Source organism: Bos javanicus, chromosome 7 (assembly GCF_032452875.1).
Source record: "Bos javanicus breed banteng chromosome 7, ARS-OSU_banteng_1.0, whole genome shotgun sequence".
Lineage (NCBI taxonomy): Eukaryota > Metazoa > Chordata > Mammalia > Artiodactyla > Bovidae > Bos > Bos javanicus.
The window spans coordinates 42,979,516-43,044,541 of NC_083874.1; the positions used below are offsets into that span (position 1 = coordinate 42,979,516).

The 65,026-nt window shown below is 59.0% G+C and overlaps 4 protein-coding genes across 14 annotated transcripts in view; 3 read left to right on the forward strand and 1 right to left on the reverse strand.

Moving 5' to 3' along the window:
- Nucleotides 1–3,217: 3,217 nt before the first annotated feature.
- On the forward strand, nt 3,218–38,647 carry ARID3A (AT-rich interaction domain 3A). 9 transcript variants are annotated; one of them, XM_061423403.1, is made up of 10 exons: nt 4,934–5,251; nt 5,678–5,808; nt 6,938–7,579; nt 8,550–8,877; nt 27,297–27,369; nt 30,311–30,494; nt 30,789–31,036; nt 32,900–33,181; nt 34,717–34,815; nt 35,236–38,647. In XM_061423403.1, the coding sequence occupies exons 3-10, from the start codon at nt 7,203–7,205 to the stop codon at nt 35,418–35,420; spliced, it is 1,776 nt and encodes a 591-aa protein (XP_061279387.1). In that variant the 5' UTR covers nt 4,934–5,251; nt 5,678–5,808; nt 6,938–7,202; the 3' UTR covers nt 35,421–38,647. The 9 variants fall into 9 exon arrangements, with proteins under 9 accessions (XP_061279384.1, XP_061279381.1, XP_061279382.1 ...); XM_061423400.1 differs by lacking the exons at nt 4,934–5,251; nt 5,678–5,808 and adding an exon at nt 3,218–3,467; XM_061423397.1 differs by lacking the exons at nt 4,934–5,251; nt 5,678–5,808 and adding an exon at nt 3,218–3,417.
- Nucleotides 38,648–42,260: 3,613 nt separating this feature from the next.
- On the forward strand, nt 42,261–49,874 carry WDR18 (WD repeat domain 18). Its single transcript, XM_061423405.1, has 10 exons — nt 42,261–42,522; nt 43,793–43,903; nt 44,951–45,084; nt 45,279–45,420; nt 45,869–46,012; nt 46,102–46,166; nt 46,298–46,422; nt 46,549–46,715; nt 47,037–47,105; nt 47,396–49,874. The coding sequence occupies exons 1-10, from the start codon at nt 42,277–42,279 to the stop codon at nt 47,525–47,527; spliced, it is 1,335 nt and encodes a 444-aa protein (XP_061279389.1). The 5' UTR covers nt 42,261–42,276; the 3' UTR covers nt 47,528–49,874.
- Nucleotides 49,875–51,896: 2,022 nt separating this feature from the next.
- Nucleotides 51,897–61,189, forward strand: GRIN3B (glutamate ionotropic receptor NMDA type subunit 3B). The gene is made up of 9 exons (XM_061423409.1): nt 51,897–52,455; nt 54,212–54,804; nt 55,259–56,291; nt 59,168–59,313; nt 59,398–59,513; nt 59,616–59,767; nt 60,072–60,236; nt 60,357–60,415; nt 60,582–61,189. The coding sequence occupies exons 1-9, from the start codon at nt 52,030–52,032 to the stop codon at nt 60,982–60,984; spliced, it is 3,093 nt and encodes a 1,030-aa protein (XP_061279393.1). The 5' UTR covers nt 51,897–52,029; the 3' UTR covers nt 60,985–61,189.
- TMEM259 (transmembrane protein 259) overlaps nt 61,117–65,026 on the reverse strand; it is a 6,930-nt gene continuing 3,020 nt past the window's right edge. The window contains exons 2-11 of one of the 3 annotated variants that reach the window (XM_061423394.1): nt 64,420–64,695; nt 63,876–63,975; nt 63,654–63,764; nt 63,285–63,407; nt 63,099–63,199; nt 62,938–62,995; nt 62,767–62,847; nt 62,546–62,678; nt 62,374–62,473; nt 61,117–62,287 (exon numbers count right to left, since the gene is read on the reverse strand). In XM_061423394.1, the coding sequence (XP_061279378.1) occupies nt 61,742–62,287; nt 62,374–62,473; nt 62,546–62,678; nt 62,767–62,847; nt 62,938–62,995; nt 63,099–63,199; nt 63,285–63,407; nt 63,654–63,764; nt 63,876–63,975; nt 64,420–64,695 (1,629 nt within the window). In that variant the 3' untranslated portion in view covers nt 61,117–61,741. Of the gene's footprint in view, nt 62,288–62,373; nt 62,474–62,545; nt 62,679–62,766; nt 62,851–62,937; nt 62,996–63,098; nt 63,200–63,284; nt 63,408–63,653; nt 63,765–63,875; nt 63,976–64,419; nt 64,696–65,026 lie in introns of all 3 variants that reach the window. The other 2 variants (XM_061423392.1, XM_061423395.1) reach the window with 2 other exon arrangements.

Here is a 65,026-nt window from a genome sequence, read left to right on the forward strand (position 1 = left end):
CACCCCACAAAGGAACTCCAGCATTTGCAGGGAGTCTCTCCCCAGTACCCCAACGTGGACCCCGGGCTCAATGTGTGCCCGCTGCAAAATAAGTCACGTAGAGCCTCATTATGAATGTCCTGGGTCTCCTGGGCCCCTTCTATGAAAAAATACTACTAATCATATTTTGCTGCTGCCTTGGTATAAAGACAAATTATTTTAGGGTGGATTCGTGACTATACATTCCTTATAATTATACTCGATTTTTTCATCTTATTCTAAGTTAAAATTACATTTTCACAGACCCTGGCTCGCAGAGACAAGGGAACCTGGAGGCTAAGTGTGGGTGACAAGAGAATGTTTGGGTTCTGGGGGTTTGGGGAGCTGAGACATTTTGAGATTGAAATGGTGAATAGTTCAATATGCCCTTCACCTCTGTGCAGACAGACATCAGAAATACCACGGGATTAGGGAAGACAGAGGGAACCTGTGAATTCATTCATTCAGACAACTTCATATGTCAGGCCCAGCCTCAGCACTGGACATGCAGCCAGCCATGCTCAAGGCTGACTAGGTTAAATAAATACAGCTGTTTTGAATAGAACAGCCTGGAAGAAGATAAAAGTATGACCCAAGGTTCCAGTTTGAATGAGAAGGCAAAGCTGGGGAAGGGCGGGCCAGGCAAGGGAATGGCCAGGGTAACAGCCAGGGCAAAGGGCCTGAGGCAGAATATGTTTGAGGAGGAATATATGTGGAAAGGTGGGCAGTTTGGAATCTGGGTAAACTTTTATTTATTTATTTAAATAATTTATTTTTAATTTATTTGGATGCACCAGGTCATAGTTGAAACATGCGGTATCTTTAATTGTGGCATAGGAACTCCGTTGCAGCATGTAGAATCTAGTTTCCTGCACGCGTGCATGCTAAGTCACTTCAGTAGTGTCCGACTCTTTGAGACTCCATGGACTGTAGCCCTCCAGGCTCCTCTGTCCATGGGATTCTCCAGGCAAGAACACTGGAGTGGGTTGCCATGCCCTCCTTTGGGGGATCTTCCTGACCCATGGATCTTGAACACGCGTCTCTGGAGTCTTGCATTTTCAGGTGGGTTCTTTACCACTAGCACCACCTGGGAAGACCCCCAGTTCCCTGACCAGGGATCAAACCTGGGCCCCCTGCATTGGGAGTACAGTCTTAACTGCTGGACCATCAGGGAAGTCCCTTGGTGAACTTTTAAAAAGGTGCCCCTCAACCCTGAATGGAGGGCAGGATGAGTGTCTTGAGGGGCTCAGTGAGAATCAGGCTGGTTTTCACAGGTGGCCCACAAGCTGGTTTGGCCAGGAAACCTTACAGGGCTGGGGTCGCTGTACTCATTTTCCAGCTTGGAAAACAGAGACCAGAGAGGGGTCCAGGCTAACCTAAAATCACACAGCCAGGACCCAGGTGCAGCCCATACCTGCTGCCTATCCCTGGAGGAACCAGCAAAACTGGGGTCAATTCCCAGCTAGTTCCCTGGGCTAAAAATAGGACACCCTTCACTAGAGGCAGCTGGGAATCTTGCAGCCCCTCATCCTGCTGGGCCAGGCTCCTCTGGGAAGTTGCCCCCGGCTATTTAAAGACAACTGCTTTCCTCTGGAAAATGTGGGGGGCTAGGCGGTACCCCTCCTGCCCCCCAGGAGACTCCCCTCCCTGCCTCCTTCCCTTTGACCAGAGGAGAATGAGATCCTCAAAACCACTGAAGGAGGAGTGAATGTAAATTGACCCATTTTAGAGAGGGGGAACAGGCACAGTGAGGCTCATCCTCCTGTGTGGGGTAAGGCAGGGCTTGAATCCTGTTTGGCTCTTTGGTGGAGGGGGTGCTTTCCTGCACTTTGGAACTGACCTGGGGCCTGGTCCTTAAAGGATAGCTTCCCTCCCCCAGCTCACCTGGGTCTCCAAACTTTCCTCTCTCCTGGGGGAGGGCAGTTTTGCCCCTCTGGTGGCAGGGGTGGTGAGGTGGGCAGCTGGGGGGTGGCTGTTTAATAGCTTCAAGGTGGAGGCCTCCCTGTCACCTGTTAGGCTATAATGGCCCGGGGGGCTGGAAGGCTGGGTTCCAGAAAGGAGCAGGCAGAACTCTACCTCTGACCACCCATCACGGATAGGGGTGGCTCCCTTGCACTGTCCTCTGGGTTTGGGAATCCCCCAGAGAGACAGAGCCTCAATGGGGGTGGGTGATGTTGAGTAGGGGTAGGACGCCCAGAAGATGGCAATGCTGTCTGTTGTACTGGAGGGGCTGCACACACAACCCCCTCCCACCCCAACTCAAGATCAGGGACTCCAGTCCCTCCCCATAGGGGCCCTCTGGGTGGCCCCTGCCTGCCCTCCATGCTCTCACTTTGCTCTTATCTGGGCTGGAGCCTGGGCCCCTGAGATTAGCTCCCAGGGGAGGCCTCAGGGGCTCACACCCCCAAGCCCCACCTTACCCCAACCTACTCTGGCCTCAGTTTCCCCTGCTGTCTGAAATGTGGACAGACGTCTGCATTACACAAAAATGTGAACTTCATGCGTTGGGCACGTGTCCGCGAGACTGAGCGCTGCTCAGAAGATGGAAATTATTATTGAATTATGATTACCCACAAGATAACCTTGTCTCTCCTTCTAGAAGGTGTGGGCAGTCAGGTTTCCAAGAGGAGGGGGCTGTAGGGGGTGGGGTGTGGGGAGGGTAGGGGTCATCAGGACTTAGCGATGAGCCCAACCAGGAATCCTGGACGCCATCCCACGGCTTTGCCAGTGCCGTGCCCACGGCTGGCAGCCTCTCCCTCTCCCAGACCCCCCTCCACCATGCAGCGCCCATATCGCAGAGCCCTGGTCCCCTCCCACCGACCCAGCACTGCTTTCTTTTCCTGTCACCGCAGATCCTTTGTTTATCAAGTCTCTAATCCCCACTTTACAGACTTGGAAACCGAGGCACCATTCCTGGGGGTGAAGTCTTTAGCGCTAGTAGCTTAGGTCCAAGGGACAGAGGCGAAACTCCGAGCCCGGTAGGTATATCCTCGGCGGTCGTTACAATAGATAGAGATCCCGGACCGGGCTCCTATGCCCTAACTCCATCCAGGCGGAGCCCCAACTTTCTCCCTCCCTCTTCCCCTGGGTCGCTTCCAGCCCTGCCTGCCCACTCGGTGTCCTATACACTCTGGCCCGCGGAGAGCACATTACCGACCGTCCCTAGATAGGGGCGGGGCATACCGCGTCCCTGTTCCCCTTCCCTTTTATTATTTATTATCATTTAAAGGGGCCGCGACTTGAAAATTTCCGTCCACTCTGTCCCCTTCCCTAACACCCCTGAGCTCTTGGAGCGTCTTCAGACCTAGCGCGGGGGGCGAGGGGGTGTCTGGGAAGGGGGAGGGGGCCTTACGAGAGCCCTCCCCACGTCCCGGGCCGCGGCGCTGAATCACCGGCGAGGTATTTGCATCTGAGAGCGATTTGTCACCCGGTGATTTGTCTGCGGGGCGGTGAGCGCGCCGGTGGGGGGGAGGGGAGGGGCGGGGGAGGCCGCGCGCGGGGAGACTTTTACCAATCGGGTCGGTGGGGGGTGTAGACGCGGACTCGGCTGGCGACTCGGTGAGTCGGCGCGCGGCACAAACCCGGCGGTGGCCGGGAGCCAGCAGAGCGCAGCTCGCGGCCCGGGCCGGAGGCCAGGCGCGGCCGGGGCAGGGCCGGACGCCAGGCGTGGGGCATGCGCCCCCCGAGCGGGCCCTGCGCCCCCCGAGCGGGCCCCGCGCGGTGAGGCTGGGGTAGTAGGTGGGCCGGCCTTTTAAAACGCGGGTTTCGTCCCGGGTGGGCGTCGCGCGCCCTGGAAGCTAATGAGGGGGGTCCCCAAAGTTGGTCAGGAACGTGGGTGCGGAAAGGCTACCCGAGTGGGTCGGAGTTGGGGCGATTTTCTCTTCGACGCCCTCGGAGCCCTCACCCCCTACCATATTGCGCGGGTGCGGGAGTGACCAGGGGTCGCGAGTGTGTGCGTCTCCCCCCACCCCCAGCGGAAGGAAATGGTCTTTAGGCGCGCGCGCGGGGGGCTATGTTCGGGGTTATTTCATTTATTGTCGCTGGAATCCGTGTTTTATTCTGGAGCTTCGAGGGGAAAGGGAGCGCTGGGTCGGGAGGGCAGTTCTCTGGTGACCCTCCTCAGCCTGGATGGTTTATTTATAAAGTGTCGGCTCTGGGGGCAGAAAGGGGCCCCTAGAGGGGACACCACGGGCCCCGCGGCCGGGGAGCGGGGGAGGCTCGGCCCGAGCCCTAACTCTTTGGCGGGGATCCTCTGGAAAAGCCCCCTCCCTCTTTAAGTACCCCCCACATACAAAAGCGGGCGCAGGAAGCGCGGGGAGAGCGCGTTGGTCAATTCCAACGTTCCGCGGACCCGGGGTGGCCGGTTTGTCAATAATCTTCCGTTTTCAGTCGCCCGGCCCAGAGGGTTTGCCCCCACCACCACCACCACCATGCAAATCGGTCGCTTTCCAAGAAGCCTTTGAAATCGGACTTGGGTTTCTGTCGTCTAATTTCTTCTCCCTCTTCAGTGTTTCTTTTCTCACTTCCTCCGGCCCACCCCCTCCGGACTCTCCTAGCCCCCTCCCCACCTTTCTGCCCCGCCCTCCCCCTCCTCTTCCCCTCGTGAAGTGAGGGCCCCCTTTCGCCACCCGCGGGGCCCAGCCTTGCACAACTCTTTAAATAACCGTGTTTTGCAAGCCCTGGGCCGAGCTGGTGACCTCTCTCCGGGAGGCCTGGGAGGGGGGAGAGGGTGTGGCCTCAGATCCCTCCTTGCCGCCCCCTCCAGCCAGGTCCCAGCGAACCCCCAGCAGCCCCCTCCCATCCCAGCCCGGTCCCTGCCTGGGACTGCCTTTCCCCTGGGGTTGTCATAAAGTGGGGGTAGGGCCAAGGACAAAGGGCTCTTGGGGGGAGGGGTCTGGAGGGGTGGGCGTCCTCAGCCTAGGGTTAATGGCAGCCACGGTGGGGGGGGAGGGGTGGCCAGGCCCAGGGGACTTTGGGGTTCCCACCTGCCCCCTCCACCAGCCCCTACGTGGAGTCCTGCTCTGCTCCCCTCCCCCACCCGTGGACCCGGAAGGGTCATTAAACCCAGTAGGCCTGGGGGTGGTGGCTTGGGGGGGAGTGGCTTCCTTTGGCCTCTTCCTTCTGCTCCCCCCAAAGGGAGGGGGCGATGCCCAGAGCATTTCCGTGGGGAAGGGGGGCTCATCTTGAAGTTGTCAATGGTGGGGGAGGGGCAGCAGACCAGACTAGACACTGGGTGAGAAATGTCCCTTCAGCACTTCTTGGGGCTGTGGGGGGACGGGTGACTGCCCATCCCCGGGGGTGGGGGCTGGGTGCTCTTCTGCTGCCTCTAAGGGCAGGCTGCGCTGGTCACTCTCTAGCAGTATGGCCTCTGAGAGGGTCTTTGTGCCCTGGGACCCCTGCCCCTGCTGAGTACTGAGGCCCTTTGGGGATGGGTCCCTCCCCACTTTACTGCAGGGGCCCCCACTTGCACCCCCACTGCCCTTTCACCCGTCCTGCTGGGAACCCTATCACTGGGGAGGGGCCCCCTCCCATGACTGGGGAGGTTGGGAGGGTCTCTACTATAAGACTCCCCTGGGGGAGGGGTCAGGCTTCTCTTAGCAGGTCACAGGAGGGGCTGGGAGACCAGCCAGCCTGGTGGCCTGTGTCTGCTGTCAACCAGGAGCCCCTGCCCACTGGCCCCTTCTGCCTGAAGAGATGCTCAGAAGCCTGTGGGGGTCACTGGCCGGCTGGAGTGGCTTCTGGACCCTCCTGTCCGCCCCCCCACAGCGTCTCAGTGATGTACCATCTTGGGTATCTCTGCCAGGCCTGTTGAGTTCTGCCTGGTCTATTTTATTGGAGGCCTGGGCGGGTGGGGGTGTGGCCTGGGCTGGGGTGGGGGCTGGGATGCAGATAGGGGGCTACATCCTCCTATCTTTGGTGGTGGCTCTGGGACATCTATGCCTGGAGCCCGCCCAAGGCCCTGGCAGAGCAGGTTGGCAGTGATCCAAAGGGACCCCAGGCTTGGGGAGGGGGACAGGGGGCAGAGTGGGCTGCGTTCTGGGTCCTGGGCCCCACTTGGGGACCCAAAGGGCAGGGAAACCGCCAGAGAGCATGTGGGGGCTGCTAGGAGGCCCAGCGTTCCCCTAGACCTGAGTTCTGGATTCGACCCCCAGTCTTGCCTGGAACCTGCTGTGTGCCCTCCAGCAGGACAACTCAAGCCTATTTTCTCCATTTGTGAAACATGGCCCATCCAGCCTCCTTCCATAAGTCTAGCGAGTGCCTTCTGGGGTTGTGCCTGCATCATCACAAACTTGCATCATTCCTGCTTTGGCATAGGGAGATGGGTACTGTATGGGCCCTGTTTTGCAGATGGGGAGACTGAGGCCTGGAGTAACTGAGGTTTAGAGATGAGGTGGGAGCTTGAGTAGGGAACCCTGAGCCTGTATACAGCAGGTGCTCAATCTGGGTCAGCCATGGTTTCTATGAGAAAGGAGGGTGCCTGGAACCCCCTGGGTCAGGCTGCACCAGCATGTCTGTGAGCAGTGCCTAGAACTCAGAACTGGAACCCGGAGCCCCCTGGACTCTGGCACCTAGTAGCTGGCTTTGACCAATCAGAGACCGGGAATACTTGGTCCCCTTGCTCTGTTTATGAAGCCATAATCCAGCTCTTTCTGGGGGGTGTTGTTTCTCTGTGGCCCAGACGGGTGGGGGCCGCCTCAAGGCCTTCAGGAGTCCAGTACAGAGTGACCCAGCTTCTCAGCCTGCTGGAGGGTGGATGGAGGGGGGAAGATGGGGCGAGCATGCTCCTCCACCTCCAGGGAGGCCCCCAGGTTTGCACCCTGATGGTCGTGGATGGAAGGGATTTTCCCAGAGGCCTTTGAGGTCTGACCTCAGTGGGGAGGAGCCCAGGTGCAATCTGACGGTCTCTTGTCACCCCCAGGTTTCTGTACACGTGAATGAGCCACCCGCCAGCCGCCGCCACCCCCTGGTGCCCAGTGTGAGAAAGGAGGTGTTGCCCGCCTGCCACTGGCATGCCCCGCCAGCCCTCAGCCTGAGCCCAGCAGCGCCTGCCCCTGCCCCTTGCCACCCTGCACTGCCCCGGCTCCCCTGCAGCCCCCACACTGCAGTGCGGCCGGGCCCCCTCCCCACAGGGGCCGCCCCCACCGCCCCCTCCTGGTGCCCGGGGCGGCCCGGCCCGCAGGGCCATGAAGCTGCAGGCTGTGATGGAGACGCTCCTGCAGCGGCAGCAGCGGGCACGCCAAGAACTGGAGGCCCGGCAGCCACCGCCGCCCTCTGAACCCCCAGCCCGTACCAGGGCCACTCTGGAGGAGGACAGGGAGCCTGAGAGCGCCCGGATGCAGCGGGCGCAGATGGCTGCCCTGGCTGCCATGCGGGCCGCTGCCGCCGGCCTTGGCCATGCACCCAGTCCCAGCTCAGAGGATGGGCCCCCCGGCTCGGAGGTTGAGGATGTGGCCCTGGAGGGGGCACCGGGCTCGCCCACCCCACCCAGCCGAGGCAGGGAGGCAGTCAGCCTCCCCATGGGCGATGGCCGCTTTGAGGATGCAGGCTCCGACGATGACCTGTGAGTCGGGGTCTGTGGGCTCCTTGTGCCAACCACATGCCCTGCACCGGCCACTCTCAGCCCTGGGGCACTGCCATAGAGGAAGGGCAAAACTCCTGTCCTGCTGACCTCCTGGGGCGTACCATCCTTTAGAATTCACTGGTGGACAGTTCTCCATCTATACCGCCCAAGATGGGGGCCTCCTGTCCCAGAGGGCTAACACACACGTGGCCAGTACAGCCACACTCTGCATCTGTAGCTTTATTTCACCTTAATTAAAATGGAGCTACTCACATGAGATCGGTGGCCCCCATCACCTAGCGAGGCTGTAGGAGGTTTAGTGATGGGGACAGACTTAGAGTCCACGGCCCAGGAGAAGCCTGCACAGAGCGGGCATCCATTGGCCCTTGTGTGTGTCTCACCAGCGTCTGATGCGGGTCCCAAGCTGGGCACTGGTAGGATCCTCCTGGGAAGAAGTTTGACAAGTCTCACATGAGTATGATTATTGGCTGTGATCATGCCAAGAAAATAAAGCAGGGATGTTGAGGCGAGGGGTGGCTGGGGCTGGAATCAACTTTTGGGGCATTGTGAGTGAAGGTCTACCTGTGTAGGTGACAGCCCTTAGGAGCTGGTGAGGGGAGCAGAGAACAGCATGCCTGGCAGAGGGAACAGCCTCAGCGAAGGCCCCAAGGCAGAAACAGGGTCCATGTATTCAGGGCCTAGTAAAGAAACCTGTGCCGAGGACGGGAGAGGTGGGATTAGCAGGTAGGTAGGGGGGGTTCATTGCCACAGGGACACCTCTAGTTGCTCTGGGCTAACTGGGAACAGGGCAGTAAGGGCCACACCCTGAGCAGTTCTGCTCATGGGTGCTCTTGACAGCTCACCCACGTCCAGACGGGGAAACCAAGGCTGGATACAATGGGACCCTTGCCCCAGGGCTTGAGTTGAGCTGGTGCCTTCTCCCCTGACCTGTGCCCCTTGTCCGCCCCAGGAAGCCAAAATGGGAGGAGGAGGAGGAGGAGGAGGAGGAGGAGCTGGAGGAAGACCTGGGAGACGATGAAGAGGACGAGGAGGATGAGGACTACGAGGACGAGGAGGGGCTTGGGCCTCCAGGCGCCGCCAGCCTGGGCCCCGCAGCGCTGTTCCCCCGCAAGGCTCAGCCGCTCCAGGCCTTCCGTGGTGACAGTGGATCCCGGGCGCTGGGTGGCCAGGAGCGCCCGGGGACTGGCCCGGCTGTCCCTGGAGGGGCTGCCCATGCTGCACCTCAGCTGCAGCCACCAGACCACGGGGACTGGACATATGAGGAGCAGTTCAAGCAGGTGGGCCTTGCGTCATAATTGGGGCTGTGGGTGGTTGCTGTCAGAGTCCTTCTGACCTGCCCTCAAGGGCCACGAGCTCGCCTGTTGGGCCTGGGGCATCCCATGGAAGCCCCAGTGTGGGATTGTGGCCCGTGGATGGGATGGGCCGGCCGGTAAATGCAAGGACGTGGGGACACATGGGGACAGGAGTCAGGAAGGGAAGTTTGGCAGACTCTGTCTGTACCAGAAGACCGAGCAGAGAGACCTAAGCAAAGTGGGTTCTGAGTGGAGGCCCTGGCTTGGGGAAAGGCCACCGTCCTATATTGGGTTCGGGGGGTCACGGGTACAGCCAGCAGGCGCGGCCAGAGGCATTGTCAGTGGCATCGTGTCTGATCTGTTGAGGCTGTGGCTGTGGAAGGGGCTGAGCAGGGTTGGCCACGTTGGTGTGGACGGCCAGTCAAGCAGCTCACTGGGCTCAGGAGGGGCGGGGAGGAAGCAGGCGTCCTGGTGCCGTCCCCACGGGCGGCCAGGGCAGAGGAAGTGGCCAGGCGGGGGAGCCTTTGAAGTCAGGCCTCGCCAGGCCAGGCAGATGGAAACCAGATGGCGGCTGGGGTAGCCGGCTGGGCTTGCATTCCAGTCTGAGGCCAGCTGGGCCCTGCCCTGACCTCCGAGAGTGGACATGGGGACTTGGCCTCCCAGGCCCAGTGCCCAGCCCTCATCTGGGCTCCACGGGGCTGGGGATGCGCCAGGCACATGGGAGCTGGGAGGTGGCTGTGTGTGGCCTTGGGGCACCCCCCAACCCATGCTGGCTTCCGGGCTGGGCAGTGGGACCCTCCTCGAGGGAGCAGGAGGCCCCGCCGCCGCCATGTGGGGAAAGGGTGCTGGGACCCTGGTAACCCTCAGAAAACTCAGACAAAGTATAGAAGCGGACATGCAGCATGAGGGGGATGAGCCAAGGCGGTGGTGGATGATGCAGGGGCAGGTGTAAAGGCAGGAGGGGAAGATGCCCCTGGAGTGGGCGTGGCCAGGGCAGTGGCCTGAGGGAGGAGGCCAGACTGAGGAAGGCAGGAGGGTTAATCCCCTGCCTGGGCATCTTGGGCTGGGTGGGGCTGCCCTGGCTTCCGGCTAGGTCCTGGCACGCAGTGCGGGGGGTGGAATGACACCAAGCAGACGTCACCTTCCCAGGGTGTGGCTGGCCACTCCTCACGCATGACCCTGGTTGCCCCCTTCGGCCTGAAGTCCCCATCCTGGTGTGTAGACCCCAACCTGCAACCTGCCTCAGTCTGCCTCCCCTTCTAGGGGCCCCACTTATGTCTGGGCAGCTGTCCGTCTACCTGTGCAGATGAGAAAACAGGCAAGGCATGAGGGGGACAGAGGGAGTGGTGGGTTTCTCAGAACTGAGCTCCTGACGTCTGTTGGGGTGAGAGTAACGAAACAGGAGTCTCATGTGTGATTTACATCAATGTTTGCCATCTGAGTTCAGCCCTCAGGGAGCCCCAGGCCGGAGGTAGAGCCAGACAGACACCCCTCATCTCACAGGGTCACTGCTGAGCAGGAGGAAGGGACAGCCCCGCCCAACCTGGTTTTGACTGGCCAGGCCCGGCAGAGGCCAGGGGTCAGGTGTTCTGACTGCAAAGCCCTTTCGGCCCATCAGGAGCAAAGTAACTCAAGGGGCTGTTGTCCTGCTGGTCTGGGAAATGGGTGATGTCTTGAGGACCCCCAGGGTCAGGGCACAGATGGGGAAACTGAGGCCCAAGAAGCACAGGGAACGCAGGTCATAAGTCAGCCTCATGCTTGTGGAGTGTCTATGGGATGCCCAGCTCCCCTGCCAGGGGCAAAAAAGGTCTGTAAACAGATGGGTGGGAAGATAAGACCCAGCCTGGCAGCCACTGGGGGATGTAGCTCATGGGCCAAGCCTGGTTGGCAGAGGAGCTGGGCACTTGTACCGTGGGGCACCTGTGCAAAGGCCCTGGAGTAGGATGTAGCATGGCTTGTGTGCGGAGGCCAGATGCTGCCACTGTGCTTGGCCCTGAAGGGCCTGGGATTGAATTCCCAGATGGAGGGGGCTGGGGGTGGTGGGGATATGGCAAGGTCTTAATTCCTGCCTAGCTGTGGCAGTTGCAGCCGCCTGCACTGCCCTCCTGCCCAGCTGGCAAGGCACCTGTGCGGCCAGTGTCAACAGTGGCCCGGGCCTAGCCAGCCCAACAGATGTTGGGGCTGTGTTGACTCTGGCGCCTGCCCCACCCCCTTCCTGGCACGTGGCAGCCGGGCCGGCCGGCCGCCTGCTTGGCACCATCTCTGCCTCTTCCTCCCCGGTCTTGGCAGGGCCCAGGCCTGACTTCCGCCCGAAAACCCTCGACAGCCGTGAAATCCCGCTGTCAGCCGCAGGGTTTGGGGGGCAGCCAGGCTGGGGAGGGGCCGGGAGCAGCAGGCTCACGGCCACGGAATCTTTCCTTGGAAGCCGAGAGCCTCGCTACTGGGCGGCCCCAGGGACACACGCTGATGGAGGCCAGGGTTGGCCAGGATTGCAGTGTGTCACGGGGCGCAATCAGCAGCTTGCCTCCTGCCATCAGATATCGCATCCTAGCGACATCCCAGTGGCTTCCTGTCACCAGCAGGGCTGTGCAGGGCTCTCAAGAAAGTGCTATCGTGGGGTTGTCAAGCAAACAGACTCAATCGCGGGTCTTCAGCCACTTAAGGACTTGAATCGTTAGTTTCAGTGACTCTGTAGATAAATGCTGGGATTTTTGCTCATGGTTTTATTGATATGAAATTTATGTAGCATGTGATTCAGCCATGGAAAGTGCAATTCAGTGGCTTTTCATGCATTCACGGGGTGTGCAGCCATCACCACCTTCAATTTTAGAACACTTTGTCACTTCAAAAATAAAGCTTTTAACATGTGCCCTTTCACTATTAGCCCACTCCTTCCCCTAGCTCCTGACAGCCAGTCTCTAGATCGGCCTTTTCTGGACGTTTGCCATCAGTGGAATCGTGCCCTGTGGGTCCTTCTGTGTTTGCTTCATTCATTGAGCATCCTGTTCTCAGTGTGTGTCGGTGCTTCTCTCCTTTTCTTGGCTGAGTAATGCTCCATTATGCACATGCCGTGCTTTTGTGCGTGTGTCTGTACACACACACACACACACACACACACACACACACACACACACACACACACACACACACACACACACACACACACTGCATTTTACTTACCCAGTCATCCCCTGATGGACACTGGGGTTGTCTCTCCCTTTGGCTGCTGTGAATGTATGTGCACGAGTTTGTGTGTGAATGTGTGCTTTCGGTTCTCACGGGCATGTACCTGGGAGAGGAGGTGCCGCGTCATATGATAACTCTGTGTTTAGTCTTCTGAGGAGCTGCTCTTGTTCACGGTGGCTGCTCCATTTTGCATCCAAGCCGAGGGTTCCAGTTTCTCCACGTCCTCGCCGACACTTGTGGTTATGACTCTGATTCCAGCTGTCCCTCCAGGGGTGGTGTGCTATCTCCCTGTGGTTTCAGTTTGCATTAAATGTTGGGATCTTTTTCCCCCTGCTTCCCAAGGTCATGCCTGCTCACCATCACTAGTAAATAAGCTCAGAGGTGTAGAAATGACGGTTCCAGGCGGTGTTTGTCACCTAACTATGCACAGGCGGCAGGCTGAGCGTCTTGCGAGTGTCTTGTGTATACTCACTTGGTGCTGGTGGGGGGCGCTGCGTTTGCACCATTGTGCAGGTAGGGAAACTGAGGCATAGACCAATGAAGCCATTTGCCCACGGTCACACGGGGGATGTGTCAGACTGGGACTTGACCACAGGGTGTACCAGAGGAGTGGACGGATGGGAAGGGGCAGGGGGCGAGCCCCACTGGTAAGGGTTTGGAGGGAACCTGGGTGGCTCTGAGCCTCCGTCTCCTCGTCTGAAACGGAGGTGGTCAGTCAGGGCCCCCCAGCAGGGTGTCAGAACCCAGGGTCTGGACACAAAGGCCCCCAGACAGGAAAGCCACCATCAGCCTCAGGTCCCCGACCCTGAGAGGCTGCCGCGTCCTTGCTGTGGACCCTGCCTGTCCCCCCTTCCCCTCCCTGCCCCGGGCCTCCTGGGGCCCCTTGAATTCCCATGGGTGTCCTTCTCCACACAAGCTTCTGTGGCCCCGGAAATGGGTTCAGACAACTTAGGGTGCAGCCATGGGCCCCAGATGCTCCTGCAGCAAGGCGCTGTGGTCACATTTTTTTTTTCTGGGTTTTACAGTTCACTTTTTTTTTTTAAATTATAGAAAATATACACACATATATTTTTAAAGTCCTTTTTTTGATTTCAGAAGTGACACTTGATACCATTCTTGTAGGAAAAAAAGGAAGGATTCCAGTGAGGTCTGAGCCTGCCAGCCTCCTCCCCAACCTTCCTGGTGTCAGCCACACCGTCTTTCCAGGCCTTTCTCTGTCCACTTACACAGAAGTGTGACGGGCAGGGTATTAAAGTGTGATGGGCAGAATATTGATGTGTGGTCTTTTGGGGGTTGCTGGGGTCTGCCATTCACTGAGCTGGACATACTGCTTTTCTCGTTTTTTTGCATCATTTTCACTCTTTATTTTATCAGTGTTTTGAGTAGCCTGGTTCTTTTAGCTGCTTCAGTTTCCCTTGTGGGGCCGATACCAACACGTTGGTCTTTTTTCCTATTTCCCAGTTGTAAACAACACTGCAGTAAACATCTCTTGGGGTTTTGTAGGGTGGGGGTGGGGAGCTGAAATTGCTGGGGCTGCAGGAGGATACGGCAGATACTTTCTTCACCTGGAAGGCCAGAGATGGACACGGGGACTCCAGCTGTGCAGTCCGGGCTGGGCTAGAGGGAAGGCTGCCCAGAGGAATGGGCTTTGGAACTGGGGTTTTGTAGGATGTGTAAGAGTCAGCCAGATGGCCAGAGAATGGTTAGGGTCTGTATCTTGGAACCATGTGGCTGGACCATGAAGTGGGAGGGGTAGAGGTGGGCAGAACAATAGGGCAAGCCAAGGTGGGCTCAGAGGGGGCCTTTGCAGGATTTAGCAGTGCTAGGGGAGGGAGAGAGACACTGGGAGAACCCTGCTGGGATCCATGGCCGGGCACCACAGCTAGGCCTGTGGGGCCAGGGAAGAGGGTGAGAAGTTTTGGGTGGAGGAGTGTATTCTGGGCACAGGCTGGAGGTCAGGCACTGGTTTCTGGGCCCAGTGACGTTTGGCCAGCATGCCGGGGGCGGAACAGGCCAGGGGCCAGGCCCGTGGGTCCTGTGGGCCAGCTCCGGCGCCAGGCGTCTTCCTGGGGAGCCAGGGCCCTGGGCCCTCTACTGGGGGTGGGACCAGTGCTGTGAAGCCCCCCAGGAGCCCAGCCTTGCCGTCCTGGAGCAGCACCTGCCTCATCAAAGCCACTGTGGCTGCTGGCACAGAGCCAGCTGGGCCATGGCGGATGCAGGGAGGGTGCCCGCCTGACAGTCCTGGCACCGTGCCCCCGCCCGTGCCAGCCTTGGGAACCACACTGACTCAGCCGGAAGAGCCTTATCTGGCCCCGGCGCCGCCGCCTGGCTGCCCGGTCACCGCTGTGGGGTCACCGCCACTGTGGCCTGGCCCCACGCCCACCACTGCTCCCCACCCTGGTCGCCGCTGCCAAGCGCCTGGCCCCTCCCCACGCTTTCTAATAACACACGCGGCTGTGGAGGGCGTGGTGGCCAGCGGGCATGGGGAGCACGTGGAGTCCAGCCGCTGACGTGGGCACGTGTGTGCACGTGAGGAAGGGCTGGCTACGTGGAGTCCCTGCTCAAGGGGCCCCATGTGCGTCAGAGTCTGTTTGTGGAGCTGGGTCTCTGGGGGCCTTGTGAGACCCCGTGGTGTCTGTGACCATGCGTGTGCCAGTGTGGCTCTCCCATGTGTTCATTCGAATGATCTGGGGCCACATGGACCCACCTACGGCATCTTTTATGTGTATCTGTCATCTTAGATGCCTACTGGTGGGTCTCTGCACCTGGAGTGTTTGTGTACATCTGCATGTGCCCGGACGTGACATGGACCCAAGCCATGTGGATGTCCTGCCAGTGTGTCTTGGGGTCTGGACACACTTGAGGGTGGCCAAGCTTGTGTATCCGAGTCATCAACCCTAGTGCCGTGCATGTTGGGGTGACCCTCTCCCATGGTGACCCTCTCCTCTGCACGTGGCTGTGTACCTGGGGGTCTGCAAGAACACACGTTCATGCCCCCCACCACCCCCCCAGCCCCTTGTCTCAGCAATCTTAAGGGTGTAGTGGGGCCCATTAACCGTTAGCCAGAAAGTCAAGCTGCCCCAGTCACTGGCTCGGATCAGTGGCCTGGACACAGGTCAGCGTCCCGTGCTGCCTTGCTGACGCAGCCCCAGGAGCTGCGAGGTGTGACGAGGGCCTCTGGGCTGCAGGGGCTCTCATCGTGTGTCCCATCCTCCTCCCCTCACATGCTGTGTGATTGTGGGTTGGGGTACACCCTCTCTGATGCAGAGGTGCAGTCGGGGGATGCCAGGCATGGCTCCCCTGCTCTGTGCCTTGGTTTCCCCATCTGACAGAGCCTCTTCAGCCCACCCATCCTTCTGACTCTGAGCCTTCACCCTCCACCGTGACTTAGGGGCATCCCAGGCCCTGTGGAAGACCCCGTCTACTGATGGCTGCCCACTGCTGGGTCCTGCTCCAGGCAGGGTCTGGGGCAGCTGGGGGTGCAGGCCATGGGTGGGCACGCGTTGGGGCGGGGCCGGACCGCCCTCCTCTACTCGCCCGGCTGCGCTCGGCCAGAGGACAATTGGGGGTCATGGGGTTAAACACTAGCCAATCTGCCTGTGGAGGCCCCAGCGCGGGACTCAGCCTTGCCCCTCGGTCAGGGCTGGCGGGCGTCTCACGGGGCCAAGGGGTAGGGGCAGGGGCAGGGAGGGCATAGAGTCAGCACCGCCTGCCCCCAGCAGGCTTGTGGCCCTTGGGGACACCTGCCTTCCAGACGACAAACCAGGGACAGATAAAACCCCATGTTCCAGGGAGAAATCTACTGGGGGCTGAATGGTGTCCCCAGAGTGACGGGACCTTGTTTGGAAATCCAGTCTCTGTAGATGCAGTTAAGATGAGGCCACAGTGGAGGAGGGCAGCCGGGGTCCTTATAGAAAGGCAAGGGACACACAGAGGCAGAGAATAGCCATGTCAGGGTGGAGGGGGAGATGAGTGATGTGGCCACAAGGCCAGGGCCCCCAGAAACTGGAAGAGACAGGGAGGACCCTCCCCTGGAGCCTCTGGGAGCATGGCCCTGTCCACACCTTGATTCCCAACATCTGGGCTCCAGAATCGTGGAAAAACAAACCCCTGTTCCAAGCCCCCCGGCCTGTTGCCACTGCAGGAAATGAACACAAAGTCCAGTGAGGGGTTTGGGTCCCTGACTCTTGGGGCTCAGCAGTGCCAGGCAGATGCACAGGGGGCCGGTCTGCCATGGAGCCTCCTCCAGACCCTGACTGAGTGGTCCATGGCATCGTGGATTGCTGTGGGCAGAAAGGCCAGGCTGCACACCCACGTGCGTATGTGCACGTGTGTGTGTGTGTGTGTGTGGCACTGGGGGTGTGCCTGAGAACAAAGCGCACAGAAGTGCCACCCACGTGGCTGCGTGGCAGTGGGGGCTCCGGGCCCAGTGGGCCTGGTGGGTGTGGCAGCCGAGGGCGGGGCGTCTGGGCCCAGTATCTGCGAGCCCGCCGCCGGGCAAGGGTGTGTCTGTGTGTGTCTGTGTCTGGCTGGACGGGTGTGTCCATGTGTGCCTGGGAACCACAGTGGGGTGGCGGGACCTGTCCTGCGGGGGGTGTCCATTGGGAGGGCCCACATGTGGGGGTGACAGCACACGTCCAAACGGGGGTGGAAAGGTCCATGTGCGGCCGTGGGGCAGACACGGGTGTCCACAGTCACGCAGGTCCAGGTGGGGGGCTGTGTGGTGTGTCTGTGTCTCTTGGGGTGGGGTGAATCCAGCTAGTGTCTGCCATGGAGCCTCCTCCAGAGGGGGTGTCTGGCATCTCTATCCAGGCTGCAGTTGCCATGGCCCTGGTGCTGTGCCACTTTCTCTTTCTCCCACAGGAGGGGCCTCTGAGGATCCCCATGGCCACTATAGCCTTTGCCCTGTTAGGCCATGCCCCCAACCTCACCCCCTTGCTTCCAATGTGGATCTTCTGGACTTGTGAGGTCCCCACCCAGGGAGGGGCTCCCCCAGCCCCAGGGCTGCCAACTCTGGATGGGGTGGACCACGTCCTCCTTCTGTTATTGTTGTTTAAATTTTATTTATTTTGGCTGTGCTGGGTCTTTGTTGTTGCGTGCGGGCTCCGCATTGTAGCAGCTTCTCTTGTTGCAGAGCATAGGCTCTGGGCGCACGGGCTTCAGTAGTAGTGGAGTACGGGCTTAGTTGCCCCACCAGCATATGGGATCTTCCCCAACTACGGATTGAACCAGTGTCCTTTGCATTGCAAGGCAGATTCTTAACCATTGGACCACACCTGGAAAGCCTCTTGTTCTTTATCCCCCCTCATTTAGGATGAGCCCCATAAGTTCTTCCCCAGGACTCCAGCCGGCCCTGGGTCTTCACTGAAGGCTGGAACCAATGTGAACTGTCCTCCTCCTGCTAGGCCACCATGCCTGGCACTGGGGGAGCCGGGCCTTGGCCTGGAAACCGACTGCGTCCGTCAGTCTCCACGTCTCTAGTTTCTGTCTCCCCCTCATGGCTCTCTCTCTTTCCTTTCTTGTCTCTGATCTCCAACCCCAATGCCCCTCTGCCCATCCTGCCCCCATCACCATGTAATTACTCATCTGCCCTTTTCCTGGGAGCGCCTGGGGACAGTGTGCATGGCCCCAGCTGCCACCTCTCCCGGCCTGGTGGCTGCTGCCCCACCTGGCACTCTGCCCAGCCAGCGGCCCGCCCAGCCCCTCCCTGTGCCCTCTGGCAGGTCCATGTGCCCGCTGACAGGGTGCTGGATTCTTAGACTGGAAGTGGGGCCCTAGGGCACTTCTGGGGTTATTGTGGGTGGGTTTTTTTTTTTTTGGCCACTTAGTATGCTTTCCAGGATCTTACTTCCCCAACCAGGGATTGAACCGGCACCCTTGGCAGTGGTAGTGCTGAGTCCTAACCACTGAAGTCCTGGGGGTTATTCCTTTATTCCATGCCATGGCTATCTGGGGGAGCCCAGCTCAGCTGATGTAGGTGGCAGCTGGGGAGGTGGGAGGTTCCAGGAGAGTGGTCCTCCCCTGCCATCAGGGGGCAGGTTTTGGTGGCACCCTGAGTCCGCTGGTCATTGTGAGGCAGATTGTGTTCCACCCTGGGCTCAGGTCTGATGGGAGCTCCTGCAGGTGTGTTTGGCGGGAACCCCAGAACCTGAGCCCCCCCGGGGCCCCTTCCTCTTGACTCCTGAGCAGGAGGCAGGAAGCAGCCCCCTTCCTTCCGGCCCCATCTGTGGGCGCCCCGGACGGTGGGGACCCGGTCAGCAGGGCCAGGGAGGGGTGGGACCTGCCCCCACAACTCTGCTGTGCTTCCGTTGAGTGAACCTGGGTGGGGGGCAATGGGCAACATCACTCCCTGAGCAGGTGGAGCTCTACAGGCCACTGGACCACTAGGAGGGTCCCTCTCCGCCTATTGGGGGCTGCCCACAGCTCTTCTGCAGGTACACGGACGGGGCTACTTTCTTTTAGAAGTTACTCCTGCACAATGTGGGTTTTTTGTTTGTTGTTTTTTTATCTGGCTTGCCCGAGTCTTAATTGTGGCATGTGGAATCTAGTTCCTTGACCAGGGATCGAAGCTTTGGGAGCACAGGGAAGTGTCCCCCAGGGTGGAAGTTTTAATTCCCAGGTGCCGGGCTCTGGGTGCAGGGCTCAGACTCCTCAGCTGCCCTGAGCCAGCAGCTAAGCGGTAACAACACTGTTGTCCTCGGGTTGTGGGGGTCCCAGGACCCCAGAACACAAGGACCATCAGGCTCATAACTGCAGGTGGAGGGGGTGGAGAAGGAGATGCTGGATTTTTCACTTTCTGACCCCAAAGCCTTTGCCCGGTGCCCCGCGCATGCCAGGTGTTCTTGGGCAGGGAGTCCCACCCCAACCCCCAGTCCCACCAGATTCTTGACGTGGCCAGAGGCGTCAAGGGGCTCTGTCCCAGGTCCCAGTCCCACTCTGTGCCTTCTCTCAGCACCTCAGTCTCCCTATCTGAGAAACGGGCTGCCACATGGACAGTGGTCTACTCAAGCCAAGCCCGTGGGCGGGGGGCTCCCAGGTGGATGGAGGCCGCCGCCCGGATTTGCATGTTGGGGCTGCTACCTTCCTAGAAGTTTCTCTCCTCTGCTCCCTGTTCTGGGCGCGTCCTCGATGCCAGGCCTGGCTGGCATCCCCAGCTGTTACACGGGGCCTGACTGTTCTCTCTGCACAGCCTGTTCCCACAATCCCCTTGTCCTCCCCCACCTGGATGCCCCAGGTGCACCCCTGCCCACTTCCCAGGTGGGAAGATTGAGGCTCCGGGGGCCCCCACTCAATGAAAGGCTGACTGGAGACCAGGGCACGTCCCCGGAACCTCGCAATCCGGAAATCCAGAAAGAAGTGCCTTTCATCACTGACTTTGCGGTCAGGCTCTGTGACTTGTTTCTGGAACTTTTATTAATATCTGTGTCGTGGGTGGGGGTGCTGCGTCTCTGCTGAGAGGGGACACACACCAGTTGGGGGGGGCGGTGGCCAAGCAGGCAGATGTTTCTGCCCTGCCCAGAATCACTTCCCCAATTTCCTGCCGGCCGAGTGGGGCCCCTGCAGCCCTGGAGTGCTGACGGGAAATGAAAGGGCCGTGTGGCCCGGCGCCTGGGTTGGGGTGGGGCTGGCCCCAGGGGTCAGGTGCATGGGGAGGCCAACTTGTGGGAAGGGCCTGTCACCTTGTGGACACTATTAAGCCCCTGCTGTATACAGCAACAAGCCAGACTGCCCTTCCCAACCCTCCAGGGACCCTGGAGCCAGGGGCCCTGGCCACCCTTGGGTGGGATTCTGCTGCCCTTTCAGGCCAGGTCTCTCTTGGGTGCACTGTGTCCCCAGCATCCAGTATGGGCCTTCACACAGAGAAGGATGGCACTTGCCTGGCAGTCCAGTGGTTAGGACTCAGCACTTCACTGCATTGGGCCCAGGTTCAGTCCCTGGTGGGGGAACTAAGATCCTATAGACCCTGCACCCCAAATGCGCAGTGTGGGCCCCCCCACAAGAAAACCAACAAAGAAGGTGCTCAGTTATGGCTGTAAAATGGCCTGACCTGGCCCTAACCTGGAGGGCTGATACTGCTCTCCCTGGCTTCCTCCTCCTCTGCCCTCCTCCTCCTGAGCCCCTGCCACCCCCAGAAGGGCTGTGGGCACCACACCAACTTCTGCTTACTGCCCACCCGGCCAGGTACCGCCACCTGCCACGATGGGTAAACTGAGGCAGACAGGGAGGGTTCCAGACTCCAGGTCCTTCCACCCCACCCCACCTCCTCCCACAGCTCGGCCATGGTCCTGGCTTCATCCATCTGACCCTGCCCCTCGGAGTCTCTGGGGAGAAGGGGCGAGAAGGGGCAGAAACGCACCCCCTGGGCAGATGCTACGGACGGTTATAGGGCCCAGTGGCTCAGCAACTGGTGGGGGCAGCACCATAGCCAGACCGATACTGGTCACCAGTGCGCATGGAGCCCCGCCCCCCCGCCTTACTTTCACGGGTGCAGAGTGGACGTGAAGGGTGGGGCTGTGGGGATGCGATGCGGCCCCGCCCCCAGCCCTGCGCCCAGCCTGTGTGTGGGCGGTTCTATGAATGGGTCCGCGGTTGAGTGGTCCCCAGGGACCCGGCCCAGGCCTGGGCCCACCTGGCAACGGCTGCCCGTGCTGAGTCATCCCCGGCCCAGGCCTCCCAGCCCGATAGATAATGTGAGGAGGGGCTTTATCTGCCCGGGGCGGGGTCCCCCGGGGGACAAAGGGTTGAGCTGTGATGGAGGACACCTAGGTGGGTAGGAATGTAAGTTCTTCTTTAGCACCTGCTGTATACCAAGCCCACCCCCTGTTACCTGTTATGCCCTGGGGGCTGTCGTCTGGGTGGGAATGAAGAAGGGAAAGAAACCATCCCCCAAATAAGTGCAGAGTCACGTGACCCGTGACAGATGCTGGGGGTGGAGGGGCAGGGAGTCTTACTCAGGGTGTTGCCCTGGCTTGGGAGTCAGAGCAGGAGCCAAAGAGGGTTTTAAGGGTGGAGGAGGGGGACCCAGGTGGGGGCACCAGCAATGCAGAGGCCCCAGACAGGACCAGGATGGGGACAGTGAGGGGCCAGTACTGGGGAGGCGCCAGGTGCCGGCATCCAGGGGGTCAGCCCCACCCACCCAGCCTGGCAGGTAGGAGATCTGGCTTCTCCTGACAGAGGCAGGGAGCCAAGGGCAGCCTTGGAGCAGGGCAGACACAGCCTGATCTTGGTGTAGAGATTGAAAGCTCCCTGGACCCTCCACTCTGAGAAGCTGCAGGGAAGTGTCATCTTGGTTGCTCTGAGGGGGGACGTTGAAGGATTAAAAGCCAGCTCTGGAGCCTTCTCTGCTCTTTCACTGCAGTTTCACTTTGTTTACTGGTGGTATGATGAATCTGTTTTTGTCCAAAACCCAAAGGGTATAGAAATAGGTGAGATTTGTAATAATAGCCAAAAAAGGGAAGAGTCAAATGTCCATCAGTGGTGAATGGATGGACGTATGTGTCCCTCCACACACCTGGAATATTACTCAGCCACGAAAAGGAGAGAAGCCCTGACACTCACTATCACATGGACAGATCCTGAGAACACAATACTCAGTGAGAAGCAGACACAGAAGGACACACAGGGTATGATTCCGCTGATGAGAAACATCCGGAACTGGCAGATCCACAGACACAAGGAGTGGGCTCCTGGTTGTCAGGGGATGGGGGGGAGGGGCTCTGGGAGGACAGGGTATGTTTGGGGGGAATGGAAGGTTCTGGAACGAACAGAGGTGGTGGTTGTCAAACACTGTGCGCAGAAGGCCCTTGAATCATTCACTGTAAAACAGCTAATTCTATGGTACGTGACTTTCACCTCCATAAATATTTTCTTTAACAATCCAGGATAAAGTAGGCGAGATTAAGGTGGCGCCCAGCCCTGCCTGTTGCCTGGCTCCTCCTCCATCCCTCATCCCTTCCCTAACCCTCTCCCGAGTCCTGTGCTCCCCATGGGGGTGGGGGGGTCAGGGGGGTGGGGTGGGGGTTCTGTTCCTCCCCCCACCCCCACCCCATTGCAGCCTGGAGGAAGCATCCTTCTCTGGTTCCCAGGAGCTGTGGTTGGACACAAGTGTGAAAACAGGCCTTTTTACACCTGCCCCCAGCTGTGGGCTCTCCGAGCTGCATCAGTGTCTGCTGAGGACAGAGTTGTCCTGCTCAGGGCCTGGGGGAGTCTCCGCGATCCTGAATCCTTCCAGTTTCTCCTGATTTGAGTCCCTGTGTCTGCTGTCCAAGGACACAGCCTCACTCTCAGAGTCCCCCTGCCGCCCAGTGGCCTCTTCCATCCAAGACAGGGCCCCTCGGACTTTGGAGCCGCCTGGGTGGCAGGAGGGGGCCGAGCAGACACTGTTGAGGGGGCAAAGGTCCTCTCAGGGGCCCCAGGCGGGCGGTCTCTTTATAGCTAGGGCCCCCTCAGCCTTGGGCCTGACGCAGTCCTCTCCCTCAGCCCCGTGGGGACTGGGGACGTGATGTCTGGGAGGGGTCTCCCGAGTGTGGGCGGTCCTGGGGGCCCCTCCCCCCTGCATCGGGCCCCCCTGTGGATTGATAGAGGCCTGTCCTCCTTTCCAGGCTGGCAGGTGGTGTCTCAGTGTGCGTGGTGCCCTGGCTCCTGAGGTGTCTGCTATCCCCACAGGGCAGCTTCCAGTGAGGGACCCTCTCACCCCAACCCCCACTCCCACCCCAGTCCCCACTCCCACCCCCAGCTGCAGCCAGGGCTTCTGGAGGCCTGGTCAGCAGCCGGGTGGTGGTGGTGGAAATGCTCACCATTCGCCACAAACAAGAATTTCCTGTTTGCCCCTTGAGCAGTTGGGGGAGGGGGAGGTTATCTCACTTTTTCCTCCGCAGCCCCTCCCCCACCCACTACCTGAGCCTGGAGCCCCGAGCCTGCCTGGCTTTATCTGCTTCCTCCTGGACACTGGCCCCTCCACCCTCCATGGGGCGGGGGTGGGGGATGGGGTGGGGTGGGGTGGAGTGGGATGGGAGGGATCCCTCCAAAGATCCCTGCTCCGTACCCCCTCCACCCTTCTCCCACACCTGTGCTGGACCCCGAGCAAGGCAGGTGTCAGGCCCTCACGCTCATCCATCCCACCTCCCCAGGGTGGTCAGGTGTCCACTGAGAAAGCCATATGAGGCACCAGGCTGGCTTGTGTCTTTGCCTGAAAGGAAACTGAGGCTGAGGCTGGGGTCAGAGGATGAGGAGGGGCCAGGAAACTGCTCTCCAGGGGAGGGAGCACAGGTGGAAAGGCCCTGAGGTGGGCTCTATGCCTTTTGCTCCGAAACCATGATGTGGTCTAAAGGGGCTAAGCAGAGGGAGGTAAGGGTCAGCAGTGACCACAGGGGAAGTATAGTTCTCACTGGGGTGATGGGGAGATGGGAGACTGCAGGGCAGGGGAGGTGGGGACTGGGCTCTTTCTGGTCTGTGCCTCAGTTTCCCTTCTGTGAAGTGGGTGGTGCTGGGTAGGAGGAAGATGGACGACGGGCAGCCAAGCCTTGGTAACTAGATGACAGACAAGTTCCACCAATGGGTGGGGGCCCCGCCACAGCCCAGACAGGTGGAGGGACCACCTGGCCATGTCCCAGTGACCCCGCCTGGCAGGTAGAAAATGGGAAGGGAGGTGTGCACTTGGGAGCATTTTTGGGGACCCCCAGCCCAGGCCCACACATCCACACCCACATCCTCAGGCTCCTGTGCCCCCTTCACAGGTGGGGCTTGGGGAGGGCAGAATCTGAATCCAGCGGGGCAGACCCTAGGAACCCCCAAGATGCTTGTCTGCCCAATCCTGGGCCGCAGGTGCCCCAGAACATGGGTTGTGTCCAGACGTGTCTGGGATTTGGGAAAGAATGGGGGGATCCTGTCCCCAAGTTGTGGTGAGGAATCAAAGTCCACTTTAATGAGCACTTTTGAAGCAGCTGCTGTGTGCCCAATTCTAGACACTGGGAAAACCCCCGACACTCTCCCAGGGAGGACAGTGTGAGTCCATGTGGCTCAGTTGTGCAGGGGACAGGGCGGGGTGGGGTGGGGTACACAAGAGAGTTGCCCACAGTTGGCGGACCTGGTCCCAGTGAGAGCGCAGCTGAGGGGTGACCTCAGCACAGAGACCTGGGTGACAGGGAAGCCTGGGGGGCAGAGAGCTCAGCCAGGGCCAGGCCAACATTCCAGGCCAGAGGAGCTGCCAGGTCAAAGGCCGGAGGTGGGACCACAGCCTCTGGCGGGCTTGAGAAGCTGCAGGAAGGCCGGTGAGAGGTCAGTGGGGAGGGCCCTGGCAGGTCCTCCAGGACCACGTGGCCGCAGGGAGGTGGGGTGCCCTCAGCCGGAGGAGGCCCCGTGATCACAGCACCTGTGGCCCCAGCGCTCAGCTTTGGGGAGGGAAGAGCCAGGCAGTTTATCTTCCACCTCAGCCCCAGGGGGGTTTCCTGAGATTCTGCCCAACCTCCAGCCTGGGTTTGCAGCTCTAGGCATGACAGCACCTCCTGGGCCGGAAAGGAGCAGGGTTTCAGCCAGAGGACCCAGGTGGGCCGGAGGCCTGGGCGTGGCCAGGGAGGTGTCCTGGCCTAGCTATATGGCTTGAAAGCCTTGTGAGACCAGGTAGCTGGGCCCAGCAGCTCATGGTAGCGGGGGAGGGGGCGGACACCGTCCACAGCTCCCCCTTGGCTGGGGTTTGGTGGGCTGCCCTGGCCAGCTGACCAGGGCAGGACACACCCCACAGGGGTGTGGAACTTGGGGCAAGAGCCCCATAAAGCTGGGAGGCCTTTACTGTCCGTCTTTGTTGTCGGCTGCCCACAGCAACGGCCATTAAAGCTGCCTCCTCTGCCTGCTGCCTGGGGACGTGTCCACCCCCTTTATGACCTCACATAATGCCTCAGCCCGTGGGGGTCTGGCCATGCCACCACCTCTGCTCACTGTCTGGCCTGGGGGTTAGTGAGTGGACCCCCTCTAAGCTGGGCCGCCTGTGCAGGCAGCTGGTCTCTGCCCTGAAACTCTGTTTGCCCACTTGGAATACGGGCATCCTGATGGTGCCGGGAGCGCTGGGTGAAGCTGTTGTACTTATCAACCACTGTCCCTGAAAGATGGGGAAACTGAGGCAGGAGGGGTGCTCTGATCTCTTGTGGGGGCTAGGCCCGGAAAGGAAGGGGTTCATGCAGGGTGGGTCCCCCTCCACTGGGGTTGGGATCTTACAGGAGGAAGTGTTGCCCCTCGTCAATACGGGCTTGAGGTTGAGTGAACCCCACGTGAGCTTCCTGGAGCAGGTATGACAACTGACTGGACGGGACAACTGACCACACACCGGATGGCTTAGATCTACAGAGATCTTCTCGGTTCTGGAGGACTAGTGGACAGGGTCAGGCCATGGCAGGGCCCTGCTCCCTCCAGAGGCTCCAGAGGCGAGTCCTCCCACCTCTTCCAGCTCCTGGGTCTCTGGGCGTCCCTTGGCCTGTGTCTGCATCAGCCCAGTCTCTGCCTCATCTCCCCATGTATCTGCCTGTCTTCCTCTCATGAGGACCCCAGTCCTACTGTGAAAACCTATCATGATTAATGACATCGGCAGAGACCCCGTTTCTGCACAAGGTCCAGTCCTGAGGTTCTGGGTGGATGGAAATTTGAAGATGAACCCCCACAAGTCTCTTTGGTCTTCTCTGCCCAGCCTGGCCCATGTTGCGGCTGAGCAATCGGTTTACTTAACGAGCATCTGTCAAGCAACTGCTGTGTGCTAGGCCCCATTTTAGACACTAGAAACAAAACAGACAAACTCCCTGGGCAGACAGACCAGGGTGTGAATCATGGGCTCTGAGGAAGGGGTGAGGGGCCCACACAGTGCTGGGGGCTGTGTGGGCTGGAGTCAGGGGTGGGGCGGGGACAGCGGAGGGGCCCGGATGGGTGCACGCCTCTGGCCACCATAAATCAGTGCAGGAATGCAGCTGGCTGGCCTGGCCGGGCAGGGTGGAGACAAAGGCCGGGCCTCGACCACCCAGGGCTGGACTCCTAGCTCTCCCAGCCTGTTCCCTGCAGTCCCCACATTGTCTCCACTGCACAGACCGGGAAACTGAGGCCCAGAGAAGGGTCAGATGGCTAAGGGTAGCCTCCCCGAGGACCCTGCCTTCCCAGGCCCAGGGATATCTCCTCCCACAGGAGCTGGGCCTTAGCCTGTTCTTAGGCCTTGATGACAGATTATCCCAGCTGGAGCTAATTGGTGGTTTCAAGGCCCCCCGCCACAGTCCTGCTGGCCCTGTGTCCTGGAAGACATGGGGGCACATTCCCTGGAGCTTAATTTGAAGCCTGCTATTTGCACTGGCCCTCCTGGGCAACCCCCCATCCCCCCTCCAAGCTTTGCTCTCTAATTACCTCTACTGGCTTCCCCTGCCCACCAGCACCTGGGAGCTGACAGTTGAGGCTAGGACACCCTGCTCTGCAAATACTGCAGACCTCCATAACTGGTGGACCCAGGCAAGGGATATGTAAGACAGAGCTCCTGAGAGTCCTGACTCTGTCCCAGGCCTGCCTCTCTGCCCTGCAGGAGCATACACACATGGCTTGGTGGACAGTGCCAGACATCCACCGCCCTCATGGTAGCGATGGTCTGGGTGAGACAAATTGTGTCCCCCAAAATTGTATGTTCAAGACTCAGCTTGAGCACATACCTGTGATCAGAACATGACGTGGGAGTCAGGTATCTGCAGGTGTGAGCAGTTAAGGATGGAGATGTGGTGGCCCTTGGCCAGTGAGTGGGTGCCCCATGGGAAGAGGGGACTTTGGACAAATCCCCACGGAGAAGCCACGGCAAGACAGAGGCAGAGACCAGGGTGGTGCAGCTATAGGCCTGGGGCACTTGGGCCCCTGCAAGCTGGGAGAGATGGGAAGAATCCCCCTTAGAGCCATACCTGGACTCCAGATGGCTGGTCTCAGAACCAGACAGGAATAAATCAATCTCTGTGGTTTAAGCTGAGCGTGTGGTCAGCTGCTACGCCACCCCAGGACAGTGTCTCATTGTCCTTGTCTGATGGCAGGGGCAGGCTCTCGCTGCCTGCTGAGCAGGACCTTGGCAGATGTTCGGACGCTGGGGGACAGGGCCAGGGCTGAGACCCCCTGCTGCCTCTCCTACTGGCAGTTCCCTTGACTAACTTTCCAAGTGATATGGACATGCTGCCAGCTCCGGCACCCGCTCACCCATCCCCTCCCTGCCTTCACAGCTCTACGAACTGGATGCAGACCCCAAGAGGAAGGAGTTCCTGGACGACTTGTTCAGTTTCATGCAGAAACGAGGTGAGGTCTGCCTGCCAGGAGGATGGGCCCTGCTGGCCATAGCCTGGGGCAGGTGTGTCAGAAAGTGAGCTCCCCATGGCTGGAGGCATCCAAGAGATGCCTGAGGAGGAGACACAGCCCTGCCATGGTGGCAAGCGTCTGAGAGAAGAGGCACCGTCTTGCCATGGGTGTCTGACAGAGGAGGCTCAGCGCTGCAGGTCTGGTTGGGGAGGCACAGCTGTGAGAGTCTAAAGGGTATGTCCTTGGGTGGGGGGGTCTCAGGACCCCAACCCAGAAGTAACAGTGCAGGCTTCCTCCCTTGCTGCTCCCAGGATCCCCCATAGCAGGCCTGCCTCTGTGTGGGGAACAGGGTTGGATTCCCAGGATGGCAGGCGCTGGGTGGTGGGCAGAAGCTCCTGGCGGACTGGAGACCAGCCTTCCTGCTGCTGCAATTGGTGGGAGGCTTGGATCCCGACCTCTCCCTGCTCCCACCTGGGGCCTCAGTTCCTCAGTCTGTGAGATGGGCCACCTGCACCCCCTGCCGTGTGGCAGTCAGTGCCCACATGTGCTGAGTGCCAGGGCCACGGTTATTATGCAAATACAGGGTACCAGGCCCGAGCCACCTCTGCCCCCTACCCCCACCCCCGGGGTCTGGCAGATGCCAGACACAGCCTTGCAAACAGGAGATGACCAGGGACAGAGGCCAGGCCTAGGGGGGCATTCAGGGAGAGCCAGGCCCAGAGGGCCCCCAGTATCCCCCTACCCCCAGCTCAGAGCTCCAGCCAGACACAGATCCTAGGAGTACCCACTGCACCGTGGGCTCATTTCCCTGATACCCCCATGCCCCCACCGTTCAGGGAAGGAAACTGAGGCCTGAGAGGCAGGAAGGGGTGGGGCCGGTGTGGGCTGCAGGGGCCAGCCAGGCAGCTTCTTTGTCCAGGGCCCCTGCCTGCCTCTCCCTGCTAGCAGCTTCTGTAAACACAGGCCCAGGCCGGAAGGGAAGGAGATGAAAGGGGAGGGGGCTGCGGCCTCCGCTTTAACCCCTCCTGTGCCAAGGGTGGAGGAGTCCAGCCCAGCCCAGTTATCTTCCAGCCCAGCTGCCCCCTATGTGGTCAGAGAGCTCCTACCCCACCCTTTATCAGCCCCATCCACACCTATCCAAGCCCCTCACTGTCCCCTCAACCATGGGGCTCCAAGCCCTTAGGCCCAAAGCCCACCCACTCTGCCCAAGACTGGGTTCCTGGTGTCCTGGAGGCACAGAGGGAATATGGTGAGCTGCTCTGGAGTGGGGTGCTGGTGAGGCCAGGTTCTCTGAGGCCCCAGCTCCTGGCCACCCGGGCTTTCAGGGTCTGTGTCCAGCCCTGCCTCCCTTACCAAGCCAGGTGCTCCTGAGGATAGGAAGCAACAAACTCCTATGCATCCCTCAGAGCCCAGCTCTAAGGCCCTGCTTTCCCACCTTCCTGTTGAACCCTCTATCTATAATTGGGCTGCAGGGCTTTGGGGCTGAGAATCTGGATATCGTGTCCTGCATCCCACAAGCCCCTTCCCTTCACTCCAGGGGGACAGTAATTCCTCCTTCCCCTGCCCCCATCACAAAGTCAAAGCCTCCAACTGGATGGTTCTCCAGAGTCTCCGGGGCTAGAAGTGGGGGAGGGGTCCTGCCTGCACCCCACCCTCCTGCTGTTTCCTTGACGACCTCTCCACCCTTCCTTATCACCCCCCTGCCCGTTTCCATCAATGCCTCTCTGTGCTCACCCAGCCCTGCGTCTTCTATAAACATCCGCCTGCTGCTGAGCCAGGGCCCAGGGTCCTGGGAGAAGCCTAACTCAGAGCCTAACTCAGCATCCCGGGTGGGCCAGGTGGGTGCTGGGGGTGCCTCTGGGGCGGGGTGTGCCACTGACACCTGGTGTTGCTTGTCTCTCTCCTTCTTGAGCTGGAAAATGAAGTTGGGGGGGATCTGAGGCCCATCTTACCACCTCCCCTCCAGGCTGTTTGTTCCTTGGGGATTTGGCGACTTAGGAAGCAGCAAGGGTTGGCAGGAGGTGGTTCTGAGATGTCCTGCTGGGGCTGGGGAGAGGAAACCAGGTTCCCAGGTCCAGGGCACTGTGGTGGGGGCGGAGGGAGCAGTGGGGACAGAGGGGGCGGGAGCCAGATTCCATCTCTGCAGGGGAGGCAGGCCTGCCCTCAGGGCCACGATAGGGGCCCAGCAGCCTTCACTGTTGTTTATTGACACCTGCTGTATGTCAGCTGGGCACGAGGTGGGGTACTCCATGTGAGCAGGACAGTGTGGGGACCACAGACAGTAAACCTGTTATTTCACTGCCCAGGGGAGAAGTATAATTGGGGGCTTCTCCACTGTCAGGAAGGTGCCAGTCAGACTGACCTGAGACCTGGGGGCTCCCTTGGCTGGGAGGCACGTTTTCAGGGGCTCAGACCATCAAGGTGGGCAGAAGTGGAGAGAAGGCCTGCAGGGAGGGGCCCCTCTCTCCTGGCTGGCCCACCTCTCTGCTATCTAAACTGCAAAGTAGATTAACCAGCCCTGCTTCCCCACTGCAGAGCCCTGGGGGACCTGGAGGGAGCCAGCCTCTGGGAACACAGTGGAGTTGTTTTAGTAGCTGTTGGTTGTAGAAGGAATAACAGAGGCTGTGTTTCTCATGCTGGGCCCCCAGGTTGGCCCTGAAGCACCCCCTCATCCACAGATGAACAGCATGAACCCAGATCACTGATGGAAACACTGAGAGACACAGCTGCCTCGGGGCTCTTGCAAGCTGGGGTCTGACCCAGTGACCCTGCCCCCAGGGGATGCTGAGTGTCACACTGGGTGGAGCAGGGATGCTTCTTTACCCCGTATAATGCCAGGGGCAGCCCTCCAGAGGCCCAGCTGCCTTGGGTCAGCTGTGCCAGGGGTACCCATTCTCACTGATGTACCAGGTGCCAAGTGACAGCACCCCCCTCTCCACAGGGACACCTGTGAACCGCATCCCCATCATGGCGAAGCAGGTGCTCGACCTGTTCATGTTGTACGTGCTGGTGACAGAGAAGGGTGGCCTGGTGGAGGTCATCAACAAGAAGCTGTGGCGGGAGATCACCAAGGGACTGAACCTGCCCACATCCATCACCAGCGCTGCCTTCACGCTGCGCACCCAGTAAGTGCCCGCTCACACCATGCAGAAAGGACCCTAGGTAGAAAGGACCACAGAGCAGGGGGTCATGGAAAGTCTCGGCCTTTCGGCCCTGCTGGTTGAATGCTCAAGAATTAGCAGGTGGTGGTCGTGGGGATGGGACGTGCTGCAGGACAGGCATCACGACAGAGGGAACAGCATAGGTGAGGACAGGGGCTCAGAGGACCCGTGGGCATCCAGGCAGGGAGGTTGGGCTTGGCTTCAAGCAGACCCCCAAGGTGTCCTGGGTGCCATCCTGCCTCTTGTCCCTGCCCACAGGTATATGAAGTACCTGTACCCCTACGAGTGTGAGAAGCGTGGCCTCAGCAACCCCAACGAGCTCCAGGCAGCCATCGACAGCAATCGGAGGGAGGGCCGGCGCCAGAGCTTTGGGGGCTCCCTCTTCGCCTACTCACCGGGCGGGGCCCACAGCATGCTGTCCTCGCCCAAGCTGCCTGTGTCCTCCCTGGGCCTGGCCGCCAGCACCAACGGCAGCTCCATCACCCCAGCCCCCAAGATCAAGAAAGGTGAGGGCTGCGCAGGGCCTGGGGCCTGATCATGATTCTCCTTTAGCCTGGCAGTGTGACCTAGGGATGGGGATGTCTCTTTCCCTTTCTGGGTGACCAGGAAGATAGGCCCCAAAGTAGGTGTGGAAGGGGGCTACCTACCCACCAGTGGTATGCCTATGGCAGATATTACTAGTCAATTGCTGTTCCTTCCAGCCTTGGCCCATGGCAGGCAGACATCTCTAATCAATTTGTTTCCCCTAAACCTGTGCCCTTGGTGTACATCACGAATCAATAGTTGTTACCTCCAATTCTGTGCCAAGGTGGACAAGGCAAACCATGCCCAATTTTCCTATCCTTTGCTCATGGCAAACATTGCTGATTAATCACTCTTTTATTGTAGCATTGGTCCAGGCTACTGCCCCTGGTTATCTCTAGTCCCTTGCATGTGGGAGACATTGCTAGTTGATCACTGTATTCTTTTCCCTTTGAGCTTTAGAATTCTTCTAAACATATGGTCCCAGTGTGGGTCATCAAACTGACTGTAATCATCCTTGAAGCTATTGCTCAGTGCTCACTGCCCCTTTCTGAGCCTAGCTCTCGTTATGGGTAAATATGCAGGAGATTATACCTTTGTGGAGTTGTTGGGGACCTTCAGTGTGTAAAATGCCCAGCGTGCAACACCCTAGACCCCATCTGTGGCAGACATTACCAGTCGATCACGGAGCCTCTGAATCCTTCCTAACACAGAATCACCAACAGCTCATGTGGCGGCCTGGCCTCAAGCAGGCTGGTGCACCTGTCCGAGGTCCCGTTTCTCATCTGCCACACGAACTGCGACTCCCTATGTCACAGACTTGGCCCAGGTATCCAGGGTGATCTCCCAGCACCCTGAGAATTCAGGGCTGGTTAGATCTAAGGTGAAGGAGATCTCACCAGTGTCAGCTCCTCCAACCTCCATGGGCCTCTGTTTACCCCACCCCAGCCTCAGGGAGTCACAGCCATACCTGTGAATATCATTAAGCATCTGTTCTCTGCGAGCCCTGTGCTGGAGCTGAGGAGGACAGTGGGGAACAAAAGAGAGATCTGAACCCGATGGAGCTCATGAGGGAGCTGGGGAAAGATGGTTGTAATGGGTCCGAGGGGCTCTTTGGAGCCAAGAGTAGCAGAGGTGGCTGCAGAGACTCCAGGGCAGAGGGGCTGGCGAGTGCAAAAGTTGCAATGGGGTCCATCCTGGAGAGGCAGCCCCCGGCCACTAGGGAGAGACTCAGGAGGAAGAATTGGGAGAAGAGAGAGTGGGTCACAGTGGGACCAGTGAGTGGGAATGATGGGGTTGTTTGTTTCAACCGCTGGAGAGGAGAATGGTCCAGAGCTGGTTCTGGGCTTGGGCTGCATGCGTTTGATTTCAGCTCAACTTCTCTTCAGCTCAATGGCCTCAGGAAAGTTATCCATCCTCTCTGAGCCTTGGCTTTCTCAGCAGTGAAGTGGAGAAGAGGGTGTCTAGGTAGAAATGGGGCTGTTGAGATGGTTCACATTAAGTGCTTTAGACAAGATGTGGCGAGCTCTTCTTGCAGTTAGTATTGTATGTGTATGTAATGTGTGCTACTATGGTCTTTGTATAATACTACTTAATAATGCCAAGCAGTACTGTATACTATCACTAGTATTGTTACCATTATGGTGGTATCTGATGTCAGCCTGAGAGTAGAAAGGCTCTTAGCACTTGTGTTTGTTCCAAAATCTGTCCACTTCATCCCTGGAGAGGAAATGAGCACCCCCTCAGGGAAGGTATTCAAGGAGGCACCTTCCTGCCTTGTGTGGGAAGCAGGGACTAAGCTACCTCCATTCCCTTCTGGCCACCAACTCCTCTTCTCTCCTGTCCAGAGGAGGATGCAGCCATCCCTATCACAGTCCCCGGCCGCCTGCCAGTCTCCCTGGCAGGTCACCCAGTGGTGGCGGCCCAGGCAGTAGCAGCCCAGGCGGCCGTGGCAGCCCAGGCAGCTGCCCTGGAGCAACTTAGGGAGAAACTGGAGTCTGGGGAGCCTCCCGAGAAGAAGATGGCCCTGGTGGCAGAGGAACAGCAGCGGCTGATGCAGCGGGCACTTCAGCAGAACTTCCTGGCCATGACAGCACAGTTGCCTATGAGCATCCGGATCAACAGCCAAGGTACCACCCCAGCAGTCAGACCCTCTGTGCTTCTTGCACAAGCACAAGAGAAGGGCCTCATAGCCAACATATGTAAAGAGTGCCTACAGATCAACAAGAAAAAAAAAGATTAACAGACCAGTACAAGGAATGGGCAGCTGGGACTCATCATGCATACTCAGTCGTATGCAACTGTACAACTCCATGGACTATAGCCTGCCAGGCTTCTCTGTCCATGGGATTCTCCATGCAAGAATACTAGAGTAGTTTGCCATTTCCTCCTGCAGGGGATCTTTCCAACCCAGGGACTGAACCCACGTCTCCTGTGGCTCCTGCATTGGCAGATGGATTCTTTGCCACTGAGTCACCTGGGGAGTACAACTTATAAACTAATAGGAAAAATTGTTCAACTCCATGTCTTTGGGGCTCTGCAAGTTAACTAGGGGATACCATTTTTCATCCATCAGAGTTTGATAATATCAAATATTGTTCAGGATGTGGTAGAAATGGGCCCCCTTGGTCCTGCTGGTGGGCGTGTAAACAGGTGACAACTTGGCAGTCTTTTTTTTTTTTTTGACTGTGCCTCGGAACATGTGGGATCTTAGTTCCCTGACCAGGGATCAAACCTGTGCCTGCTGCATTGGAAGCATGGAGCATTAACCACTGGACTGCCAGGAAAGTCCCGGGAATGTCTTTTAAAGATAGAAGATGTACTTGCCCCAGGACTGGGTGATTCTGCTTGGTATCTAGAGCAGAGCTGATGCAAGGGCTCAGGGAAACTCAGGTGTCCAAGGATGTTCACTGCAGATGTTTGCATGATGTCCCTAGTGTGTCCATCAGTAGGGGAATGAATGAACCAAGGCTGGAATACTTTGGCCATTAAAAAGAATGACATGATTTGGGCTTCCCTGGTGACTCAGACAATAAAGAATCTGCAATGCAGGAGATCCAGGTTCAATCCCTGGATTGGTAAGATCTCCTGGAGAAGGGAATGGCAACCCACTCCAGTATTCTTGCCTGGAGAATCCCCATGGACACAGGAACCTGGCGGGTTACAGTCCATAGGGTTGCAAAGAGTCGGACACGACTGAGTGACTAAGCACAAGCACATTGCTTAAGACTTGTAATCATGCTGTACACCTGAAAAACTTAACATTGTAAATCAACTATACTCCAATAAAAATTATTAGAAAAGGACTTCCCCGGCAGTCCAGTGGCTAAGACTTTCCACTTCCACTGCAGGGGGCACGAGACTTCCATCCCTGGTTGAGGAGCTAAGATCCCACCTGCTTTGCAGTGAAGCCAAAAAATTAAGAAAAAAAATTTTTTTAATTATTAGGGGAAAACAAGAGTTGTAATCATGCAAAAAAGCAAATTCAAGACAAATACATTCTTATTCAATAAGTATTTGTTGAATACCTACTGTGTGCGCTGCTGAGAGATCAGGTCTGAAGCTTTGTGAAGCTTCACATCTGGTGGGGATGACCCACATGATACAGCTCATTGCATGGGGGCTGGTTTTTGGTGACAAAGGGTGTTTTTTCTTCTTCCCGCAGCCTCCGAGAGCCGCCAGGACTCGGCTGCGAACCTGACCAGCACCAACGGCAGCAACAGTATTAGCATGTCAGTAGAGATTAATGGAATCATGTACACAGGTAGGCTGGCCTGGCATGCACGCCCACTTTGACCATGTCTTTCCGGAGTCCTGGTTGCCCCTCCGGTGTGGCTGGCTTGAGCCCAGAGCTCTTCCCTTATGAGACTAGAGTATGAGAGATAGTCTGTGTCTTATACTTAGCCAGGTGCTCAGCAAGTACTAAGTGCTCAGCATGGTCATATCACGTGTTGTGTACTTCAAAAATAATGTGGTCAGACCCATGACTCCTATAGGCCACCAGGTGGCAATGTTGACACAGAACAGCTCTGTTGCTGTAAAGACCCCATGAGGGGAGGCTTGAGGAAGTGGTGGTGTCCTGGGGGAGAGGGACTTTGCTGGGAATCGCTCAGGAATGGCTTGCCCCTGTCATGTGACCTTTTACATTCTCCACGACTTATCTCTCCTCCTGTCCTTGCACCAGGAGTGCTGTTTGCCCAGCCGCCGGCCCCCACGCCACCCTCCGCTCCCAGCAAAGGTGGAGGCAGCAGCAGCCGGGGAGGAAACAGCGGGACCAACAGCAGCAGCAGCAGCAGTGCAGGCAGCCAGGCAGGGCCGGCAGGGATGTCTGCACCCCCCACATCTACCTCAAACAACTCATTGCCTTAACCGCTACACTCCCCACCCTGGGAACCTGCCAGAATGGGCAGGGGGTCCAGGTGGGCCAAGCAGGGGCTGGGATGGCGGAAGATACGGGTGGGGAGGGGAGGTATCCACAGAGGAGCGACAGCTTAACGCCAAAAAGAAAAGAAAAATATATATATACATATATATATATATATATATATATATATATAAAGAAAATTTAATAAAACAGGGGAAAACCAAGGAACACTTGAATTACTCAGGTTTTGGACATTCAGAGATGAATTGTGAGAATATCAAAGGAAATTAGAAATGAGAGAGGCAAATGTCTACTAGGGCTCTCCTGCAGCCCTGGTGGACCCATGTGGACTGGTGTCTGGTTTCAACAGGCCAATCCTGTTTACCTCATACATCCCTGCACTGTGTTTTTTCATTTTTATCTGTTTTTTTTTCTTTGCTTTTTTTTTGTCCGTTTGTCACACACTCACCACACCCAGCTCCTTGTGTTGAATGAAACCCCTGAGCCAAGATCAGCTGAATTTTTTTGTTGTTGCTTTTGGGAACTGTTGTTGTTTTTTTAAAACAAATAGTGAAATTCAAACTCTATAGGGTTTTTAAGAGGTTTTAGGGGTTTTGTTTTGTAAATATTCTATTTTATTCTTGGGGGAGGAATCAAACCTAGGAAAAGGATATATATATATCTATATATTTGTGTTCATTCAGGGAAACTGGACTTGAAAAAGAAAAAAAAAAAAAAAGGCAAAAAAACCCAAGTAATACCCTTTATTTTTCCCATGACTGATTTGGGTTCGGTTGTGCATTTCCTGTGGTGCAGTGGGCCCAGGACACTGGATGCCTGGGCTGGAGTCAGCAGAGCCGATGAACTCAGGTGCTGTGGGCTGGGCTGGGCTGGCTGGGGTGGGGGGTGCATGGCGGGGTCCTGGGGGAAGAGGGGCAGGGATGCTGAATGCTAGATGTCACCGGACTTGTGTTTCAGGCTGGGCTCCTCAGTCGGGAGCCCTGAAGTCTTAACTCAAAAGGAGAAATTGCTGGGGTGGGGGGTGCTCCCCTGCCAACCCCAGGCTCCTGTCTCAGGGATGAACACGGCCTGGGGACTGGCCTTGCCTGAGAGCACTGCTTCTGGGGATGCCATGTCTGGGGATGGGGGTGAGCCGGCCTTAGCTCAGGGTGAGGTTTCTGGGGCCATGGCACCCTGAACCCCCTCACCCCACCCCACTCCCATTCTCATCTCTTTAACTTTGTCCCTCTAAATGCTGGGAGCCCTGCAGTGACTCGAGGAACTGCAGGCCGAGGGGGCCCTGCAGTCCTCCCCCTCCTCAACCCTGTTCCCTGGGTCAGAAGGCAGGCGTTGGTGGCATGCAGCTGGGGGTCAGGGGCACCTGCACATCCGTCCTCCTTAAGCCCAGGTGTGCTTTTGGGGGCCCAGTTTCCTTCCGTCCATGGGACCAGGTAGTGTTGGCTAGGGCTGTGCCTCCCTCACACGAGGTAGCGAGGTAGCGCTTTTTCACATCCGTCTGAGGTGGGCTGGGAAGAACGCAGCTGTTCCCAGGTGAGCCTGGAAACTCTAATTGGACCCTGGAGCCCGGCCTAACCAGACCGGAGGGGTGGGGCGCCACCAGCAGCCTGCTGTCTCCCAACCCAGGCGTCATCTTGTTGCCTTGGAGACCTTGGGGGTGGTCCTGAGCCCCCAGTCTCATCGGGTTTGCCTTCCTGTGGGGTGAGGTGTGTCTCTGGGAGGGAACCCATTTCTTTGGTGTATCTCAGGGTTGCTGACGCCCCCCACCTTCCCAGGAGAGGGTGGCACAGGGCTTGGGCCTTTCTTCCTGCTTCCGGAACAGTCTCCCCTCCTGTCGTCTCCCACTGCAGCGGCACAATCATTGTGGGAGGGTGATCCTTTTGTTCCCAGACACAATCTGCCCCCTCTTGTTTGCCGTTCTCTCTTCTCTCTCTGCTCTTCCCTCACCTGACCCCGAGAGTGTGTGGGGCTGCCCTCTGCCCCCTACCCGCTTCCTGCCGGCCTCATAGAGGGGGGGTGTCTGCTGCGAGTTTCGGTTTCTACCTCAGGTCTGACTCTTGATGCCAAAACCCCTGCCCAGGTGCCCACCTCCCTAGCCTCCAGTTCAGGGTCCCACGCATGTGTGCTGTTGCATCGACCTGTGTCGCGGGGACCCGGCATCAGGGGACAGAGCTTCGTGCAGGCAATGCCCCACCCCATCCTGCATCTGACTCAGGGTGTGCCTGTGGTGCTGGGCAACGCTGATGATTGTAGGGGAGGGGGCATGGGCCCAGGAGGGGGGACCCACCAGCCATGGGAATAGCAGGGGGTCCTGGGGCCAGGAGGGACTTCGTCCTCCAAGGGGCCCTGCCTCTGCCTAGGTCGCTTCAATCAGCACCCCCACACTCCCAGCCCCACCGCTACCTATTGGTGTGGGTTTCTGGGGTGCACTTAGCACCCTTTATGCAAACCCGGGGGACCGGGGTTGAGTGCTGTTCATTCCTGAACAGGTGGGGCTTAGCAGCATGCCTTGGATGGGGACCCCCAAACTCAGGGTGGAGAGGGGCTCGAGGGGTACCCCTGATCTGCTGATGCTTGTGGACGGGCTGCTTCTAGAACCTTCCTTGTGACCTCCAAACTGGCCGCAGGTCTGTAGCTGTCCAGCTGGGGGGTGGGCGGGGGTGGGGGGTGGGCACGGGGTGGCGGGTTGGTTTGTAATAGTTGTGTGTTTGTACAGTCACTTTTCTCACTGTTAGCATTTTTGCCCACCACCATTTTTTTTCCCTTAATTTTGCTTCTGCATTTTTTTCTTGGCAAACACGACTTCAGCCTTTCATGCCTGACTTGTGAAATTTCAGTTTCTCTGGGGTTTGTCAGAAGGCGTGGGGAGCACGCCTGAACTCAGGTTAAAGGGAAAAAAAACTTCAAATAAAAAGACGTAAAACTACTCTCTACCTCTGGCTGGGCTCAACCTGTCGCACCTTGGCTGTGGCAGGGCAGCCTGTGACGATTTATTTCAGTTTTTGCAGGATATTCAGGTATTAAAAGGAAGGGGGGAAAAAGACAAAAAAAAAAAGTGTGATTTTGAAATTTAAACGAACACTGAAAGTTTACATTTTATAACATTATTATGCAGATTGTATTTAAACTTCAGAAATATTTAAGACAATTGTAACCCTGTAAAGCTGATGAAATATTAAAACAAGACAAAACACTTCTGACTTTTAACAGAAAACGGCTCCTCTGGTGGTTTTTTTTGGGCGTCGCCCCACCCCTACTCTGCTCCTGGTGGCAGGAGGCTGAGGGCCTGATGGTGAGGTCCCCCAGTGGGGACTGTGCCCCCCAGGACCACTAAGCCACATCCCCGATGTCCTCCAGTGGGTGCCATGGTGGGGGGAGGAGGGGACAGTGGACAACCCACCCCCAAGTCAGCAGTGCCTGGCCCTTGTGGGTGAAATGTAGGGACCCCCACACGCCCACCAGGAGGAGCCCAGGCAGTCTTGGCAGCCATATGGGTCCACCCAGCACCCATTCCCCAGCCTTCCGGCTGTGGTTCAGTCCACACTTCTACACTTGACCTGAGGACCCAAAGTAAGCAGACCAAGAGGCAGACTTAGCCCTGGGACCCTCGGGCTCAACACACCTGGGAGGGAAACACCTGAGCATTTTCTAAGTATCCTTTCTTCATCTACCTCTCGCCCCCACCCCATGAACAGAGGACTAATGGCCTCAAGGTCAGCGTGGCCAAATGGGTAGGACTGGCCTCTTGCCACCTGGCTCCCCAGCATCCGCTGGCCTGGGCCGGTCTCTCCTGCCTGGGTCAGCCCCTAAGTCTGCATTGAGGGAGGAAAAACAATTTCACCCCTCCTGGTGCATGTGCCTCCCTGTAGCCCATTCACGTGGTCCCAGCCTCTGTGAACCAGGGGGACCTGAGGAACTCAGAGGACAGGGGTTAACCCACCTGCCTCTCAGAGCCCCCCTGCCCTCCCGGTCTCGGAGGTAAAGTAAAAGTGATTTTTTTTTTTTTTTTTAAGGCCTTCTGGGCAAACTGGATCGGCCAGTCCAGCATCTTCATTCCTCTGAAGAGGCCCAGAGAGGGGCCCAGAGGCCCTGAGGTTACACAGCCCCGAGGCTGAGGAGGGATGCAGGGAGGGGGTCGGGCCCCACCCCCTCCTCCCTAACCTCTCAGATCCCCGCGGAGCCTCCCACTCCGTGCCTGTGAGTAGGCCGGGGGAGCCTCCCTGGAGGTGAAACTCAAAACCACGTCTGATCAGCAGAGCCGCGGGAGCCAGCCCGGAGCCCGAAGAAGAGGGTTTTCGCTTGAGTCATCAGCCTTCCGCAACGCCATTAGTGCACTTAGCAGGCTAGGCGCTGGATTTGAGCCTGGGTTCCCCGTCCTCGCCAACCCACAGTGCCCCCTCTCTGGGCTCCGGCTCCAGGTGGGCAGGGCGGGAGACCGGGGAGTGTGTACCCTCAGCCTGCAAACAGCAGGCGCTTAATACCCGAGTAGGGAATAAAGAACGGGGTTGGGGGGCTTAGACCCAGAGCGGTTTTGCAGACTTCTGTGCCTCGGTTTCCCCGTTCTGCCCCGCCCCTACCCTTACGTCCTCAGGCCTAGGAGCGTTAGTGGATCTGGGATGGGACGCCAGGCTGGCACCAAGGAGGTCTGGCGACTGGGTGGTCCGAGAGGCCCCCAAAGTGTGGCTTTTGTCCTGGCCCTCTGACACAACTGGTCTGTCCTCATTCCGGAACCAGGCTGGGGGTGGGGTGACCTCTGACCTCACACATCAGCCCAGCTGAGCTGGGTCCCCCGTGACGGAGGAGGGGAAAAGGAAGGAGGGGAAGGAGGGGGCCCGGGACTGCACCGCAGCTGCCTGCCCTCCAGCGGAGCCCTGGCCTGCCCATGCCCTGGCTTCCACGTCTTCGACTTCTGTTTGTAACAGGTCCCCCTTCGACCTGCACCTGCAGGGCCCACCTTTCCTCCTGGAACCCCAGGAGGCTAAGTTGCTTGGCAACTTAGCCAGGGAAGACCTCCCCAGAGGAGCACCCAGACCCAGGGTTCAAATCAGCATTCCCGACTGGCCCCTGGGGAAACTGAGGCCCAGAGCTGGGCAGTGACTTGCCCCTCTGCTCAGAAGGAGGACCGGGTTCAAGCCCTGAGTTGGTGGTTGGAAAAAGGCCACCTTGGCCCACCCCTGGGAGGTGCAGGGTGTCACCATTCTCAACTGGGGTTCCAGAGAATGCCCAAGATTCAGAGAAAGATGTGGTTTGGGGAAAATGGTATCTGGAAAATGTAAATAACCATTCAAGGTGTTTCATTTTTCTTATTCACATTAAGAACAAAAAAAGTTTGAGGAACCGGGGTTCTAGCTCCAATTCATCTTCAGACTAGGTAGTACTTGCCTCAGTTTCCCCTTTTGGAAGCTTCTGGAGATTTGGACACCCACCTCTCTCCAATTTACAAAAGTCCTTCAGTTTCACATTCCACACCCCTCCCCCCAACTTCCCTGGGATAAAATAAAACCCAGGTCCCCATGTCCAGCTCCCCCCACCACGGTCAGCCTCAGGGCCTTTGTTCGCGCGTCTGTCCCTCTTTCTCTTCTGGACACCTGTTCAGGGAAGCCTTTCCGACCGATCAGGCCGGTACCCCCTGACACCCTCTGACGCGTCCCGCCCCCTCTCCCCGGTTGCTGCTTGTTGCTGTTGGCCCCCCGGGCTTGGAGCGACTCCCTCTAGCATCTCGGTGAATGGCTCGAGCCTGCCACCTGGCGGCCGGGCCTGGGCCTGCGGAGTCCCCGGCTCCAGCGCCGCGCCTTCTCCAGGAAGGCCCCCTCCTCCCCTCTCCTGCCCATCCTCTCCTCCTAGATCGCGCGGCGGGGTTGGGGAACGTACACAGCACCCAGTCCCCATATTGCTTCTGGGTACACCGCCCAGGACAGGCATGAGACCGCGACTTTTGAGCGAATTCTCCCTTTCCAAAGGTTGGCAACTAATTCCCTATTTAAAATGTACTGTTTAAAAAATAAAATAAAATGTACTGTTTGCGGACACAGCCTGCAGCCAGCACTCTGACACGAGGTTGAGTGCTCCCTAGACCTCACGATTTGTTCGACCTGCACCAAGTTGCTGAAATTAAAATGTGGGTTTTGTGGCCCCCGAAGAAGCGAGGTCCAGGGGGAGGCGGACCCTGGGTCCACGAACACACATCTAACTGGCTGTTTTGAACGCCAGCTACGTTTTGTTGGGGTTTCCCTGGTGGCTCAGCCGGCAAAGAATCTGTCCGCAATGCAGGAGACATAGGTTCGACCCTTGGGTCTGGAAGATCCCCTGGAGGAGGGAATAGCAACCCACTCCAGTATTCTTGCCGGGGAAATCCCATGGACAGAAGAACCTGGTGGTCTACAGCCCATGGGGTCGCAAAGAGTCGGACACGACTATCACTACCTGTTATGTTAGGAGTGTAGCCTGTTTTACGTGCAATGTCTCGATCCTGTGAGGTCGGTACTCAGTATTTGCACAATTAGAAGAAGAAGAAGAATCTGCGAAGTTGCGTGCTTGGCCAAAGCGCCCAGTGCAAAGGGCCAAGCCAGACCTCCAGGCTCTGAAGCTACTAACTGCTCTCAGGAGACTCTACGCCTTGGTTTCGCCATCTATTTTTGGAAGAAGTATCCTTCTAAGAGCTCTAACCAGGCGGTGCACCCCTTATTTTTCGCAGAGCAGGAAGATAACTCAGCCTGGTTCATAGGGCAGCCCCCCGCTCCCCGCCCTGAGGTGTGTGCGCGCGCGCAGGACAGCCGGCAGCCTTGAGCCAGGCAACCTGTGCGCCGCTCTATCCGGCACGGCGCAGTCGCCCGCGTCTCGCTGATGATTACGCACGTCCGGGGCGGTGGAGAAGGCAAGATGGCGGCGCCCATGGAGGTAGCCGTGTGTACGGACTCGGCGGCCCAGTTATGGAGCTGCGTTGTGTGGGAGCTGCACTCTGGCGCCAACTTGCTCACGTACCGCGGAGGCCAGGCAGGGCCCCGCGGCCTGGCGCTACTCAATGGCGAGTACCTGCTGGCCGCACAGCTGGGCAAGAACTACATCTGTGCCTGGGAGCTGCAGAGGAAGGTGCGGCGGCGTGTTCCCGGGCGCCGTTGGCGAGCTGCGCGGCGCTCAGGGGTCGGGGGAAAGGGCGGTGGAGGCTACATGGACCCTGAGCCGGGCTAGGAGTGGGTAGTCCCGTTAAGGTGTTCTGCGCACGCGCGGGTCTGGGGTCTTTTGGGGGAAGGTAGGGAGTCGCGCGCCCGTTGTGATTGCGAGCGGCTAAGGCGCTGCGCGCACACGCCGAGCTGAAGGTGGGCAGCTGCTTCGGGGTGGGGGTTGCTAGCTGTGCGCATGCGCACAAGGAGGGCCGGGGGTGGGTCCCTTGGGGGCCCTGCGTGGGAGCCGGCGCGTTAGGCGAGAAATTTAGTTAAAAAGTGTTTGCATTAGGGGTTCCGTCGGTATCCTGAGCTTGGAGGGTGAAGGTCCGAGGCTTGAGGGAGCCCGCTGAAGGGTGACTCAGGAGTCTAGTGTATTTATCGTCCCTAGAGACGCTGCTGCTGCTACTGCTAAGTCGCTTCAGTCGTGTCCGACTCTGTGCAACCCCATAGATGGCAGCCCACCAGGCTCCCCGTCCCTGGGATTCTCCAGGCAAGAACACTGGAGTGGGTTGCCATTTCCTTCTCCAGTGCATGAAAGTGAAAAGTCAAAGTGAAGTCGCTCAGTCGTGTCCGACCCTCAGCGATCCCATGGACTGCAGCCTTCCAGGCTCCTCTGTCCATGGGATTTTCCAAGCAAGAGTACTGGAGTGGGGTGCCATACCTTTTGCCATTAGGGCCCACGATTAGAGAAACTTAAAAATGCAGCCCTTGACGCTGCTTGCTGCCTGCTTTTGCCAGCTGACATCTCTTTGGGTGGGTTCTGTGTTGTCTTTTCCTGGTGTGGTCCACACACAAACTTGAGAAGTTGTTCCATTTTAGAGATCTGGAAACTGAGGCTCAAGGTCCTAGGCGACACTTAAGTGGGGATGCAGGACTAGGGCAAAAGCCAAGTGGCCATTGGGTCCTCCTGGACCCTCTGTGCCTTCCCCACCCGAACACCTGGGGGTCCCTCTGACCCCCAGTCCAGAGAGGTGCTGTCTTGCTTTGAAAGAGATTCCACAGGCCTCCACCCCCACAATGCGTAGCATCAATTGGAGTGGGTCCGTCTTTGCTGAACCATGGATTTGCTCAGAGTATCCCATCCTTCGCTTCCCTACCCACCCCCACCTTCTTTCTACTCCTGGACTTACCAGCTGTCGCCTGCCCCTTCCCCAGCTTCCTCCCCCATGAAACTCAGAGGCTTTTTCTGTCTCTAGGACCAGCTTCAACAGAAGATCATGTGCCCGGGACCAGTCACCTGCCTCACCACATCGCCCAATGGCCTCTACGTCCTGGCAGGGATCTCAGAGAACATATACCTGTGGGAGGTGAGCCCAAGGACTCAGAAACACGAGGGTGGGCTCAGCCTGTTGGTGGGCTGCTGGTCAGACCACTGAGCGGGTTGTCATGGACAGGCTGTTATGTTTGGGGAAACACTCACCTCCCTTCCTGTGCATAGTGCAGTGTCCGAGGTCCCAGGACAAAGCCTTTCCTGACGCCTGCCCGCAACCAGTTTGCAGAGGAGAGGGAGCTGGCAGTCTCACTTCCAGCTCTTCAACCTCACTGCGCGATTCTGAAACTAGGAAGCCTTGCCCAAGTGCAGGGAGAGAAACTGAGGCACTCACCCTGTGGTAGAGATCCTCCTCTGCTGTGGTCAGGCCAGTGCAGGGGGTGTGGACAGATTTCAGCAGCTGGTCCACCATCATTAGAGGGCTCCGCTGGCTTGCCAGTGGTTGGCCCTTCTTGATGGGGGAACAGTCTGGGTGGAGGCTGTCTGGCCTGGAGGGACCCACCCTCTAGGAGAATTCCTGGCCAACGTGCATCATGACCACAAGGGGGCGCCCCACAGGGCCGCTCTGGCTTGGGCTCTGACTCCTGTACTCTGTGGACCTTCTCCCCTCCCCTCTGCGGGGTGAGCGCCTGGGTGTCTGTGTCCAGGTGTTCTCACATAGACAGTGGTCACCTCACTCCCATGTCACTTATCTGAATGGATTATATTTCCAGAGACTATATTCAAGTGAGGTCACAGGTTTTGGAGGTTGGGGTGTGGACATGTTTATCTGGGTGACAAAGTTCATCCTTCCGCAGCTTCTCTGCCCTCTCACCCCTGCCCAGCCCTTCCCTGGTGTCCCTGCCGCCAGGGGCCTCCTCTCCTGGAACCCAAGCTCCCCCTCCCCCATGGTTCCCAGCATGAGTCCCACCCCCAACTCAGAAGGTGGTCACTTGCGGTTGTGACCACTGCCATCCCTTAGCTCAGAAGGCAGTTGCTTGCAACTGTGACCGGCTTGTCACAGGAGCTGCGAAGCCCTGGTGCAGGGGCCATGGGGGTAGGCTCTCCCTGCAGGCCCCCACCAAGCCAGTGCCCCTCCCCCCAGGTGTCCACAGGGAACCTTCTGGTCATCCTGAGCCGCCACTATCAGGACGTGTCATGCCTGCAGTTCACGGGGGACAGCAGCCACTTCATCTCAGGGGGCAAGGACTGCCTAGTGCTGGCCTGGAGCCTCTGCAGGTAGCACCATGGCCCCGGTGGCTCCTTGTCCAGCTGTGGCCTCTGGGTAGGCAAGACCTTGGCCACGAGGGCGGGAAGCAGGGGGCACTGGGTCAGGTGGGCTGGTACCAGGAGGACCGGGGGCCGGGCTGCCACCTGGAGATGAGGTGAGGGCGTGGAGATGCCCGCTGAGGTCTGCCCACCCCCTCCCCAAGCGTGCTGCAGGCAGACCCCTCCCGGACCCCTGCCCCCCGGCACGTCTGGTCTCGCCACACCCTCCCCATCACAGACCTGCACTGCGGCTTTGGGGGGCCCCTAGCCCGGGTGGCCACCGCCTCGCTGGACCAGACAGTGAAGGTAGGACCCTCACCCTGCCACGTCCCCCGCAGTGGATGTGAGCTGAGCCCAGCTGGCAGGTTCCTGGCCCAAGGGAGCCAGCACATAATGTTCTCCTCCAAGCCAGTGGCTCCAGACAGCTCTTGATCCCCCGATGCTTCAGCCTCAAGGACGGCCAGAGGGTGGACAGTCTAGGCCTCTGTCAGCTTGGAAATTCCCACTTGGCCACTGCTCCTGGCGGCTCCTAACCAAGCCTTACGGGATTCAAGGGCATCCTCGGATCTTTGTCCATGGTTGGGGGATTCAGGGCTGACCTGCTGGGGGCCTGGGGGCTGACAGTCACTGAAGTAGGTGGTGGACAGGGGTCCCTGAGCCCCCGAGACCTCTGTGGTGACAGTGCTTGTCGGAGGTTCTGTGGGACCCAGCCTCCCACCTGGTCCTTGGCTCTCACACTGCCACCCGCCCCCAGCTGTGGGAGGTCTCCTCAGGTGAGCTGCTGCTGTCCGTACTCTTTGATGTGGGCATCCTGGCCGTGACCATGGACCTGGCTGAGCATTACATGTTCTGCGGCGGCAGCGACGGCTCCATCTTCCAGGTCGATCTCTGTACCTGGGTGAGTGTCTATGGGCAGCAGGGTCAGGGGACGGGCTTGGGGCTGAGGCACTGCCAGGCCCCTGCTCACCTGCCCTCCTGCATTTGCAGCCCGGGCAGAGAGAGAAGAGCTTCCAGCCAGAGCAGGAGCACGGGAAGGTGTTCAGAGGGCACAGGTGCGGGGACCAGGCAGGGACAGGGGTTGGAGGGAGGTTGCTGCCCTGGGGCACAAATGCAGGCCTGGTCCTGCTGCTGCCCCACCCCCAGCCCTAGCATCCTGGGAGCCAGCTGATGCATTTATCATCAGGAACCAGGTGACCTGCCTGTCGGTGTCCACGGATGGCAGCGTGCTGCTATCGGGTTCCCACGATGAGACCGTTCGCCTCTGGGATGTACAGAGCCAGCAGTGCCTCAGGACAGTGACCCTCAAAGGTGGGCGTGGCCACCACCACTGCTCCCCACACCCAGGCAGGGCAGAGGAAGGACTCAGGGCCCGCCTCGTGGAGGGCACAGCCTGGCTGAGGGTGGTCCTGACCACCTCCTCCACCCCACCCTTAGGCCCCGTGACCAATGCCTGCATCATGCTTGCACCCGTCAGCATGCTGAGCTCCGACTTCAGACCAGGCCTGCCCCTGCCCCACTTCAACAAGCACCTGCTAGGCGCAGAGCACGGGGACGAGCCGCACCGCGGGGGCCTCATGCTGCGCCTAGGCCTCCACCAGCAGGTATGCCTCACCTGGCAAGGGCAGGGCACGTTTTCCCACTGAGGCTGGGCTCTGTCTGCTGTCTCTGTGCCCCAGAACCACACAAGACTGCAGGGGCTTCCACACCCTTCCAGGGGACTCGATGGATGCCTGTACCCAGCATTGGCTACTGGCCCAGAGCAGCGCGCCCAGATGGTGTCCAGCAGGAGACAAATGGCCTGGAACAACAGCAGGGTCCAACCATTTTGTCAGGCCGGCAGGCTGTCCCCACCGGCTGGAGGCACTAGCTGACCGCCTGGCCATCCCTGGGAGTGGCTGACTGATTCGGCTCTTGTGTTTCAGGGGTCAGAGCCCAGCTATCTGGAGCGGGTGGAGCAGCTGCAGGCGGTGATGTCCAGCACACTGGAGAAGGTGGGAGGAGGAGCAACCCCAAGATGGGGAAGGGGCAGGGCCCAAAGGTGGGAGAGCGAGCCTGGAGGGGAGAGGCCCAGGGTGGGCAAGGGGCTGGGTTCAAGATGGCCAGGCTCACCTCAGGTGGGCTCCTAGGGGCAGTCTTGGCTCAGACTATTGGAGAGGATCTACCTATGCCCCCACTCACCATCCCGGACTGTAGCGACAGTGGCCTTCAGAGCAGGGCAGAGGTCTGAGCACCCCCCCCCACAACCCCCCGGCCCAGTCTGAGCGCCCCGCCCCTCCCCCAGAATGTCCTGGGAGGCCAGGACCAGCTGCGGATCCGGGTGACTGAGCTGGAAGATGAGGTGCGGAACCTGCGCAAGATCAACCGCGACCTCTTTGACTTCTCCACACGCATCATCACACACCCAACCAAGTGACACGTCTGGACTCGCCCTCAGCCAGCAGAGCCCATGGCCCAAGCCTGTCCTCTGCAAGGTCCTATCGCTTGGATTGGCACCCCCACCAGGGTCTCAGTCCAGGGTTGACTGGCTGCCCTGCCGTGACCTGCCGTGTCACATGAGTGCTCTGCTATTTCTAACAAAAGACCTAAAATCCTACCTTTCGGCCTCCTTGTGCCCCCGCTGGGCTGAGGACCCTCGCCGTGGGACCTGCCAGGGGGATTTGCCACAGCTATCACAGAGTCCGAGTCCCAGACATAATGTCTAGAAGCCTAGGTTCTCACCTGCTCCCTCACCTGCCAGCCCTGTGCAGCTCCCAGGGGGCCAGGCTGTGGGCCAGGTCCCCAGGGCAAGAGTAACTCAGGGACAGCAGGGTGGTTACACCAGGCCTGTCTCCCCAGCCTGGCTCTGGGCAGCCGACTCTGGGGTGGCAGCCAGTTCTGGGCCAGAGTCATCTCGACCAGAAAGTTCTTGGTGTCAAGGGCCCAAGAGAAGCCAACCACTCCTCCAGCACCACACATACATATACACTGCAGGGTAGATGGGGACGCCGCTAGCTGCCAGCCAGAACCTGGAGCCCAGCCCAGACTTGGGCCCTAAGCCTCCCATGGAAGCTTCCAGAAAGCTGCCCCTAAGTGACAGTCTGTTTAATGGTCCAGAAAATCCATGTGACTTAGCCAGTGCTATAGTAACTGCATCTCCTGCTTTTAGCTGATGGGTGTTCTCTCCTGGGGCCCTGCAACCCCCTCACAGCCCACCTTGCCCTCACACCTAGACAGGTTTACTTGGGGCTGTCAGGTGAGGAGTCCTGCATGTTGCAGTCACCGCACACAGAATAAGGTTCCAACAGGCTCTGGGCTCCTGGTTGGTCCCTGGCAGCAGGGTGGGGGAAGGGGACCTGGGGGCTCAGTGTTCCCCTCCTCGCCCCTTGGTCTCCAGGAGGTCTGGAAGGTGGGGAGGGCATCAGGGTTGGCTGAGGCTCCCCCGGGGCCTAGGGCCACCTCTCCTGCCTGGCCCCATGTCCAGGCGCTGCCATCCTGTGCCTGGTGCTTCTCTGCACCCCGGCCATCTGCACTCAGCTCATAGTTCAGTGACTTGGGAGGAGATGCTGGTTCTGGAGACCTGGGTACTGTTCTCTGTATCTGGTCAAGTCCCAGGCAGGAGCTGACAGGGGTCCAGCCTCTGGGGGTCACCTCCACTGGCTCAGGGTTCTTCCCTCAGCAGCAGGGATACTGTTGTCACTGCCCAGAAGTTCCGGGGTGCCCTCAGCACAGCTCTGGACCTTCAGCTGCTGACTTGGGTCCTGGGGTCCCTCCTGGCTTGCCCACCCCATCTGTGGCTGCAGCTGAGGGGACCTTGGCCACTCATGGCTCCTGTGGGGCTGAGGGTGTGCACCCCTGGGCAGGGATGGTGGGGTCCCACCCTGGGGTGGTCACTGTGATGACTCAAGCCTGAGGTAGTCCCAGCAGGGCCTAGGGAGAGCTTTCAATCAATGTGCAACCAGCCTCGCCCGAGCTCTCCTTGCTACCAGTCCATGGGGGCCTGGAAGATCCCCTTCCCCCTCCACAGGCCACACAGTCCAGAGAAGGTCCCTGGTAGGCTGGAAGGGCTGGAGCGCACTGGCCCCTTTCCCTGAAATCCCCACATGGCCTCAGACAAGCCACACCTCACCCTGAGACTGTGTTGTCACTCAAAGGAAACGTGTACCTCCTTGGTTCGTGAGGAGTTCAGGAGCCAGTGTGCAGCTATACGGGTGCCCAGCACAGTCAGTACTCCTGTTGCTTGTCTGAGAATCTGTAGAAATCCAACCTGACCCTGAATCCTGGGCCATCACTGCCAGAAGGGGAGGTGTAGACTGCATCTGACATTCTCAGGTGACTGAGTTGATGGAAACCTCTCCTGGCCAGGACAGCCATTATTTAAAAAACAAGTGTCAGGATGTGGTGGAGGTGTCTTCCAAGCACTTGTGCATCATTGGTGGGAAGGTGAAAGGGTACAGCTATTCTAGCAAATAGGAGGGTCATCAGAAAGTTAAGCGTGGAATCACCATGTGTCCCAGCAATCCCTCTACAGGTACCTTGCCCACAGAAATGAAAGCAGGAGGCCTGAAGAGATGTTTACACACCCATGTTCACATCAGTGTGATTCACAGCAGCCAAAGAGTGGAGACAACCAAATTGTCAAAGATGATGGATGAGTGAGTGGTCCTTTTGCATGGTGGAATATTACTCGGCCTTTAAAAAGAGATTCTGACACCTGCTACAACCTGGTTGGACCTTGAGGATGGACATAATGCTTAGTGAAATAAACCAGACCCAGAAGGAGACACACTGTCTGATTCCATTCACTGGAGGTCCCTAAAGGAGTCAGATCCACAGAGAAAGTAGATGGTGGGGCCAGGGGCTGGTGGAGGAGTTGGGGAGTGTTTCATGGGGACAGAGTTTGTTTGGAAAGATGAAAAAGTTCTGGAGATGACGGTGGGGCTGGTTGCACAACAATGTGAATGCGCTAAATGGCATGAGCTGTAGACTCTAGAAATGGTTGAAATGGTGAATTTTGCATTATATATATTTTACTACATTTAAGGAAAAAGCTCGCCTGTCTTTGTGTATGATGTGAACTACTACCAATGCCCTGTAAAGCTGGGAGCTGAGGCGCAGAGGTCAGGCGCCCACCTCGGGTCACCCAGATGGAGGCAGTCCCAGTTTCCATCAGGTCCCTTCTTCACTGGCCCAGGAGATGGGGAGATAGTGGCCAAGTGGGCCTGGGGGGAGGGGAGATGTGGGGGCTCCCGGGGCTGCCCCCACATGAGTCCCAGGAGGGCCTGAAGAGCCTTCTGGTGTGTGCCTGCTTCCTAGAACCAGCCCTAGCGATGTCTATTGAATGACTGTGCTGAGGGCTATGTTAGGGTGAGGAAGTGTTCCTCCCCAGGCTGGGTCCCTATTTTGGAGGACTCATGCTGGCAAAGGCATCTCTCCCCATGGTGGAATAATGTCCTGGTGGTCCCTGAGGACCCTTTTCAATTTAGCACCTTACCCAGAAGAATGGGGTAGGGGAGGGCTCTCTGGTATGACCGTCATTGTCCTGGGATGCCTGGCCAGGTGGCTGGATGAGGTGGCCTTGTCACCTGGAAGCCAGTCAGCCACCCAGCCCTCATTAGTCATCTCAAAATTCAATCTATGCTGCTGGCATTTTTATTCATCTAATGGAGTTTGTTCCCTGCCTCTCGAACACTGGCTCCAAAATGAGATGATTTTTTTTTTTTTTTTTTGGCGTGTGAAAAAAATAACTGAGTGTAGACTCATCCATTAGAGCTGGAATGATCTGGACAGATCTGCTGCCCTGTGCCCTGTGGGGTCTTGCCCTCCTGTGGAGGCTTTCTCTGCTCGCCCACCTGGGATGGGAGTGGGAGGAGTCCATGCACTGCACCGCTGGGGCCCATGCTTGACCAGTGTTCATTGAGCATCTGCTGCATGCCAGGGGCCGTTTCTCACGGGGAGGCACAGAGAACGTAGGAGGCTGAGGGATTGGTAGGTGGCGGGGAGCTATGGAAGGTTCTAGAGCAGTGGAGAGTCATGTAATCAAGTGTCCTTGTCCAAACAGTTGCTCAAGCAGAGTGCCTACTGCGTGCAAGCACTGGAGACACAGCATTAAACAAGCCAGGCTCACCCCTGTCTCCCAGAGTTGACTACTAAATAAAGTAAATAAAGCAAAAAAGATGACAAGTGTGTGATGGAGTTAATGTAGGCAGGGGTGAGGGTGGCTGTTCTGCATCTTTCAGGGAAATTTTTCAAGCAGGGGCATTTGGCATTGGGTCTTGAAGGGTGAAGAAGAATTGTCTGAGTCAAGTTTCCTGCCCACAGCCGGAGGGCATGAGATCTGCCCTATAGGTTCCCATCAGACAAGTCTGCTTCAGTTTCTCCAGCTGCCCACGATGGTAGAGCGCACCCGGGGGGTTGGTCAGGGTAGACACTGTTTCCTGGGGGAGGAACCAGTGCTGCCGTGTGACTGTAGAGGCAAACAGACCCCTTCTGGGCCTTAGTTTCCCTGCCTTATCAATGAGAAATATTTCCAGGCTGGAGGAGGGGGATGAAGGATCCAGGGGTGAGTGTGGGGACCAATTTTGATGCAAAATCCCTCCCTGCTGCTAACCTCCGCTTTCTCATCTGTAGAGTGGGCACAGAGCCAGGGATAGCGGTGGTTAGACCCCACCCCCACCCCCACCCCCGCCTGCTGAGATCATCTGAGCCTCAGTTTCTCCCCCTGCGTCGTGGATCCGATTCCTCCCAAGTGGCTTCCCTGGCACTAGGGGACCAGGAGGGGCGAGGGCGGGCGAAGGCGGGCAAAGGCGGGTGGACTCCGGCAGGGAGGGAGGAGCCGGCCCGGCAGGGGCGGAGAGGGTGCGGCGTGGGCGCGCGAGATCCTGCCTCCCGGGGTGCCATCCGCGGCTCCGCCCCGTGGAACCCGCCGGCAACTTTGGGATGGAGTTTGTGCCGGCGCTGTGGCTCGGCCTGGCGCTGGTGCTGGGGCCGGGGCCCGCCGGGGGCCACCCGCACCCGTGCGGCGTCCTGGCACGCCTGGGGGGCTCGGTGCGCCTGGGCGTCCTCCTGCCCCGCGCGCCCGCCGCCCGCGCCCGCGCCCGCGCCGCCCTAGCCCGGGCCTCCCTGGGGCCGCGGCTGCCCCACAACCTGAGCCTGGAGCTGGTAGCCGCCGCTCCCCCCGCCCGCGACCCCGCCTCGCTAGCCCGCGGTCTGTGCCAGGTGTTGGCGGCACCGGGAGTGGCGGCCCTTATCGCCTTCCCCGAGACGCGACCCGAGCTGCTGCAGCTGCACTTCCTGGCGTCCGCCACCGAGACCCCCGTGCTCAGCGTGCTGCGGCGAGAAGCGCGCGCGCCCCTCGGCTCCCCGGTACGCGCGGGGATCCGGGGCCGGATGGGAGAGGCCCCGGGAAGCTCCTGGGGCGTGGGGTCCGGGGGTCTGGAGACAGTCCTTGGGACGCACGGGACTCGGACTTCTGGACCGTAGAAGAGCGGAGACTCGGAGTCCGGATGACAGAGGCCCAGGATCCCTGGACCACGGATGTCCCCGGGGCTCAGGGACCCGGAATGGAAGACTGGAGCCCTGGGACGCAGGGACCTAGAGCCACGGACCTGCGGCTTGGGACCCCGCGGGACGCCTCTGGACTCCAGACGGCTGATCCCACAGGGCGCTTCCCTGGGCCTTGGAAGTGTAGACCCCCTGGGAGCGGGACCCCCTTGTAGGGTCCGAGGGCGCCTTCGGATCCCCACCCGGCGGGATCGCGAGGCTGGGATGGGGAAGCGGGTCTCCCTGTCCCCTCTCCAGGGGCAACAGTTTCAGAGGCTGAAGCTGGAAGCCTTCCTCCCGTCAGCATCCTCCCAGAGGCCCTCGAGGCTAGGCCGCCCCCACCCACAGCCTCCTTGACCCACAGCCTCCTCCCCCAGACATCAAAACCCTCGTCTTCCTCCACCACTCCTCGACCTTGGAGTTCATTCTCTCTTCTTATTTCCACCCCTAGACTGGAATTTGGGTCCGAATAAGTAGACAATGGGACAAAGAGGAGAGAGGGTGACTGGCAGGGCTCTGGGGACCCCGCGATGCCCCAGGGAGAGACCCCTCCTCTCAGGATACAACGTTGGGAGGGGCCCAACGCCCGGATGTGGGGTCTGGTGGCTTCCTCCCAAGCCACCTTGAAGCCCCCTCCAGGTCTTCCTTCTTCTGAGGGCGGGGAGACCCTGATCCTAGCGGAGGCCTGGGGTCTCTTTAACCCACCTCCACTCCGTTCCCGCCCCTTCCCAGTGGGAGAGATGCAGGACCCAAATCCAAGCCTGTGGGGCCCTCTGCAGCCAGGTCCAGGAACTGCACCCCCTGCAGTTGGACCTGTCAGGCTTTGTGGGGATAATGGCTTGCCCCCTCTTTCCCTTTCCCCCTCCTTGCCCACGCCAGGGACTGAGCAGTAGTCTCCAGCCTTTCTCCGGGCACTCAGCACCCTGTCCCCACCCAGACAACATCCTGCCTATCCTAGGTGTCTGGTAAAGTTCTCATCCCACACTGAAAGCAAATCCAGGAGAACTTTCGGGGTGTCCTGGGCACAAAGTGGGGCCCTTCAGTGCCTGGTTGGCCTGGGTACGTCTGAATAGAGAGATGGTATGGAGATGGGTTTTGAAGGATGTGTAGGAGTTGGCTGACCTAGATGAGGAAAGGTCTTCCAGCTGGGGAATCCAAAAAGCCTCAGAGTGACTGGAGTCAAAAGAGCAGGCCCTGCAGGTCAAGGCAGGGCCACCCTTTGTGCTGATGGCGATGGGGAGCCACAGAGGGGTATAGAGCAGGGGCTGGGGTGGGAGGAGGTAGACTCAAGGTCCTTTGAGTAGCTAGCGGCAGCCAGGGGACGGGGACGCAGCCTGTAGCACCTGTCAGGAGCAGGTGCTGTGTGCACCCCTGGCACTCCTGGGGGCACTAGCAGACAGGGACGGGGGGCGGGGGGAAGGCCCTGGTCCCCGCAGCTGTACTCCTGGGCTGCCATAAGGCCCACTCCCGACATCGGCTCAAGGTGATATGTGTTTATTGGACATGTACAGATGGGGGTGGGAAGAGTGTGGTGGGACTGTGAGGTCGCCAGCCCTAACTTGACCAACCCCTCTGCCAGAACCCGTTCCACCTGCAGCTGGACTGGGCCAGCCCCCTTGAGACACTGCTGGATGTGCTGGTATCCGTGCTGCAGGCTCACACCTGGGAGGACATCGGCCTGGTGCTCTGCCGCGTACGTGACCCTGGCAGCCTGGTGGTCCTGTGGACAAGCCGGGCGGGCCGGGCCCCGAAGCTTGTGCTGGACCTGAGCCGGCAGGAGCTGGGTGATGCAGGGCTGAGCGCACGCCTGGCACTCCTGGGGGCACCAGCTGGAGGGAAGGCCCCAGTCCCCGCAGCCGTACTCCTAGGCTGCGATGTGGCCCACTCCCAACAGGTGCTGCAGGCTGCACCCCCTGGTCCCCGCTGGCTGCTGGGCACACCGCTGCCCGCTGAGGCCCTGCCCACTGAGGGCCTGCCACCTGGAGTGTTGGCACTGGGTGAGGTGGCCCGGCCCCCGCTAGAGGTTGCCATCCAAGATGTGGTGGAACTAGTGGCCCGTGCGCTGGACAGTGCTGCCCGAGTGCAGCCAGAGCACACCCTGCTTCCCGCCACAGTCAACTGCAGTGACCTACCGCCACCAGAGCCCGAGTCTTCGGGCCGCCTCTTGACACGGTGAGCAGGGCCCTGGCTGCGGCAAGCCACCTCTGCCAGTGGGCCATGACAGGTGACAAGATCGAGTGTTTGCTGTGATCTTGCATGAAAGCAAAACCTAAGAAGAGGATTCTGCAGGGCTGGGGTGGGGGCTTTGGGAGAAGAGGGAAGGGAGGAGAAGAAATGAGTGAGACTGCTGAAATCAGTCACCTTCTGATCGCCAGGGCCCTCAAGGGGGACACCGCCCGGGAACCAGAAGGCCCCACCTGGGCCTCTGAACTGGGCAGCAGCCCTTGGCTCAGGGCTGGGACGTCGCCCCAGTCCCCAGGGCGCGGGTACCCCGCTTGGAAGGGGTCGTGGAATGGGGGGCTCAATAGAGCCTCCAGTGGCCCTGGGTGAGTCTGAGCCGCAAGGCCAAGGGTCTCACCTGCAGGGAGGGATCCCTCTACCCTGACGCCGCCCCCACCCCTACCAGGTTCCTGGCCAACACATCCTTCTGGGGCCGCACAGGGCCGGTGTGGGTAACCAACTCCTCGCAGGTGCACATCTCCCGGCGCTTCCGCCTGTGGAGCCTCCGCCGGGACCTGAGGGGCGCTCCGGCCTGGGCCACGCTGGGTCGCTGGCAGGACGGGCAGCTGGAGTCGGAGGCGTGGGGTGCAGCCGAACGGCCCCCACCACTGCCAGGCGCCCAGGAGCGGCCCAAGCTGCGGGTGGTGACGCTGGTGGAGCATCCGTTTGTGTTCGCCCGCCAGCCAGACGAAGATGGGCGGTGCCCGGCAGGGCAACTGTGCCTGGCCCCTGGCACCAATGATTCGGCCGCTCTGGACGCACTCTTTGCCGCGCTGGCCGACGGCTCAGCACCCCGCGCACTGCGTAGGTGCTGCTACGGCTACTGCATCGACCTGCTGGAGCGCCTGGCGGAGGATGCACCCTTCGACTTCGAGCTCTACATCGTGGGCGACGGCAAGTACGGCGCACTGCGCGACGGCCGCTGGACCGGCCTGGTGGGCGACCTGCTGGCCGGCCGGGCGCACATGGCCGTCACCAGCTTCAGCATCAATTCGGCCCGCTCACAGGTGGTGGACTTCACCAGCCCTTTCTTCTCCACCAGCCTGGGCATCATGGTGCGCGCACGCGACACGGCGTCGCCCATCGGCGCCTTCATGTGGCCGCTGCACTGGTCCATGTGGCTGGGCGTCTTCGCTGCGCTGCACCTGACCGCACTCTTCCTCACCCTCTACGAGTGGCGCAGCCCCTTCGGCCTAACACCCCGCGGACGCAACCGGGACACCGTGTTCTCCTACTCCTCTGCCCTCAACCTCTGCTATGCCATCCTCTTTGGACGCACGGTATCCAGCAAGACGCCCAAGTGCCCAACGGGCCGCCTCCTCATGAACCTGTGGGCCATCTTCTGCCTGCTCGTGCTGTCCAGCTACACAGCCAACCTGGCTGCCGTCATGGTTGGGGACAAGACTTTCGAGGAGCTGTCTGGGATCCATGACCCCAAGGTGGGCAACTGCAAGGGGTTTGTGGTCAGAGCTGAGAAGTCTAATCCCCCCACCCCCATCCTCACCCCAGAGAGGGCAGCTGTTCCTTCTCTCAAACTCATACTGAGCCCAGCCCCAAGCTGGGACAACACAGGCAAGGGTGCTGGTGAGAACTGAGAGAAGCAAAAAGGATGGTGTGTGAGGTGGTGGTAAAGTTCCAGGCAGGGACTCCCATGGTAGTCCAGTGGCTAAGACTACGTGCTCCCAATGTAGGGGGCCTGGGTTCCATCGGTGGTTGGGGAACTAGATCTCATATGCCACAACTAAGATCCAGCGCAGCCCCCCAAAAAAGGACCATGGAGGAAAATTAGAGTTGGGGACACAGGGCACGATGGAGTGGAAGATTTCTCCAGTGGGGGTCAGGAATGCCTCTGAGAGGCGTGACATATGAGGTGCTTGGTATCAGGGAGGAATGTGGTAAGCAGTGGCAACCTGTGCAAAGGCCCTGGGGCAGGACTGTGCTTGATGTATTGGAGGAGCAGCGAGGAAGCCTTGTGTCTGGAGAAGAGGGGTTGAGGAGGGTAGAGGGAGGAGGGGAGGGCAGGAAGGGGACAGGGGAGGGCCTGCAGGTGTGGGAGGATGTGGCCCTTGAAAATAGCTTGGTTAGAATTTTCTCCAGGAGTCCTAGAGGACTGTGGGCAGAGCAGGGCATACCCTGGCCTACATATTTTTCTCTTTTATTTTTTATCTTTTTTTATTTTTCTCTTTTAATGAAAAAAATTTTAATATTCTGGAACAAGAACAACCATGAATGAAACCATTGCCCAGCTCTAAAATAACTCCTGGCCAGTTTCATTCACACACCAACCCCAGTCACTGAATTATCCTAAAGTAAGACCCAGGTCTCCTGTCATTTCATTATGAATATTTGGGAAATTTAAACATCAGGGACCCATTTTCTCAGTTGTCTTCGCCCAACCCTGCCACAGTTTGTTTGAATCTGGATCCAAAATGCACAGACATCGAGGATGGCAGAAACCTCTTAGTTATCGAATCAAACTTAGGTCCACTCACTGGTGGGCAGTGAGACCATTCTATTGACATGGGGTCATGGCAAAGGAAACCACGGGGTTTATCGCAGGTGCCAAGCAAGGAGTCCAGGCAGCTAGTGCTTAAGACCCAAACGCCTAGGTGGCCCTCAGGGAAAAGTGGTTTTCCTTTGTTTTTTAATATTGGGTAAAAGACTTTAAAGACAGGGTGAGGGAGGCGGGGTTTTAGGATGTGTACCCTGTACCCTGATCAGGTGGTGGACATTCTTCTGACTGGTTTGTGGTGAGGTAGTCAGGAGTCAACATCATTAACCCTCTGGTTCTAATTAGCCTAGGGCCTCTGTGCTTATGGGCAGCATAGTTAACTTCTACCATCTGGGGGCGGAGGTGGGGGAAACAGCTTAAAGGACCTCTGGCTCAGGATTTTTTTTTTTTTTTTTTCTTTTTTTGGTCACACTGTATGGTATATGGGCTGTTAGTTCCCTGACCAGGGACTGAATCCATGTTCCCTGCAGTAGAAGTGCAGAATCTTACCCCTGGACCACCGAGGATCCGCTGGCTCTGGATATTAGCTATAGCACCTGAGAAGGAATTAAAAGTCCTTGGTTTTAATGACTAAACTATTTTTGTCTTGACTCTTTTCCTTTGTTTCTGTATTTTGTCATTTCTTTGATTTATTCTTTTGAACTCAGGGAAGACCTAGGAGGCTATTTCCTATAGACAAAAGGCAGGCAGAGGACAAGGGGGTGGTCTGTCCTGAGAAGGCCCCAGAGGGTTATTTTGACACTCCTGTCTTTTTCACTAGTGATTTGTTTGTTGAAGTTGTTTTGTGTTTTGCCCCATAGTATCTCCCAGTGTTTGGATCTGGCTGATCTTGTCTCTGAGTGGTGTTTAGCCTCTTCTGTCCACTCCCAATCCAGGGCTTCCCAGTTAGCGATAATGGTAAAGAATCCACCTGCCAATCCAGAAGACATATTAGGAGACATGAGTTTGATCCCTGGGTCAGGAAGATTCTCTAGAGGAGACAATGGCAATCCACTCCAGTATTCTTGCCTGAAGAATCCCATGAACAGAGGAGCATGGCAGGCTATACAGTCCATAGCGTCGCAAAGAGTTGGACATGACTGAAGCAACTTAGCACACATGCTGCCCGCCCAATCCACCACCACCCCAGTGTCCTCTGTAAACCATTAAGGAGATCTAGATGGGCCAGCCACTCTCCACATGTGGCTACTTTTTAAATTGATTAATTGAAAGCATGCAACAGCCATTTGAGAACAGCACAGTTGTAGAGCCTTTTCTTCCACAGAAAATTGTGGACAGCCCTGCTTACCTCAGGTCCAGCTTTTTGGAGGTTCATAGCCCCACCAAGGAGGCCCCGGTCAGTGTGGCCTCAGTTCAGTTCAATTCAGTCGCTCAGTCCTGTCAGACTCTTTGTTACCCCATGGATTGCAGCATGACAGGTTTCCCTGTCCATCATCAACTCCTGGAACTTGCTCAGACTCCTGTCCATCGAGTCGGTGATGCCATCCAACCATGTCATCTTTTGTTGTCCCCTTCTCCTCTTGCCTTCAATTTTCCCCAGCATCAGGGTCTTTTCCAAGGAGTCAGTTCTTTGCATCAGGTGGCCAAAGTATTGGAGTTTCAGCTTCAGCCTAAGTCCTTCCAATGAATATTCAGGACTGATTTTCTTTAGGATTGACTGGTTGGATCTCCTTGCTGTCCAAGGGACTCTCAACTCCAACACCACAGTTCAAAAGCATCAATTCTTCGGCGGAAGTGGGGTGCGAGGGGGGAGCGGGGGCAGGGGTCGAGGCCCTTCTGTGTTGACTGGGCACTGGCCCGCAGCTGCACCACCCGTCTCAGGGCTTCCGTTTCGGCACGGTGTGGGAGAGCAGCGCTGAGGCCTACATCAAGAAAAGCTTCCCGGAGATGTACTCGCACGTGCGGCGCCATAGTGCACCTACCACTCCCCACGGCGTCGCCATGCTTACGTGAGGAGGGCGCGCGGGGCGGGGCGCGGGGCGGGGCCACGCGGGCGGGCGCGGGTGCTCATCCTGTCCCCATGCCCTCCTCAGGAGCGATCCCCCCAAGCTCAACGCCTTCATCATGGACAAGTCGCTCCTGGACTATGAGGTGTCCATCGACGCGGACTGCAGGCTGCTGACCGTGGGCAAACCCTTCGTCATCGAGGGTGAGGAGTCCCCAGAACCAGTGATCTGCGGGCTCCAGGAGGGTTCCGCTCCTCTGGGTCTGCGTCCAGCCTGGTCCCAACCCACTGCCCGGCCTCCCCCAGGCTATGGTATCGGACTCCCTAGAAATTCACCGCTCACCTCCAACCTGTCCGAATTCATCAGCCGCTACAAGTCCAGCGGCTTCATCGACTTACTGCACGACAAGTGGTACAAGATGGTGCCTTGTGGGAAGCGGGTCTTCGCCGTGACGGAGGTGCGGCAGGTCCCCCGCATGTGGGGTGGGGTCGGCGTGGGGAAGCCCCCGAACCTCCGTGGTCCTTCACCAGGGTAGTCAACCTCTGCTCATTCCCAAGACCAGTGTATTTGCCTGCTTTTGTGCATTCTATTCATCCTACAAAACCCCAGCTCTAGTGCCCTCTTGTCCATGAAACCTCTGAAAATGTAGCCCCAGGCCCTTCTCTCTGGCCCAACTTCTGTTCCCGCTCCCTTCCAAGGTCCGGGCTCCCCCGGGGTCTGCTATGACCTGGAGGGACTATGTGCCTGCATCCTGCCCACAGACCCTGCAGATGGGCGTCTACCACTTCTCCGGACTCTTCGTGCTGCTCTGCCTGGGTCTGGGTAGTGCTCTGCTCAGCTCCCTGGGTGAGCACGTCTTCTACCACCTGGCACTGCCGCGCATCCGAAGGGGCAACAAGCTGCAGTACTGGCTGCACACGAGCCAGGTGAGGAGCTGGCCAACCCAGCCGGCGGTGGGGCGGGAGCCGGGCTTGGGGCGGGAGCCGGGCTTGGGGCGGGGGGGAGGGGGGCCTGTCTTCCCGCTGAGCCAAATTCTTGGCTCCTAGAGAATTCATCGCGCCCTCAACACAGAGCCACCAGAGGGGCAGGAGGAGGCGGAGTCAAGGTAAGGGGCTTGGGGGGCGGTTCTCCACCCCAGCAATTCCCACACCTGCCCTCCGACCTCGACTGGGTCCACACCTTCCACTGGCGGCCTCCTCAGGAACTTTGACCCTAAAGGGCAGACGGGGACTGTGGGTAGGACGTGGCTGCCCAGCCCATCCATCCCCCAGGGGTCTCGAGGAGCCGCAGAACAACACACAGGCCGCCCCCGCGGGCCCGGGGGGCTGGACACGGATTCGCCGGGCCGCGGTGAGGGAGCGTCGCGTGCGTTTCCTGCTGGAGCATACTGTGGTCTCTGCCTCTCCTCCCGACGCGGCCGTCCCAGATGCGGATCCGGCCGCGCCACCCGAGGCCTCAGTCTGCTCCAATGGCCCGCCCGCGGAGCTGCGGTCTGGCGCCCCACTCCCCAGGGAGCTGGAGGAGCTGGAGCAGCGAATCGCGGGCGCGCAGGAGAGGCTCCGCCAGGCGCTGCTGCGGCGCAGGGCGCTCCTGGCCCAGCTTGGGGACAGCACCTGCGAGCCGCCGTGCACATGGCTTCTGGCCTGCGAGGAAGCACCGGAGGTGGCCTCCTGAAGTGGGATCCAGCCCTTCTCCACCTGCAGTGCCTGCTCCGAAGGGGGGCCACCCGTCCATAGGGTGGAACCTCCCTTCCCGCGCGGCTCCCCAGGCTCCCCCCACCCCACCCCCCAACACACAGACGCTGGCTGGACGCTGTCAACAGTTTATTCTATATACAAACACCATTTTGTACACTGCAATTAAATAAGAGTGGAATGAGCGCTCTTCTGCATTCCTCACAGAGTGATTGGGTTGGGTCACCGGCCATCTCCCCACCCACAGCAGGGCAGAACCCTGGTTCCCCTGGCTGCCTTAGATGTTGGCATCTATGCGCCATCAGGGCCGAGCTCCACATTCCCGGGCCCCCAGCCCGGGCATGTAGGGTGGCCATGGAAAGGCACTGGGCATGACAGAGCACCAGCTAAGCCAGCCCCACCCGATGCTTTGCTCCGGGGCAGCTTGCTCCAGACCTTTCACCACCCTTTCAGAACCTTCCATGGAGCCCCCACCCCTTCTACCCTGGTTCACAGGCTGGTCTTGATTTACTAGCTGAGGAGACCCACCAGGGACAGAGACAGGCTGTAGGCCGGCCCCATGCCCTGGGGGAGAAACGCCTGCCTCCCAGCAAACCTGATGGACCGCAAACCACCCAAGGCAGGCTGAGCATTCCCAGAGCCACTGGGGACAGTTTCCCTGACCCCCAAGGGCTCCAGCCAGGTCACACCCAGCTGGCTTGGAAAGCCAGGGATAGAGGCAGTCAGCTGCCCAGGGCTCAAGAGCCGACCTCCGACGGTGTGTCCACTAGATCGGTAGACACAGGGTTGGGCCTGCCCCCGCCGGTGGTCTGAGAGACTGCATCAGACCCTGGAGAGTTGCTTGCAGGGGCACTGTCCTGGGGGGCCCGTAGGAGCCCCCCACTAGGGCTTAGGGGGCTGCCTGGCCGCCGGTCCAGGAGAGAGGCGCTCAGGCCAGACAGGAAGGAGGCGTCTGTGATGATGGCAGCCGTCTCTGCCATCCAACCCAGGTCACCACTGGCTGCTGCAGCCACTGAGGCCGCTGCGGCCACCAGGGAGCTAGGTGCCTCAGCCATGGGCCCGGGGCCCCCGCCAGCACCTGGCAAGCCAGGGCCCAGGGCAGGGGACTGGCTGGCAGCGTCGGGGGTGATAGGTGGGATGCCTCCATTGTTGTTCAGGTCGTCTGGCAGGGCTGTGGGGGTGCCGGGGCCCAGTGGTGGTGTCTGCAGCAGCATCTCCTGGACACGGATCTGCTGCAGGATGGCAGGTAGTTCGTAGTGGTGGAAGAAGTAGATCATGGAATGCTGCGGGGGGTAGGCACTGGGTCAGGCAAGGGACCCCCAAAAGGCTGGACCCTCGGGCCGCCAGTCCCAAGGAAAGCCCACCTCACCTGGATGAAGAGCCAGGAGGTGACAAGTGCCAGGCTGCTGTACTGCCCGTTGAAGCGATAGTGGTAAGCGTAGAAGGCAAAGTGGTACAGGTAGAAGAACCTGCAAGGGGAACAATGAGGTGCTGCCCACCCGGCTGCCTCCACCCCGGACCACATGGCCACTGGTGCCCACCGAAGCCAGTGCCGCTTGCTGGTGTTGGTGTGGCAGCAGATGGCGTCATACTGGTCAGCCAGCCACACGATGAGGATGATGTAGAAGGCCGTGGTGGTGTCGTTGAAGAACTCAGACATGATCGCCTCCATTCCTGGTGGGGGGAGACAGGAGCCACCAGTTGAGGTGGGTGGCCAGCATGCCAGGTAAGGGGGCAGGGTGTGGGGGCGCAGGGTCCTCACCCACGAGGGCCAGGATGACGGTCAGCAGGGGCGCTGCGGGGAAGGCGATGGCCATGTTCATCTCCAGCATCTGCAGCAGGTCCACTGCGGGAGAGGGTGGCGGGCGGGCAGACCGGGTGAGGCGCCCGGAATGGGGGAGGGGCAAGGGAGATGGCCAGAGGGGACACTCACCAATGAAAACGAAGATCTGATGGTGGGAGTAGCGCAGCAACATGGACACGCTCAGGGTCTGCAAGTGGGTCACCGTGAGGCCTTGGATGGCTGCCCCGCCCCTCCAGCCCCACCCCACCGCACCCCACCCCACCCCACCCCACCCTGCCTGAGGCACTCACAAAGATGACCATGATGACGAAGGCGGCCAGGTAGGACGTGCGGGCCATCCACATGCTCACGAAGCGGTAGTGCTCCCCGGACACCACATTCCTCAGGAAGCCTACAAGAGGGGTGGAGTGAAAGAGGCAGTGAGCAAGCGCCTCAGCCCAAGCCCCACCTAAACAGGCCCCGCCTTCGCCCCGCACCTTTGTTCTCCTCATTCTCCGCCAGGCCCTTCACGCTGGACATGAGGATGTCATCATAGCCCAGGAACTCAGCCAGCAGCAGGCGGCTGAAGCGGTCACCAAAGCACTGGTCCCGCGTGGGATCTGTGGGCAGGACCGGGACAGGGATGTTAGTCCAGGGCTGCAGAACTCCACTGCCCAGCAGAGCTGTGACTGACAAGTGTGGAGGAATGGAGCCTTGGGAAGTTTCCTGCAATTGGGCAGCAAGGGCAACCCTGAGACCTTGGACACAAGTGCTTCTGGGTCACCTCTCCCCAAGGAAAATACCCAAGATTGAGGAGGAAGGAGCTCCCTCCCCTGGGCCTTGCTCTGCTCGGCAGGGGCACTCACCCAGTGTGACCACCATTACGGGGATGCTGAGCCGCTGGCGCGTGGCCTGCGACAACCTCAGGAAGCCGTACTCCAGCGAGTACTCCACGATGTACTCGTCTTGTGGCCAGGCTGCGTGCAGGGACGGCTGGTCAGCAAAGGAGCCCTCTCCTGGAAGGGCTTGGGGGACTGTACCACACCCCCACCACCATCACTGGACGTAGCCCCAGGGAGTGGTGGTACCTTTTGGGGGCGTCTCAGGGAATGGGAACTCCTGGCTGTCATTTAAGGCCTTGGGGCCACCTGGTGGCTTGAACACCTTGGGCTCGATGTCCAGTTCAAACTGCACAGTGAGAGGCAGAGGTCAGCAGGCCCTTGGTACCTAAGGGTTGGCCTGAAGGTCTCTGCACCCCCCAATGGAAGGAGATGTACTGCTGACCTATAAAAGCCCTAACCCCAACACTGAGCTCCCTGAGATTTCCGGGTGAGGGTGTGAGGGATAGGATCAGTGAGGTGGGGCCTCCTGCTGGGTCTGTACCAACACTCCGCCCACACCCACCCCTGGCCTCTGGCCACCTGAGCACAGCCCTCCCTCTAGGTTCCCCATCCTGTAGGCAGCCACACCACCAAGGATGGCCAGAATCACCTCAGAGCTCTAAGCCCAAAGCCTGCTTCTCAGCCTGTCTGCCCTCAGCACCCCAGAACCAGGCCTTCAGTAAACAGCTGGGAAACAGCCCAGCAGATCAGGAGTGTCTCCTGCAGCCCTGACCACGCCCCGGCTGCTCACCTTGATGGAGCTGTTCCCGAACATGTCCATGGTCAGCTCCTCCTCCTCCTCCTCCTCTAGCTCCAGGCCATCTGGCTCCATGGCCAGGCCAGGGAAGCTGCCATGGCCACCATCACAGAACTGCAGGAAGACGGGCGCGCGGCTCGAGTTGTGCTGCACCTCTACCCGCAGGATGCCCTCACGGGGCCACTTGTCACGCACGTGCTCCAGGCAGTTGATGGGTGAGCGGGAGAAGACGATGTGGATGTAGGCCAGGACAAAGAGCACGAACAGGGCCTGCAGGGCAGGGAGTGGTCAGGGGGGAGCTGCCTGGGACCCGCCCCCCCAGATGGAGGACCCTTCCCAGTACAGGCCCCCACAGCTGTAGAGCCTCCCACAGGCCAGCCTGCACCGGGGCCAGAGATGTGGCCACAGGCTCAGTGTCCCTGGGAACCCCAACCACCTCTCCACAACGTGTATGGGGACCTGTGAGCTGACGACGGGAGTCAGCAAAGTGTGGGGCCTACAGTGGCAGAAGGCTGCGGTCAGAGCTGACCCACAGCTCCAGCTGTGTTCCCTGGGCCCCAATGACCAGCAGGAGCCATGTCCAGGACACTGTTCACCCTCG

Bases quoted from the DNA above. Each gene is read 5' to 3' on its own strand.
- ARID3A (XM_061423400.1), top strand. From the start codon at position 7,203: ATGAAGCTGCAGGCTGTGATGGAGACGCTCCTGCAGCGGCAGCAGCGG. The intron at 8,878-27,296 runs GTGGGCCTTGCG...CTGCCTTCACAG, and splicing joins ATGAGGAGCAGTTCAAGCAG to CTCTACGAACTGGATGCAGA. The intron at 33,182-34,716 runs GTACCACCCCAG...TTCTTCCCGCAG, and splicing joins CATCCGGATCAACAGCCAAG to CCTCCGAGAGCCGCCAGGAC.
- WDR18 (XM_061423405.1), top strand. From the start codon at position 42,277: ATGATTACGCACGTCCGGGGCGGTGGAGAAGGCAAGATGGCGGCGCCC. The intron at 43,904-44,950 runs GTGAGCCCAAGG...CCCTCCCCCCAG, and splicing joins AGAACATATACCTGTGGGAG to GTGTCCACAGGGAACCTTCT. The intron at 46,167-46,297 runs GTGCGGGGACCA...ATTTATCATCAG, and splicing joins AAGGTGTTCAGAGGGCACAG to GAACCAGGTGACCTGCCTGT.
- GRIN3B (XM_061423409.1), top strand. From the start codon at position 52,030: ATGGAGTTTGTGCCGGCGCTGTGGCTCGGCCTGGCGCTGGTGCTGGGG. The intron at 52,456-54,211 runs GTACGCGCGGGG...CCCCTCTGCCAG, and splicing joins GCGCGCCCCTCGGCTCCCCG to AACCCGTTCCACCTGCAGCT. The intron at 59,514-59,615 runs GTGAGGAGTCCC...GGCCTCCCCCAG, and splicing joins CAAACCCTTCGTCATCGAGG to GCTATGGTATCGGACTCCCT.